The 52,162-nt window shown below is 30.2% G+C and overlaps 1 protein-coding gene across 1 annotated transcript; it reads right to left on the reverse strand.

Annotated features, from left to right (window-relative positions):
- Window positions 1-24,020: 24,020 nt before the first annotated feature.
- On the reverse strand, window positions 24,021-26,238 carry LOC129961659 (neurogenin-2-like). Its single transcript, XM_056075186.1, has one exon. The coding sequence runs from the start codon at window positions 26,037-26,039 to the stop codon at window positions 25,158-25,160; it is 882 nt and encodes a 293-aa protein (XP_055931161.1). The 5' UTR covers window positions 26,040-26,238; the 3' UTR covers window positions 24,021-25,157.
- Between the last annotated feature and the right edge of the window lie 25,924 nt (window positions 26,239-52,162).

Here is a 52,162-nt window from a genome sequence, read left to right on the forward strand (position 1 = left end):
AATGGACAGAAAGAGACCGACGGGTATTGAAGTGGATTGTAATGTCTAAAAAGCGAACAACTTCAGCAAAAGTAACCGCAGAACTCAATCATCATCTGGATTCTCCAATGTCAATAATTACAGTTAGGAGGCCTCTTCATAAACAGAATACTTAACAGTAGAACAGTAATGCCCAAGACACTTGTCACAAATGTCAATGCCAAACGTAGTCTGCAGTGACGAAAATAGCAAGCAGATCTATCATGGTAGTATGAGGTAGTTAGGCTAAATTTATATAATCTTTTATTTTTGTCAAAAGCGGAAATCGTCAGATCTCACAACCACACTCACAAATCGACCACAAAACCTGGTAGATTGATAAGTGGAATATTATTATATGATCAGACGAATCATCTTTCACACTTTTTGCTACAACAGGGAGGATACACGGGATTGTCTCCAAACAGCTATGGAGGTGAATCTGTTATGGTATGGACAACCATGTCGAGGAATTTATGCTGGCCCAATCATATACCTGAAAGGAAGGATCGCTGGGGAGAAGATTTAGCTGACCATGTCCATCCTTTGATGCAAATTTTGTTTCCTGTAGGAGATGGAATCTTCCAAGATGATAATACTCCTATTCATGCAACGGGACATGTCCAGTCGTCGTTCGATGAATACGAGGATGAAATGAAATTTCTTCCTTGTTCCGTACAATTCCCCGACCTCAATACATCGAACCGTTCTGGTCTATTTTAGAACTTTCAATCCGGAATCGATATCCTCCACCGGCGTCTCTTCCGAAATTTTACAATATTTCTCTAAAAGCTGTTCAGCACCTGTATAATTTGATTCCCAGAAGAATCCGAGCTGTATTACATGCCGAAAGTAACCCTCCGCTTTATTAATAATGATTCTTGTATTTGTTTGTAATGTTTCCATTATTTTGATAACCATCTGTCTGTCTTTAATTATAATAAAGATGAATGTGCATTTGTCGGCACTCTACAGACCAGATCGTTTGATCTAGAACCACCAAACTCGGCACATGTATGTTTTGGAAGTTAAAAATGTTCACCTTGGAGCGAGTTTTTGAAATTTTAAGCAGAATTTTAATTAATTAAAAATTGAGCGAAATTTGGTATTCCTCCTGGATAACGTCTAGAAATATTAATAATTTATGCAAATAATACAAATAATTTTTACATCATCTCAAAAGTCAAAAAATTATCTTTTCGTTAATTCGATACCAATATTTTAACTCATAAATTAAGTTTCAATTTTTTAAAATATGTATATCTAAAATATAAACCTATTTCCCAACAAAACATTTTACAAAATAAATAAAATACGAACACGTTGTATTCCTATACATGGAAAAATGTATAGTAATACATGGAAAAAAGGTAGTGTTTCCTTTACATTGAAAAAATAAAAACATTAAGTTTACTTTTACTGCAAATTGAACCTTGGAAAATGTAATTTTTTCCACATGTTTGTAACAAAAGAAATAAAACATGAAAAATGATCTTTTCTAGAAAGATAAGAGCAAGAAAAAGTTTTATACGAACTTAAAATTATCTACATTATTAATTAAAAATTTTTGTAGTATTTATTGCAAACGTGATTTATAAATATACAGGATGTCTTCTTTAATCTGGTCTTAAAATTTAATTTCTAAACAGTTAGTATTAGGTATGTAAATCTAATAGGAATAATGGTCTAAGTGAAGAAAGGAATATTATTTTACGCAATTTGAGTCAATAAATGTTAGGATGAATTTCGAAATATTTTTATATAAAATCCCAATATGCGAGTCATATTTAGTAAAATATTCTTGAAATATTATTATTTTAAATAAAAAGAAAATTCCTTTTTTACGACTAAAACTGAATGAGTTATTAAAATCTAAATATTAATTTCTTATGAAAATGCGCGATTTCGTTCCATTCTATTGACTCCCTTAATGAAGATACGCGTATCAGCCTCCGTGGTTTCGCCAAGACTAGTTAGTTTAAAATTACGAAATTATTGATTGTCCTAAAATAATGATAATCAAAATTTTATAATCGGTCAGATTTCGTGAAGAAAGTAAAAAAAGTTTTTTTATTACTTTTTTTAATTTAAAAGTTGAAGTGTAAAGAATATTGCACTAAAAAGATTCTTTAAAAAATTTAGACTTTATAATTTTTTCAAAAACAAATTTATTGACTGAAACAATTTGCGCCATTTAAGTCTTTATGAAAGTGAATCTAAATTTTAAGATCAATTACGATAAATTTTTATCTAATAATTCTTTAGGATATTACATGAATTATGAAAAAATATTCTGTAATTCACAGTGCTGTACGTTTCTGTTTTCTGAATTGATATTTTTAATAAACATGTTTGATTTCAGCAAAAGCGTTTTTGCTTTGATTACCAATTCAATCACTTCCGCTTTAATTTAAAGTTCAACTATTATGGGAGCTGATCGAAAATTAGTGAGATACATCGTACAATGGACAGAACGGTGTGAGACTTGTATGGTAACACTCTATTATAGACTATAAAAACATCTATAATAGATTATTAAAAATTTGATGAAGAAACTTAAGTAATTTAATTATATAAAATATTTAATTGAAAATTTTAGCGAGCATTCATCTTGGCTTACTAGATGGTTGTCAAAGGCGACTAATATATCATAACTGAAAAATTAAAATGGAACTAAAAATCTGTAAAAACCATCCCCTCCCCCCCCCCAAAAAAATGATCGCTATATATATATATATATATATATATATATATATATATATATATATATATATATATATATATATATATATATATATATATATATATATATATATATATATATATAATTTGAAGATAGTTTGACAAATATTTCACTGAATAAAACTTATTAATTTTAAATAAAAGTGTCTTTATGTTTTTTTTAATTCAAGCTCATTAAATATTTTAAAAAGTTTATAATTACCAACTGCAGACAATTGAAAATCTAGTATTGAGTTAAAATATCGAAGAAGAAAATTTTGTTAACCGTGATTTTACTATGGCAAAATAATATATTATCTAATGAATCAAGATTTCATTTCATTACAACATTGAAAGAAAAAGTAAGCAAATCTCATGAAAAAATATTTTTTAAAATATATTAAAATCTATGGGAAAAAGCATTTCTATTATATTGATATCATTAAAGATACATTTTTGAAAACAATTTTCCTATAATTATATTTTTAAAAGTTATAAAGAAAAATGCTTATAATACAATTACTTTTATTATATATAGATATTAATTACAAAGAATAAATAGAAATAAAAAACACTTAAGAAATATTATTAATATATTTCTTAACTGCTTTTCTATTTCTATTTATTCTTTCTAAAGTCGTGGGAAATTTGCTAATACCAAAATTTACAAGATACTGTATTATTTCTACAACTCTGATGAGAGTTATCTCTTTATTAAAATTTTCGCTATTATTGAAATTTAATCAAATAATGCGGTTTTAACATTCAAATTGACTCTTTTTATTGTTAGATAGAAATTTGCCAACATCTAATTCTGAATGTTTACTCCAAATTCGCTCCTTATTCTGCTTATTTCCTCCTTATCCCCTGCTGCATATTCCCTCCTTATTCTCCATACTCCAAATTCTCTCCTTATTCTGCATATATTTACTCCAAATTTTCAATGGGAAAAGAAAAATCCGCAAATTTCTTATCTCAAATCATAATGAAATGTTGTCTATTTATTTATGAATTTAAAAAAAACTATATTAGTTTTATTCAATAAGATAAATTAATTTATTAATAAGATAAATTAATTTATTAATAAGATAAATTAATATTATTAAATAAGAAGAATGAATTGTTGTTATATTAGTCCCAATTTAAAAAATATATCGTTAGTAGAAAAAAAGATGGCATTTTAAAGAGTTTATCCCCATTTTATAATGAGTGTCAGATGTTATTATTATTATTTGTATTTTTAACATATGCAAATAAGCTTAAATACGTTTTGAAATTTAAAGAGGTTGGGAAAATAGAATGAACATTCTATAATTATTAATTTATCGCGATATATTTTTTTCTTGTAACTTGAGAAATAGTCTGTAAACATTCATTTAAAAGATATTCTAAAAATATAATGATAATATGTAATTATAAAAAATTAACTAACTAAGATATTTAAACATACATAATCATATCGATATTACTTGGCCTTGTTTAGAAACCAAGCTTTATTTCTGTTCAAAAAGATACACACGAGAAAAAAATGCTTTAATGAAAGAGTAATTAAAAATATTAATACTAAAATATCTACCGACACGAAATTCAGTAAATTCGACGGGTAAGTTGTAGTGAGCGTATGGTGATGCAGTTAACAAATAATGACATTTATTAATACGAATACACAGGCAATGAAACATAGTCGGATGTGCATAAACAATGCACAGCAGCACTTGGAACGAACAGCAGCCCACAAACAGTAATCGGTAGTAAACAACCACAACACACACAAAGCGGCCAGACAGTGCAAGAAGAGAAAGTTAACGGAGCTGTACACATCTCTCCAAAGGCCTGCATTTTCCACTATCTCCTCGCTTTAGCTGTATTCAAGTGCCAACTCATTATTATACAACTGCCAATTCAACACACGACTTGATGCTGCTTCAATTCTTGCCTTCAAGACTAGTCGCGCGGATCTATTCTTCATCCACTAATCACTTGAGCTTCATCCAACTAATTCATCGCTGATTAAACACACACTATCTGTACGACTGACTCCCTTTCTGTTCTCCCGGTTCTTTTACAGTTTCCGGAGCAGGACGCAAAAGGTTCTCGAAGAATCAACATAGTTAGCGTCCTATTAATCCTGAAGTATCACCAAAATTCTTGAAGATTCTAATGCCATCCATTTTGGAAGATTCGAATCCGCAGTGATCGGTGTAGTTGATATTTTCTTGTGCTCTTCAAAATATGGCCATTAAATGAAAAATGTTTTATAATTTCTGTCGAATGTGGTGATCAAGTGTAGATGAAACCCTGGAGTAACAGGTTTTTGAATTTTATTTCAAAATTCTTTAGCATCTTAGAAATTTTTGACTTTATGAAGTGTAGTGGTGGCAGAAACGCCCACTTGTTTGGGTAACCATTTTGTTGTGTGTTTACCATTTAAGAAACTGCTATCGATATCTGCGTTCAGTGCATGAACTATTTGCAGGACTCGGATATTGTCCTACTGCATCCAAAGATTTCTTTATTGTGCAGACTCTTATTTTGAGATTTTTTTGCAAATTTTAAATTTCAATTTATGGAAAGTGTCCATAAATGTGTCAAATATTAGTTAACAACAAAATTGCTTGGAAATTTTCAATTCTCTTTAGTGCATCTAATTAGAAAAAAAATATTGTTATACTTTAGACAGTTTTTTTATTGCTAAAAAATTGATTGAGATTTTATATGGACAGTTTTTGACATGCGTTTCTAATAATTCAAATTTAAAATTGAGAAAGCTTTCCAAATATTTCGTTAAAAGCTTTCTTAAGCTTTACTCTCTGTTACACTAGAAATTTAGACTTCGTGAATTTTTTTTTTTTTTAAATGGAATCAGACAAAAATAAGATGGATAGAGAAAACTATGCTGATGATAGCGATATTCTAACTGATGATGAGAATTTATTTTACTCGCCAAAAGGAGCGGAAGTGATAATACCCGATACACCAACTCCAATTAAAGGATTTAAAGGATTAACTTTAGGACTTTAAAAGGAAAAACTTTTAGAAACTTTTTAGAAAGACTTTAAAAAATCATTGGATTCTGATTCAAATGAGATAATTGAACCGTCAATACAGATGGACAGAAAAATACAAATGGCTACAAAACGGAAAAAGGAAAATGTAAAAATGAAAACAGGGGGAAATCGCCCTAAAGATAAAAGACCGTGCATTCCTCGTAAAGGCAAAGGAAAAGAAGGAAATGATGGTGTTGCAAATGCTAAAAAGACAAAGAATGTGGATGCAAGTGAAAACGAAATAATACCAGAGGAAAATATGCAACCCTTCGGACCATTGGGAATATTGAAAACATTTGAAAATATTATCAATAAATATAGGATTGAGGGTAATGCGGCTGAAGAACTGAGAGACTTATTTTTGAATGTTTTGTCAAATTCTTCAGCAACCAAAATGAATTCAACAGATGATAATCATGGGCCAACATTCGCAAATGTGGTTAAAAATCTAAACAGTGATGGCATAGTGAAAAAAAAATTCCATTAAAACCAGGTTTAATTTTTATTAGAAGGATCCAAGCCTCCAAAAAGCTGTTGGTGGGGGAAGAAAGGAATCAAATACAACAAAAAATGATAAACCCGAATGAAAACGATAATAAAACAGCACCATTGCTAAGATCTAAAGCAAACCTGCCCACACTGGTGGTTATACAAATTACAGAGACAATTGACTCATCGATTTAAATGAGAAAGACATTAGAAGCGAATATCAGCTCGAAGGAGACGGAAATTAAAATTATGGGTTTGAAGCCAGTAATGGGAAATGGAGTTCTGGTTCAAGTTGAAATACCGGAAATGATAATAAAGTTAAAAGATGCAATTAACAGTCATAAAAATTTGCAAAATGTATGCAAGGCTACTACTCCACAGATAAGAATGCCCTAAATCATTATATATGATGTGGAAAAGAGTGAGAGACCCAGGGAGGAGGAGGAATTGGGTTTTCTCAATCAAATCAAGCTAAGCAATGACATAGTAGGGAATATGCGGGTTCTATATAGGAAAAAAGGAAGAGGCAGCTCTTCTCACTGGGTTATAAGTTTGGACCGAAAGCGTTCCGAATAATTAAAGATAAAGCAAGACTACAATGTGGTTTCGGATCGTATAGATTTAGAGAATTTGTGGAACCCCTTAGATGTTTTAAATGTCTCAAATATGGACATGCTCGATCTAAACGTATGCAAAAAGAAGAAATCTACCCCAAGTGCTTGTAAATGCATAACTATAAAAATTGCACAAAGCAAAATCCAGAGTGCAGAAATTGCAAAGAGTATCGCAAAAGAACAAAAATTATGATTCGAACGGATCATATTGCAACATTGGAGCATTGCCCTGTATTTATCAGGGAGAGAGATCAGTTAATTAAACAAACGAATTATGAATAATAAGCCTTTCAATGATAATTGTTGGCGTGTTATTCAACATAATATAGGTCGGGGTAAATATGCGACAAAGGAACTCCCAAATTTGTTTGGGGACAATATTCCAGATGTTTACTTGTTACAAGTACCATATACAATGAAAGGAAAAATAATAGGACTTTCCCTAGGATGGAGAATAATTGCTCACCCTTACGGGAAGGCGATAATAGCAGTAAGAACCAAGATATTTCTGTATTGACAAGATTTATTAGCGAAAACATAGTAGCAGCCAATTTATCAGTGGGAAATAGTGAAATTACTGTGGTATCGGCATACTTCCCACCGGCTCACAATAAAGAAGAAATCTGCAGGGAACTTGAAAATCTGTTTGAACAGTTGGGTGCATCATCCATACTTATTGGAAGAGATTTCAATCTTCATAATCGTCTGTGGGGAAATGAAATTCCCGATCATAGACCACAAGATGAAGCCGGCTCGTTTATAGAATTCATTTTTAAGAAGAACTTTGTTATTTGGAATGATCCAAACTCATTGCTAACGTTTCAATCTGCACGTGGAAGAAGCTGGATTGATGTCACCTTATCAACTAAAGACCTGCATGACAGAGAAATGGGCTGGAAGGTAATCCAAAGTACTTTGAGTGACCATGGCTTTTTGGATTTTCAAATTAATATGGGTGGCAAAGTTTTTTTCAGCAGAAAGATTTAAATTAAACAAGTGGAAAATTCGAAAAATTAGTTCTCAAGTGGCTGAAAAATATGCTAATATAAGAGAAACAATGCAAAGGATAAAAACTAAAAAAAGATTTAGAAGTATGGGTTAAAGAATTTACAGAATTCATTCAAGGAATTAGCCAAAGATCAAACGGTAAAGAGACAAATCATCTCAGGGTCCCCTGGTGGGATACTTAACTGGAGAAACAAAGAAAACTGATAAGAGCCTTGCGGCATAGATACCAACGATGTAAAAACACTGAAAAGAGAATGAAGAGAAGACAAATTTATAAAAAAAATAAAAAATGAATCAATATACAGAGGAATGTTAAGAATGAAAAGTATAGAATGCTTTGCAAAGTTATGTAGCGAAATAACTAGAATGAACCCTTTTGAGCTACCTTATAAATTAGTGGCAGATAAAATGAAAAGGAAAACAGTTTTGCACGTTGTCAAAAAACAGGATGGAACAAAAACCAAAAATACAAAATAAACTATTGAAACTATTGTGAGATGCCTTTTAAAAGAGGAACAGTCCCAACAAGAAAGTAAAAAGCAGAAGCAAATGAGGAAAAGTATTGAGGAATGTAAATCAAAATAAAAAGATAAAATATTCACAATAAATGAAATAAGAACAACGATTAATAAAATGACTAAAAAGAAAACACCTGGATTAGACAACATTCCAATAGAGATGCTTGCTGAAATTAACAGAAAGAATCCATTCATACTTTTAGAGTTATACAACAAGTGCTTAGAATTAGGTAAGTTCCCTAATCAGTGGAAGGTTGCAAAACTGATTTTAATTCCTAAAACTGATAGAGATTTAGAGGATCCTAAATCCTATAGACCAATTTGTTTGCTAACAACAGCAAGTAAAATCTTGGATAAACTGATAACTCAAAGAGTACAGCACTTATTAACGGCACAAAATAGACTGCATCATGATCAACATGGTTTTAGATATAACCACTCTTGTGAAACAGCCCAAAATGCACTTTGGAGTAAAATAAAAGGCGCGATGAATCAAAAACTAAAAACAACAATTATATCTTTGGGTGTAGCTGGAGCATTTGATTCAGTATGGAGGAAAACCAATTTATGTGCCCTTATAAAAATGAATTGCCCGAGTAATCTCTTTGAAGTGATTAAAGATTACTTAAATGAAAGAAAATGTATTTACGAAGATGGAGAGAATAATTGTGAATTTATAATGGATAGAGAAGTGCTACAGGGCTCATGCAGCGGGTCGTTATTCTGGAACTTGATTATGAATTCTACATTTAAAATCAATCTTCCAGTGAACTGCTTTATACAGGCGTATGCCGATGATGTGCTACTAATAATCTCGGGAAGAACAAAAGATGAACTGGAAATTAAAGGAAATCAAATAATTCATAGGCTAGTCAAATAGGGCAAAATACATAAACTTGAGTTTAACGAAAGGAAAACAATTCAAATGCCTATTACATTTGGAGAACGTTTAAAATTAACAGATCCGCCAAACATAAAAATGGGCAATAACAATATAAATGTGTCAAATCAAATTAAATACTTGGGAGTTACATGGGATAGTAAATTAACATTTACGTCGCATTTTAGTAAGGTCAAGAAAAAAAGTGGATGTATTAACATATAAACTAGTGAAAGTTGCGGATAAATTTTATAGAAAAAGGAAATACCATCTAAGAAGAATCTACACTGGGGCCATTGAGCTATTTGCTCTTTTCCGGCATGGAGCATGGGGACATAGGCTAAATCTAAAGAAAGTCAATTAAATGCAATCTAACGGCGCTTTCTCATGATTATGTCTGGTGCATATAGAACCATTTATACCGAAGCCCTTCAAGTGATAACGGTTATTTTGCCAATGGATGTCAGAGCAATGGAAATATTCACCAAATTTCAAATAAGAGCAACTAGTAATAAAGTTAAAATAGGAAACAAATGCTTCAGCAAAAAAGATTATGAGATGTATTTTGACAAGTTCGAACAACATCCTGCAGAATGGTTCATTCATGATTTTCAAATTAAAATCCCAGATATGGATGGAATAGAAATTTTTACAGATGGTTCAAAAGAAGAAAATAAAGTAGGAGCTGCAATAGTAGTATACTACTATGGGAAAGATATCGATAAAAGTCGTGTGAAATTATCGAACCATGTCACAAGTTTCCAGGCAGAAGTGCAAGCTTTAAAGATGGCCATTGAATATTGTGAAAGGGTGGAGGACCGACAGAAGTGCTCAATTTTTTCAGATTCTCTATCAGTCCTACAAGCCATACAATCATCTGACAATTGTAATAAGGAAATATGGACGATAAAAGAAAAGATAAAAAGAGTAAAAACTAACAAGTGGATAGAATTGAATTGGGTTAAGGCCTATATTGGGATATATGGTAATGAAAAGGCGGATCAATATGCAAAGTTGGCGGCACAGAAAGAGAGTGTTGATATGGTTGTCCCCAAATCAAGTGGTGTCTTAAAATGGGAATAAAGAGAAGAAATAAAGCTGAAATGGTTTGACAGATGGTATATGTCCAAAAAAGGAAGAGTAACTTACGACTTTATTCCTAATCCAGAAATAAAAATAAGAAGATGTCATCCACTGATAATTCAAATTATATCAGGACATGGGAGATTTCCTGCATATTTCCAAAGATTTGGAAGAATTCAGGAAAATAAATGCATTTGTGGTGGAACCGGCACTGTTTACCACTTTTTAAAGGAATGCATAGAAATCTCGGAGTTAAGAAAAAATCTGAAAGTTGAAAATAATGACTTAAGTATAGTACTGATGGTACCAAAACTTTACAGTACCGATGGTACTTAAAACTTTGAAGGACATGATGTCAAAATGTCAGTTTTTTACCAACTATTTGAGAGTTTGTAGTTAAGGAAGAAGGACAATAATTGACCACTTTGTGGCCAATTACCTCGAAGAGAATGTCAGTTTGACAAATCGGTCAATGCAAAGATGGACAATGCTTAAGATAACAATCGGTCACAATAAATCCTGTCGATACTGCTACGTTTAGTGGTGGCGGGATGGTCGGCTGTACGTAAGAAGAAGAAGTACCATCCATTTTGTCTTAGAAGTCTTAAAATTCATCGTTAAGTTGCCAAAGGGCTGCCAAGTTTGTTCCCAAGCCAGAGGGTCATTGATCCGGCATTCTGTCCAGCATCCAATTGAGCTGTCCGTAAAAGTATTTTTCCTACGATGGAACTAATGTGCTGAGAAGCAACATTATCGATTCGTAATAATATATACGAAGGCATTCGTCTTTTTGTCTTTTTTTTTTTATCGTGTGTAAATTTCGAAAATTTCGATTTGAAAAATGGATTAATTTTATTATTAGATAGAAATATATCAGAATTCAATTTTTGTACTTTAATGCTTAAAAATAGGCAGTACGACCGAATTAATTTTCGGTGGGGCTGACTTTGGGCAATAAGTAAATAAGCACGATCACCCAAAATGAATCAAATTCCACAGAAAGAAAAAAAAATTATAAAAATGCGCAAATTAGCAATTGATTCAATTAATCCAAACTATTAAAAATGCAAAAACTAAGCAAATCTTATGTTCTGACAGAAAAAAAAAGCAAGATCTCCAAATGAATTTAGAATCGCAATATCAATTCTTATGTAATTAGAAAAATTTATATCAGAGAAAAATTGCACTGCAGTCTTCACGTGTTTGTTTTAAATAATAAAATAGTTAACTATCCAATATTCACCTTTTCAATATTCATGTAATAAGTTATTTCAACAGAATAATAGGTCCTTAAAACTTATTGAAATACTTACTTAATTTGATTTAATTATTGGGAATCATATCAGAAGATCTAAAAATTAGAATAGAACGACTCATTATAAAGAAAAAAGTACTCAAAATAAAATTACTCAATTGATTTCTTCCCATATCATTCTATGATGTAGAAATGTCTCAATTTTATTCTATAATCTTCGATTACGTATATGCATTTCAAAGAATTGAAAAAAGGAAGCGCATTTTAATATTTCTCAGGTAGAATATCATTCCTAAACGATAATTTGAAATTTTCAAATAGTTTTTTATTTTAGGGTATATGTAGTATAGAGAAAGTATAGTAATCGTCAAAAGATTCAAACTTTAGATTTAGACGTATCTCCACGGCTTTAATTCCCTGAGTTCAAGAAACACATTTTTGAAATTTGTCCATCTGTATGTCTGTGACAAAGATAACTCATAAACGATTTGAGCTAGATAGTTGAAATTTGGTATGTGGTATTTAGACTAAATTTTCAAATTTCTATCAAATTTTTTGTAAAATCTGTTTAGAGAAAATTCGTCTATTCCGACTGTTCGAATATAAATTACCAGTATAACTACAAAACGAAGAAAGCTAGATAGATAAGATTCAGTACACATGTTTAACATCTACAGTGTAGACATTTGACAAATTTTGAGAGAAATATAACAAAGGGTTGATTGTCTGTCGGTCTGTACTTTCCGAAACATGTAAACGCGTTAATTCAAAAACTCAATAACTTAAATATATCAAATTTAGTAGGGTATTATGTGACTACAAGTTCAGTTTTGTGTCACATCTTTGTTTCAGTCGGTTGAGAAAAACGTGTCTAAAGCACAAATTCGATTTTCAGTTACTATTAACGGCATGCCAGAGATTAATCGTCAAAGCACTCGCCAAAGAGGACACAATAGATTCAGTAAGAAATATTAAATTCACGGCAAAAGTCAATATCCGGCAATTGTACGCCAGTGTCAAGCAAGGCGTTCTCTAGCATGACAAGTTTGTTAGAGAATATTCGAGAAAGTTTTGGGGGGGACTCCTCCCGTTGGTTCTCTAAAACTTAAAGAGATAACTGTATTTTCAAAAGAAACGAAATTTTTAAAAGAAAAAAAAAATGAAATTTATGTGTAACAATTCCATATCTTTTGTTTCGTCCATTCAACTGTAACATTTCATTTTGTCATCAAAAGTAGTTACACGGTTTTAAAAAAATCATTATTTTCTTCTATATGTATAAAAAATATGTAAAATTAATTATAATAAATCATCTTGATCAAGCCATCATTATTATTATTAGTTGTTCGGTATATTATCGCTGTATATCGTATCGTATTATAATTGATGCTGATGTGAATGAGTTTTTGGAACTTCGTTGAGGTACTTCTATTAGGAAAACATTCTCCTAATACTTTATTGGAAAATTTACAAGAACTTATTTTAGATAATGATGTCCTTGATGAAGGCACCAGTAACGGCTTTAACATGAAAAATGTTTAAAATGGTCTTCAACATACTTTATATATGAACCTATTGTCCGTTTCAGTATTTTGAGAAGACCACGTTTCAACGATTCTATCTCATTAAGGGGAGAGACGCGGAAGAGTGACCGCATTTCCGAAATTCTTCGTCATTCTTTGACCTTGATTCCAACCCTTTTGGATACTTTTTTGTTCCATTTTTTTCACATGTATGTGAATATCGTGACGTTTCTGACTTTATTATTTAAATTCAGTCTGCGAATAATCCGAGTTAATTTTATTGTTAAATGTAAACAATAAACAATAAAAACGTTTCTTTTATCTTGTGTATATTATTTATTAAATCTAATGACCAACGGTAAGACCAATATTATTTGCTAATTTTTTCTATTGTTTGAGAAGCTGTTCATTTTCAGTTCTTTGAATTGTGGTTAGGAATTATTTTTTAACTTTAAACATCAGTTAATATTAAACGACACTTAAGTGACATAAGTGTGCAAGTTTATAACTAACATCACGGCTTTTTTTTTGTGACACAATAACTAACATTAGTAAAAATCTGAATTTAGCGATAAAACTAAATTTAGACCAATTTTTAGATTATTAAATTAAGAAAGTTTGACTTTATTTATGTGGTTTATTCATATGGTATAAGATGATCTGCTTAAATATTGTCTGCAAAATGTTACTTAAGTCTATCAAAAGACCTGAACTCTTTTATAAGCTCTTTAATTAATTTGGCGAAATTATTTAAAGACCACAAAAAATGATTTTTTAAATAATTCGATTTTTGCCACATAAAAATTTGAGATTTTTATTGCGTTCAAAACTAAATTAAACATAGAAAGCATAAAAAAAATTAAGTTGATTATAAAAAAGAAATTTAAATAAAAAAAACTGAATTTAAATGTTTTGAAATGCTAAATAAAATTTTTAAATCTTTAGAAATTTAATTTAACTAAATAAAAATCCTTATAATACTTAGTTTAATTTCAATGTTAATATATTTGGAAAAGAGTCCAAACAAAATTCCACCAAACATAATTTTTTTTTACCATTTAAAGAAAAAACAAAAAAATTAAAAACTTTAAACACTTGTTATTTGATTCAGGCCTTCTTAAAGAAACCATTTATCTAATTTACAAAAATAATCTTTATCATAATTTTGAAAATATTCCAATAAGTTAAAAAATTTTAATAATCTGTTTCCTTGATAAAAAGAAATTTTTCTCGATTACAATTAATTAGAAATTATTTGAAATCCGATATGTCACAAGAATGCTCATGTAGGATTTCTATAAATTTAGGAATTCAAGAAATTATGTGCTCTGTCCATGATAAATATATATTTTTTTGTTATATTCTATAATTGTGTCATTATTATTTTATTAGCATTATCTTCTTCGACTGTATATATTTACTATAAAACTGTTTTCATAATGTGAATTTGCTTGGCATTTGTTCGTCAGTTATCAGTTATCGGCATAAATATTGTTTTTGTTGTTCTTTGGTATGAGATTATATTTTGTTACATTAACTTTTGCGATGATAGCTATTTTTTTATTAAAAAAAAATTATATTCTTTTCATAAATATTTTAATAACTTTAATATGAATAAAATAAAAAAAATTGTTGATAAATTTAAAATTATTTTATAAATAACACTTTATTGCAATCTCTTTTTCTTGTTTAATACTTACAATAATACTTTTTCATTCTGTTTTATCCCGTGTACAAGTGAGTGTCATATCATTTTTGACTGCACTATTTTATTTTAACTCAAAATTGCATATTGATTGCATATATGTTAAGTTCAAGTGGTAAAAAAGGTTTCAGGAGTGGCACAAAGAATATTTTATATATCATTAAATGTGATCAAGATTATCTATCTTTTTAAATCTTAAAATAATGTTAAAAAATGCAATAACTAATGAAAAATATTTTTTTAACATAAGTATATTATTATTTTATAAAAATTTATTTGCCAAACTTAAAGAACATAAATTTTTTCTTTATTCTTCAAGATTTAAAGTTTAGGCTCCTTACATTAAATTAAAATTGCTCTAAAGTATTTTATTGTGAGTTATTTTTCCTGCAATATTGCGAGGTATCTGCAGTATTTAAGCTTCCTAAGTCTGCGAATAATCCCATATCACCCTACTGTTAAATGTAAACGTCTCCCTTTCATAGTTTCTCCCACCTCTATTTAGATTCAATGAACACATATAATGCAGGCTCAAAAGCGCAGAGGGTTTTTGAATCTGAGAAAGAACAATAGTTCTTCATGACCAGGAAAGCAAATTTGCTGTTCTTACGAATTTGTAATATTGTTTCCTTGCACAATCAGTTTCATGATAAGAAAGAGAAATTTACAGATATCTTTCACGAATGCTGAATGTGTGTCGGGTAACAATTCCCGGTCTTAGCGCCCATTTGGCCATTTTCATGACTAAAAAGTTTACCCGAACTACTCGAATTTTGATGATATCTGCATTAGGACACGAATTCTAGAGTTTATTTTAGAAAATTCTATGTTCTGTCATAAAGGTTATAAAATGAAACAGAGTTCAGAGTAATCTAATGGAGGAATGCGAGTAATTCTGGAATAACAAAGTCACTTTTTGTCATATTAATTTCCAGCGAGTTCTCTCTGAGCACTTCGTGCTATTATAGCTGCTTCATATCGATTTGCTGCTTGTGTGCTATTGATTTCTGCAAGTATGTTTATGTGTATACTTGATATGGATTTGTCATCTGTGTATCATGTTTTCATGTAGAATAAAGCTTCTTTTTTTTAATGAGTTCGTTTTCATAACACTATTTTTCGATCCGCTTCTTGAATGCTTTGCCAACAACCATAAATTACTGCAAATCTACACTGCTGACTTCCTAACTCTTTTTATAGAACAGAAATAAAGAACTGACGAAACAATAATTACGTGTACGCAAATGCTACTATTCGCAAGTGTCAAAATATCTCGAATTTCAAGCAGTTTAAATCACTGTTTATATGTTTCTCATTTATGCATCTTTTCATTACCCTACCAATCCTTGATACGAGTAATGATAATGCACTTCGTATATACAATAAAATATACTATAGCTATCAAAAACAAAATTAAACTAAATCGGTTATACTTTATATTCGACCTTTTAAAATTCACAAAAATTTTAAAACGGCAATGATTTTTTCATTCCTATTAAAGAAAACACTTTTTTTAGATAATAAAGAGGATAACCTCTTTTGCTTTCTTAGAATTAAATTGCATATCTACTAATAATATAGATGTATACGTGTATGTGTGAATTAATTAATTAAAACTTAAGCAGAACTTTGAAGTTTACCTCAGCATTTTCTAATTTTTCTTAATTTTTGACAATAGATCAAATTGTTATACTGAAATACAAACCGTATATCCATCAAACACTCAATCATCCGGTTTTCTTCCATTCTTGAAATTTAAGAAAAAGGATTCTGTTTAATATCTGTGCAGTTTACATGATGAATGAAAAAGTTAGAAAATAGGTGAAAAGGACACTAAGTTTTTAATAGCGCTTTGATACCATAAGATCTGTCTCTGCTAGGATGACATAATGAGCATCTACACATAATGAGAGGAGAAGTAAAGTTATTTAAATAATGCGTCTTTAACTTGGATACGTCTTTAATAATTTGATGTCTAGAAATATTTTTGTGATTGGATCATGAATATTTAGTTACTCATAAAAGATCTGATTGAAAGTAAACAAAACTGATATTTCTAATGGACTAGCTGGTCATTAAAGGCGAGTAGTAAGGACTGAAGAAAAATGTGAATAAATCATTCCATCTTCCTTTATAAGCGAAATGAATTCCAACTGGGAAACTTCGAGCATATTTTATTTATAAATATTTAAGTGAAGTAATAATTAGTGACTTCAATTTGATCTATAATTCTATTCTTAATATTCAGAAAGAAATCACACGTCAAATAATAAAGAACGATTTGATTAAACACCTAGCTGCGGGCATATAAATCGAATAAAAGAAGGAAAGTTTAGTTACTATTCAAGATATGCAATAGTTATTTTTCTAAATTTTATGATACACATTTAATTTTAAAATGTGATTATTGTTTTTAATGCTATGTAGTAATATGCAGAAAGTATTTAAACATTCTTAATACGATTTCGATAGAGATTTTAAAAAAGCAAATGCTTTGAAATAAAAATTTCTGACAACTGTTTATTATTGAACTGAGAAATATCATTTACATCTTTTAAATTTATTCTTATTTCAAAATGTTGCATGTAAAAAAAGATGTAGAAAGAAATATATGTTTTTACACTTTCTGATGAAAATATTTCTATTCTGTAATTCAGTGGTATAAAATTTTCATTGTAAATTTCTGAGAACAAATTGAACAATATTATTAATGGGAAAGGAAAAAACTATCAATCATTAGTTCTGCCTTCAAACGAATATCCGAACGAAATAATAGTACTATTTTAAATATTTCTGAAGTGAAATTGCCAGGAAACAAGAGAAAAACCATCAAGGCGGACATCAATTATGAAATCTTTGAGTACTTCTATAGTAACCGTAAATAATAAATCAAGATTTACAATTTAAAAAAGATAAAAAAAATATATATTGGTCATTAGTTTTTGCTGAGACGTGTCCTGTATAAAAATTCTGCATGAAAACTATTTAGCAGGAAATAAATAGAAATATATGATGAAGTATGGGTGTACTAAATATGGCTACAACAAAAAAAAGTATATTTACTTTGGAAAACGAAGAGAAAAAAATACCCAAATTTGATTCGATTACTGAAAGAAAAGTTTCAGTGAGAAGTTTATGATTGTCGAAAGACTCTCCTATAATGCGGAATTAAAAATAAAAATAATGAAAAAAAATGTTAAAATAAACTCAATTTATATCAAGAGAAAGTTTTATATCTTTTATTAATGAAGAAAACTTCGTATCTTTATCTCAATGCCTTTCAAAAAATGGAATTTTCTCAAGACAAAGTTACAAGTCGGACTTAAAAGCTGTCAGATTGAACATTTTAAAAAATAGTCTTAACATTTTAAACATTAACTCAACGGCCCAAAAATCATTTTAAAAATGTGTAAATACCCTCTATACTATATTAAAAACTCTCAACCTTCTATTTTTAAATTAATAACGATGCAAACTTACAGTTAAAAAGTTATCAGATCAAACCTCTTAAAAAGTAGTTTTTGCATTTTACAAATTAATTAAACAGATTAAAAGTCCTTTTAAAAATGTATAAATACCATATGTATTGCTATACAATCTTTAAAACTTTCAACCTTCTACTTTTTAATTAATTTGCATTAGTAACATGAAATTTGTGATAGCCAATGATCCAAACAAAGTAAGTTTAAAAAGTTCTATTAGTCTTTTCAGTCATATGTCGTTTTATATCTGTCCTTTAAAAATTATATAAACCTGCATGTAAATTATCAAACTACTAAAAGCGCTAAAATTCCAAATATGCAACAAAGAAATAACTTTGTGTGGTTGAAAACAGACAATTTTAAATAAAAAGAATTTAAAATTATAACTAATTTGAATTTTAAATTGCAAACAACTGACTATAGTTAGATGAAAAATGTTTTTGAAATGCTTTGCTATTTTAATAATTATGATTTTGAAATGGATTTCAATATTTTCCTTCCATTATAATTAAGATGAAGGAGTTATCTTTCCTGTTCTGTTAAAAAAGTTATCTAACTTTCTGCTTATAATAGATAATTCTTTGAGTTTCAGCTCATGTTATTAGATTAAAATTTTTATCGTTTCATTAAAAAAATTCAAAGAATACATCATTTAATAGAATATTGTTTAAGAATAGATGTTTTATTTTAAAAAAAGGCAATTAATTTAGAATTATCCTATTCATTAGAAACGTACACGAGAAAAATTTAATAGTGACAATTCTTTCTCCTGTTGTGAAAAGTTAATTTTTAACACTTTTAATCTTACTTATGATAATTTAATCACAGAACTTTCTAGAAGAAACAAAAATTATGAATATAATTTAGGAGTTAGCAAAATATTTTTTGATTTTAAAATATTTGAGGAAGAAAAGAATATTTGACATGGGAAAGTAAACTATTATCAATTTAGCACAGATAATACAAAATTTGATGATGAATTAAAGTCCTTCTTATTGCTTTTAAAAAACGGTAAATAAAGATTCAATAAAGTAATTCAAATTTATAAAGCCGCGAATGTACTATCGTCAACATTTTCTAATGACGAAACAGCTTTGATTTTTTTTAAAAGAAAAATCTGCCTGTAACGAAGTTTTCAGCAGAGATTATTCTTTGTCACGAAAAGAATCAAAAGCTATCATAGTAGTTCACTGTAGGAACACTGTTGATGGCACTGCTGTAAATGGACTAAAGAACATTGACGTATGTAAAATAAATTAAAAAAATTCTTGCGAGAAATCCAGGAAAAAAACTCGATTCAGTTTTTATATTATTAATTTATAAACCGTTATAATACCAACGCAAGAATTATAATATTGAAGCACTGTAAATGAAATTTTCTTTTTTTCAAGCTTTATTATTTTTCATCACTTTCAAAGAATAGACTATTTCAAAAATTGAATTATAATTGTTTTGTTAATTATAATTATACAATAATTCCAAATATATTAGAATTTAATTTTGTTTATTAATTAAAACGATAAAAGATTTTAGAATTATATCCTTATATTTCAGAACTCAATGCTTTTTAAGTAATTTTCTGTTCAAATGGTTGTCTGAAACTTTTTAAAAGGTAGTATTTTAAGAATCTGAAAATCTATAAATTTATAATGAATAAATTGATCAAAGATTCCCCCCTCCCTTTTTTTTTACTATGGAGTAATTTGAGCAAATTTCAAAATAATACAACCTGGTTAGAATTTTTTTTTTTTAATTTTGAAGTATTTTACATATTATTTTTTAAATACTTTCTTTTTGTATATGATTGCATGACTCTAAATTTCAAAATGATTAAAAAGAGGAAAAATACAATGATTTATAATAGATTGTGGTCCTTCTAGAATAAATGTAACAAAAGCATTGAATAAAAGAAAAGATGCTTCTATTATATTGGCATGAAGACTTAAATTTTACATTTGTTTTTCTTCTTCTTTTTTTTATCATATTTCAGTGCCTTGAATTAAATGAATTAGCAATTTTGATCTTTATATATTGCTGAACTCAACAGTTATTTATTCGATTGTTGTAACCAAAATAATTTTGAAAGGAAAAGACGAATTGCTTTTTTTAAAAAAAAAATTACTACGAATAATGAATTATTTTGTTGAAATGTGACATAATTATTTATATATACGGATCACATACCTAAATTCTTTCATAAATTTCAAAGCATATTAATTAGCAACAAAAATTAACTAAACAAATCAAATAGATAATTAAAATTGAATAATAAAATAATTTCAAAACCCAATTATTGTTAAAGTATAGTTATTGTGAATAGAAATATTACAAATTGTCTTATTTTAAAAGCTCTTAATAGTAAATTGTAAATGTATATGTGTGATACTTCAGAGTGGATACTTTTAACATTTTTAATCCCCTCTTAAGTACACATTTGTAAAATTGAAAAATATTTTAAGATGTATTGTGTGTAAAAAGTATATTCTGTTTATTTGCTTTTTAATATCATTTATTTTTCATAAAAATCAAAATTTCTTATTGTATGCTAATTTTTTTTTACAAATGTTATATTATGCCCTCTTTAACATCAGTCTGTTTGAATTCTTTAGTACAGATCATTAAATCTAGAGTAATCAAATTTTGGACAGGATTTCTTAAGCGAGAAGGAATGTTTATTTCAGAATGATTTTATTTGAAATTTAAACTAAGCATCTCTATATGAGTGTTTTTCTTCAATAATTTATGGAAATACTATCATTCAAAAGTGATTTTTACAGCCTCTTAAAATTAAAATAATCGTTTTTTAACTATACCAATTTTTTAACAATACCTCATACAATATTTTCTTTAATTTTCACAATTTCTTAAAAAAATTATTTTCAAACATAGTTTACAATACTTTTCACTATTCTTTAAAATTTTAACCCCTTTTATTGTGTCTACCGATACTTAACCCTGTGTTTTTCTTTCACTATTGAAAGTTAAGAAAGGACAATTCTGTTTATTTTTTTTCATATTTTTTGGCAATAGTAATGAACTTTTATTTAATGAATTTTTCTTGGAACATTTCAACAGAGCTCTCTAAGATACTATGTAATAGATAGGAAAATACTGTACATGATATTCTTTAATTATTTTATTAACCTGTTTTAATGTAGCCGACTTCAATGTGCAATTGAAGTACAGTCCGCTGTCAATTTTTGAAATAAATTTTAATTTTACACGAGGAATAAGAAAGTGAATTACAGCAGTGTATCAGACAGCAGGGAATCTCATACTAGATGACATTATCCTTTTTAATGAGAATGGAGTGTCAGGTTATCCATTTGAAAGATTCATGAACATAATAAGAACTTAAAAAATTACTAAAATAACACGGCTTAAGTATTAATCCTAATTTAATGTTTAAGCAAACTTTGTTGTGATAACCATGGACAATAAATTATACATATGATATTTAATTGAAATTAAATACAACAAATATTCTAAACGAATCAGTTGAAAACTTAAAGTTTTTAGTGAATAAATAATCTATCCTAAAAACGTACATTGAATCAAAGATTCCTTTTCTGAGGCCAATGCAAGTTGCTTCAAAAATGTATACTTTGAGAAACTTTGATATAAACAATGAATGATGCACATCGAAGTTTCTTAGTCGAGTTTTATCTGTAATTTTTTTTTTGCCAATGTAAGTAATAAATTTGAGTTTTTAATTAATTGTAAGCTGATCTATTTGGTATTGAAAGCACAACTGCAGAATCTCAGCTTCAGCTAACAAGCTAACCAGATAAAAAAGACTTGTTTAGAAAGGTTGCTGTTTATTCCATCAAGTCAAAAATGATTTCCAGAGATTATGGCCGATATATTTTCCTAAAAATTTGTCATCTCAATGGTTACAGGTAATAATGAACTTCCATTTTCAAAGGCTTCAGTAATCATTAGTTATAACATTTTTATGTGAAGGTAAATTATAGACGGAGTTTTTGTCTTTTTCCATGAAAAAAATCTTTACTAATCATAATTTAATCATTCAAGACTATGTTGAATTTTACGCATTTGTTTCCAAGCGATACGGGTCATTCTAACAAACTGATTCCTTTAAAAAAATTTATAACCATTAAAGTAAATTTATTTTGTATATCATTTTATGCTTGAGTAAAATTTTGCAGCGAGTGTTTCATTGAGTAAGTTCTCTATTAAAATATAAGTTCATAAAATATCGGTTGGTTGGTTGGTAGCTGAGATATTTTGAGTCAAAAGCCAAGTTTGATCATAATGCGCCAAGCATACGGAATTATGTAAAACTCGAAATTGAAATGTATAGTTTCGGCAATTGATATAAAAATGAATCTAGAATGAAGATGAACTTAGAATTTCGGAGAAGAAAAATAAAAAGCAAACAATTTATAATAATTCTAATCATCTTAACATGATAAAGTTTAGAGCAACATTCACTGTCTTGTTACATCAAATTTGGAATTCTCATCTCCAAGTGATCATTTAAATTCAGTGTCATTTTTGATATAAAAACATGGATGAACATAAAATTTCAGAGAAAAAAAAAGCATGCATTTCATAATAATTCTAATGATTTTGAGATGATGGGGTTTAGAGCGAAATTCGCTGTTTTGTTACATTAAATATGGAATTCTAATTTCCCAGACATTATTTAAATTCAGTGTCATTTTTGAAATGTTGAAGAATTTAAAATAAAGTAGAAATTTCTTTTTCAGATATAATATTTTATAAAGAGGATATTGAATCTATAAGACATTTGTCATTTATGATAAAGTATTTAAACTTTTTTTGTAATAGTACATTAGTTAATATTTTCAGCATAATTTAAAAGTGAAAATAATTGAAAATGAATAATTAATTAAATTTTTACAACTGAATTTTTACAAATAACTTACTATAATTTGAAAATGCATTTTTTTACTTATTATTATTAAATTAAGCTAATAAATTGTTAAAAATGTTCTAAATTTTTGAATTCTAAATTTTGTTTCTAAATTTTTGAATTCGTTGTTTGTTTTTTTATCTTTAAAACAAAAACTGGAGAGAACTATTGAAAAAAATTTAAATCTTATATTTTAGTTATAGAAAAACTACAAAATGGGTGATCCAAAGCAAATGATAATTTTAACAAGTTTTCAATAAGAGTTTGGCACACAAAATGTAATTTGGCAAATCATAATGCAACACGTTTAGAAATATCAAAGCTAAAAAATAAATAATCACAACAACTTTGTTAGGAATAAGAATTGATATTTATTTATTGTTATTTTAGAGAGAAGCAATGTTAAAATCGAAAGGTAAGTAGGTGTACAAAAGTTGATCTCTGAATTATATAGTTACAGTTTATATTTAAAAAGCATTGTTTTTCATTTAACAACAATAGCATATGGTCCTAATAGCTTAAATTTTTAACTCTATAAGCTAATAGTTTTCTTGAAAAATAAAGAACTCTATAAAATTTCTAAATTCTATAAAAATTAATTTTTGTGTATTCTCACATGGAAAAATGTATGTAAAGATTAGAGAATTAGTCAATTTTGACTTTATATATATATATATATATATATATATATATATATATATATATATATATATATATATATATATATATATATATATATATATATATATATATATATATATATATATATTGCTTACTTAAATGGGAATATGTAAATTAATATTGCCTACAAAATATTAAGGTTAAACTGTAGAGGCCGTTGTAATGTTATTACACTGCTTTTTTTTTCTACTTTCTAAAATATAATAAATCAGTACAACTCTATATATTAAATATTATTAAGTAAATATATCGAAATGGTTATTTAAAAACATACAATGAAAACATTATTGGTTTTCAAGAAAATGACAGTTTATAAATAAAGGCAAAGCAAGAGAACAAAGCAACACTATAGAAGAAAAATAGAATAAATAGGGATTGCACAACAATTTGATTGAACACTCACCTCAGCTCATGGTCTCCCTTAGCAAATAAAGGGACATAAAAATAAATTAATTCATGAATTATATACAAAATGAAAATGAGGTAATAAATAGAAACTGTTATTCACTTATTTACAAGTTCTGGATTCTTATGTATCCAAATGATATGCTCACTAACAACTTTTACAGTCGCCTACAGTACGGAATAAATATTTACATATCGTGACTGAAAGACCGAAAACACTTCACTGATATGCAGACATGAATAAACTAAATTTTACTTCATACAAAAATTGTGAATTTTCTACGAAACCTTGAATCTTTCCATTGAAATTTCGATACATGTTCGCTAGAGGCAAAGTTCATGTATTTTCTTTCTCACATAAAAAAAAAAAAAAAAATCGCATCATCATTGAAATGAAACAGAAACTCCATGAAGAGTTTAGTTTTTAAAATTCTAGAAATCGAATTTTGCATGACAACTTCATGCATTCTCATTGAAGGTAATATTTACCGACAATAATCCTCAAAAAGTAAATGTTCCTGAAAGGTATAGAAAAAAAATCACAGAAGAGATTTACGCAGTAATGATATACCACTTAAACTTGTCAGGTTTTTACCACAGTATTATAGCAATTGCTGATGTTGAAAGTTGTTGACTGTTTGGGAGACTTGACACTGGAAGACTTGAATCATAAGATATACTTGATAAGCGCAACTGTTCGAGTCTAGCTCCCCCTACAGTAAGCGACTGAAGGTCAAAGCTAGTCAAGTGTGTGTGTGGATGGTCACTGGAAGTTCGACAGTGAAAGTCTGATGAAAACTGTTTGAAAAACCTGTCTTCTTTCTTTCTTTATACCTGCCGGGAACAGATGTGGGATAATCTGTCGGGTCTTTGGGTGTGCCCCTCATTGAGAGCCGTAGTGCCATGTGGTGGTGTCCACAAATGTCCATCGGGAAGCCCTGGCGTATACGCTCCTGGTGGGACTAGAGGTATGTCATGATGACTGTGGTGGCCGTCGGAATCTTTGCCACCGCGAACCACTTCTGTCATGAAAGCGATGTACATGATGGCCAGCCTCAGAGTCTCGATCCGGGACAATCGCTTCTCATACGCGAAGGTGGGCACCTTTTTGCGAAGCTTGTCGAAGGCCGAGTTGAGGTTGAACATCCGACGCCTCTCTCGGATATTAGCGGCGCGGCGCTGGGCAATGGTGGCCACGCGCCTCCTTGTTTTGGTCTTGGTGGTTGTCTGCCCATTACAGTGGGAGGGTGCCCTCGGTGGAGGTGGTCCAAGTCGCTGCACCCCCATCCCAGGTATCCTCCCTCCGGCGCAACCTGTGTTAGAAATTGAAAATGGACCGAAATCGCACGAGGCGAACCCCGTCTGATGATGGCCTTGGTAAGTGGCAGCAAGAGCAGCAGCGCTTTGCGCTTCCCAAGCCAGCGAGGCGTAGCTCTCTGCGGCCGCAGCTGCAGCTGCTGCGGCGTCCGAAGAACCAAAATAGCCAAATCCGGCTGCGGTCGAATGTGCGGGAGGCGGCTGGTGGTGGTGCCGGAATCCAGCGGCGAGTCCAAAGTCGTAGGCGAAGTCTGCGGCGATCGCTGCGGAGTTGGTGAGCTCGAGGAAAGCCGCCGCCGAACCGCACTCAGGTGTGCCAAAAGGAGCCGCCGCCGTGGCCGAGCTAGCGTGAAAGCGATTGACACCGTTTGACGGGTTGAGTGCGCCCGACATGTTAGGCAATGTGGCGTGTGGAGCCGCCAGATGCAGCCGACAACAGCCGGGGACCCGGCAGCTTCTGCTGCGATCTAATTAGAACATCAACTCCCGATGCGTCCGCCCTTTATACGCAACAGATAAAATCCGGAACAGGGAAGAGGCTCCTCTTTAGAAGCCATTCTGTCTTCATCCCCTCCCTTCGACACATTTCCTTTACCCATGCCATGTATTCAGGAAGAATCTCTCAGTGTCCTCCCTCCCCCATAATATCGTCTGCTTCTGTCTGCCCCCTCCCCTTCCTGACATTATACACGAAATTTCATGCCCTCCCCTCTCGGTTCTCTCCGACGGATTATTAAGAATATCTCTTGCTCTCCCCCTTTCGGTTGAGAGGGGGAAGCAAGTCTTATGCATTATGCAGTTAAAGGGGGGAGAGAAGCGCTCCCGCCCATTGGACGATCGTTTCGATTTTACGCCAGCTCGGGTTTTCGGGTGCGAAAAATTGACAATGGATACAGAGGAGTGGTGAACGTCGTCCTCCCCCACCACCTCTTTCCGATCCGATTCCGCGCCAAAAGTTGGCGACAGCTCGGAATGCGCACCGGCTGCTACTGCGGCACCGGCTCTAGCCAATCAGAAGGCTCGCAGGTGCCACTGGATCGATGCCGTCATCTGCCGTTCCAAGCGGCAGAAATGAGCGATGGGAGTTGCTTTATGGGAGCAACACTTCTTGCCCCCCCCCTCTCCTCTGCATCTTTTCAGCGATTCCCCCCCCCCTCCACCCGAACATTCTTGATCCATTTCAAGTGATGAGGAGAGAAAAGTGCCTCCTCATGCATTTTCTGATGCGGAGATTCTGTAAGAAATTAAAACAAAAACTCATCTCTTTTTGAATTGAGGAGCAAAGTGGGACAGAAAATTTGTATTCATTAAATTTCTCGATTTACTTTTAACAACGTTCTAAAATGTTGTAGAACGACCCGTTTTCTAAAAATAGTTTTTTGAAACAAAGAGCTCATGTTGTTATTAAAAATCAATTATTATTTTTGTGTACTCGTAAGTTTGTATGGTTTTAAGTTGATGCATTGATAAATGCAAATTTCTTCGAATATTAACATTAAATAATATCCATAATATATTATTAAATAATATCCATAATATTAAATATTTTATCATTTATTCTTTGGTTCCCTATTGGAGAAGTAAAATTATATTAAAGCATATTATTGCGATTATTGTTAGAAAATAATCATAATATTATGTAATTATCAAAATCATTTAATATTATGGAATCAATAAGAAAAGCGTTAATCATAAAATATTAAGAACACTTCTTTCATTTAAAGATGGTAAAAATATCTTTCAATGCATATTATATATATATGAGAAAAATTCAATTTTAATTTAAAGTAATAATAAGAACAATTCCTCGCCTAATTTTTAAAAATTTGGATTTTACGGGATATTGAAGGAAAGCATTATATTTTAGCATTTTGATTTTGATTAAAACATTATATTTAGCATTTTGATTTAAATTTTAAACTTTTAAAAGCGAGTTCATTTTAATATATATTAAATGGCAGAAAATGTAGAAAAGATTATCTCAAACAATATTCAATATCTATGCGTATATAAAAATATTTGTTCTTATAATTCATTATTATGTTGGCAATTATGTATCTTCTCAAATCTTATATTTGTATTGAAAAATGAAAATACATTAAAACAAATTCGCAAGCAATTTTTCAATTTTTATTAGAACTTATAAGCTTTTTTAAAGTATTTTTTACTTGACTTTTTAGGAGCTTTTAAGTATGCCATTATAATAATAGTAAAGATGAATTTATAAATTGTTCTTGTTCCAAAATTTCTAAACAGATATCCATATGATGATAAATTTTGAAACTGAATGTGTAAAATTTATAACAACACTTAATTTAATGAATTATATTTTATGTAGCTAATGTAATTATATAAATTTTGTAATACAGAGACAAAATTATTAAAAATCCCAAATATAAATAAGTTAATAATTTGTTTGAGAATAACTGAAACTCGTTCTAAATAACGTTAAAAAATGTTTATTGTCCAAATTTATAATCAGTAAATTCTTAACATGTAAATATGGCATACAATCTCACGCGAAATTACGGTATTATTTCGATAATATTTTTACGTCTAATTAATAAATAAAGAGAACACAATAATTTGATAAATAAAGGATAATTCGTAATAGTAAATTTCTTTTATATTTATTGCAAACTGTTCACTTATAGGCCATGTTTTTTTTAAACGAATTGATGTGGCAACATACTGGAGAAGAAATGAGCGCAGATTTAAAATAACAAAAATTATCAAATAAATGTAAAAATAAATTCAGGATTGATATTCATTTTAACTATAACTGTTGAAAATTGACTTCTGAAAGAATTATCTTTAGTCAAACTCAACGAAGAATATTCACCATCGAAAGTATTCTGTAAATGTTTCTTTCTTACATCACAGATAGTATTGCTGGGATGAGAGATAAAATACGCGGGATATATTTTTCAAGAAGCAGCGTCGGTATTCAATTGACGGGACCGAATGTTCCCATCTGGGCCTTTCTCTAAGTGGGCTTCGAGCCTCATTGTAGCCTTCTTTAGCAGCCATCCAGCCATAGGCGTATTACAGGGCGCAAATTTGAAAAATTAATCAACTGTAAGATATTTAACAAAGTTTTTTTTTGTCTTAGCCCTAAATCATTAGTTTTTATGTCTCCCCCTCCCATTTGCTCTTGGGAGTTTGATGAAACAAACTAAATGCTAAAAAAGAACTATGTAACTTTTACGTGTTTCAAAGATTTATGTCTTGGGTTGATGGGGGTGTATACTAAATCATGGCATCCAAGATAAGAAAACAATGAAAAAGGCTGCTTTACTTTCAGTGTCTTTTCTCAGGTAAAAAAAAAAAAAAAAAAGATGTATTGACAATAAATACTTAACCCAATTAATAACAAACCATGGACTTTGTCCGCATTATCTTAAAAGATTCAGCTTGTGAAACGATAGTTGTATATGTGGTAGTGATTATGATGACATTCTACAATGCTCTATTCTTCATCATTTGAGGAAATTTATTAAACTTCAACAAATTATTTCCCAATTTTTTTATGCTGTTTCAAAAAATAAGTACGTTTCTGTTTCCAGTGATATCTTTATTTTCTCTCTCTATGTCAATTAGAAATCAAGTTATTACAAATTATTGACTTGTAAGTAATGCTTATTCATAGGCATTTAAAAATTTTAAAGGCATTTTTCTGAAAAACGAGTTTTTTTTTCTTTAAAGAGTACTACGAGTAATAGTAATTCTACAGTAACGAGTATCGTCATGTCTCAAAAAATAATCAAGATATCATAACGAAATTTATAATTAGTGCTTGCGTTATGCAGAATGTAATGAACTATTGATTTGATATTAAAAGCTCTAGAAGTGGATTTATGATTGTTTAATATAAATATTATTGAAAAAGTTCCCACATTTCATACTTTACACACAAAATTTTTATTTTGAATATAATTCTTAAATAATAGTTAGTTATACTCTGTTAGGCATGTAATGTTACAAAGAAAAATGAAAAACTGTAACATTTTTTTTCTTCTCTTGCACAATCCTAGTTTTTGTAAATAAATGATAAAATTTTAATCAAAATATGCTTTTTTTTCAAAAGCTACATATATGTTTAAATAATTCCACTTTTTTCCATCATTTTATCCTTATATTAATGATAAAATATCATATAAACCTTAAAATATATATATATATTTTTAAAAAATCTCCTTCAAGACTAATTGGATATGTTTACGCAATTCCAAATTTTTAAAAAAAGTAAGTAAAAATAATTTTTTTTAAAATTTATTTAAACGAGCCAATACAGATCATATTAAAAATAGTCGATAATTAGAAGTTGAAAAACGATTTTCAGCTCCTAACTTCTAAGCAATTTCAACAATCGAAAAAATTTTAACGCGAAAGTTGTTGATCTTAGTGTGACATTAACTCACCTAATTTTATTTTTCTGTTTTCATTCACAAAGAAGTTATAGGAAAATAAAAATTTCATCCCTTACTCTCTGAGCTAGAGAACCAATCTCCTTACAATTTATCTCAAGGAAGTTAAGATCCCATCAAAATTACTCTAGTTATGTTGAGGAATGATATTTGAAAATTTATGCATTTGACATACTTTAAATGATATTTGAAAGAGTTAAACACTAATTTTTGTAATGAATGCCAGATATAAAATTTTCTGTATTTTTAACATTTGAAAATAAGCAAAATTTGCATCAGTTATAAATGCTAAAGCAGAAGTGATTATCTAAGAATGTGTTTTAAAATTATTTTTCTATTATGAAAAAGCTGTTTTTATATAAAAAAAATCAAATTTTAAAGTAGAGGTAAAAAGAGAACGAATAATCTCTAGTAATAATAAATATGATTGTGTATGTGTTGGAACTCTACAGGCCGGGCTATTTAACCTACAGCTACCAAACTGGACATTTATATATTTTGGAAAGTGAGAATATGTCTACTTTTAATTAAAAGTTTTTAAAAAATATCGTTACATTTAAAAGTTAAGCGAAAATTTGGCGTTTCCCCTTGGTAACTTCCGAAAATACCATAAAACAAAAATGATTTTCAACTTCAGAATATACATTGTTTCATTATCGACCAATCCTACTAGATCTGTAAATTCACCGGTTCACTTGTAATGAGTGTATGGTGTGAAAACAATCAGCAGACCATAATAACGAACGACGACCACTTTTATTTAACACAAAGACAAGAAATACACAGCCGAGACGAACACGGGAAGCACACAGCAGCACAATACAGCAAACAGTAGCCTACAAGTAGTAATCGACCACAGCACGCAAAGCGGTCAGACAGAATTCAGCAAAAGAAGGGATTTCATTAAGCTTCACTCTACGACCTCTCCAAACATTTGCACTTCTCCACCGTCTCCTCGCTTTAGCTGTATCTAACTGCCTACTCATTACTACACACACGACACGATGCTGCTTCGACAATAAAAGCCAAGACTCGGCATACAGCTCAGTACAGTAATCGCTTGAGCTCCACACAATGTTGGACTATTCCGCCGTTGCTTCGTTATCCGCTCAATGACTTGTCTCACGACTCCAACTCTGGTACACTGCAGCTTGAGACCGCTGGCCTTTTATAGTTCATGAGAGGCAGGCCGAGAAGGTTCTGGACCAATCAGGCGTATCTCAGTTCCTATTGGCTGGATCACTAAAATTCTCAAAGTTTCCAGTCATATCTATTTTGTCGCCAAATTCGTCGCCAAACGATCGCCAAGCTCTGGGATCACTGGCTCGGCACCCGAGCAGTATCCAATACAGATGATTGTAATCATTCTTTCCGGTGAAAGAACTAACCGTGCTGGGAAGCAGCATTACAGGTTTGTAACAATACTTGTATAAAATAAATATGCACTTAAAATGCAAAAGACATTTTGCTAAGCTATACGTGTTCATTCTATTTTTCGCTGAAATCTGACGTTCTCCCCTTCTCCTCCCAACAGCCAAACATATTACAGCTTAATTTATGACTACCCCACTACCAAACAGAACCTTTTCTATTTCGGAAGTTAAAAATTACGAGTTAGAGAAAAGTACGAGTTTTAACGGCATTTTCTTGACATTAAGTTATTTTCTGGCCTCTATTATAGCTTTCTGGTGAAGAATCGATTAAGTCTGAAACTTTGCACTCGAGAAACGATTAGAGGTCATCATTTACTTTGTGTCGGCAACTAGTGTTATAAACTTCTCGAGTCGAAAAGGAAGTAATTTATCGAAAAGATTGACATCTCATCACATAGAATCAAAAGGTATAAGCAATTTACATTTTTAAAAAAATGGAGTACTTTTTGCAGTACAAAGGAATTTGAATATTATTAACAAGTTATTGAAAATTAATTATACATGTTAGCATTATTTTGTTGAATTTTTGCTCTGAATTCTCTGGTAATGGACAGTTACAAAAATTAATACTTGTGACAATTTTTAATCTGTGGATCATTAACCAAGAAATAATTTTTATAAAAGCTGTGTTGTGGTTGCAAAAGATATTTCATTATATTAAATTGTGGTTCTAGAGATCAGAAATTTGACACCTAAACCGAACCAGATGGTATAACGGGTAATTTTTAATTAAAATCAACCAATCAAGTTGAATTATGTCATTTTTAAGGGATAGCTTGGGATAATATTGCGCAAAGATAGATCTTACAACGTTTCAAAAAAATTAATTACAATTACCAATTAATTACCAGTGTAAATTTTTTCTAAATTTTGGTAATTTAAAAGACATTTTGCTTAGTTAAAAAATACGCTACATTGTCACATGAAATTGAAGCTGTTTTCTTTTTTTCATGATTTCTTTCATTGTTGAAAATGAAAGGATTCTGCTAAATATCTAAAGCTAATAATACGAGTAAAAAAAAAAAAAAAAAGAGAAATTACAATGCTGTGGAACTTAAAAGAAAAGAAAGAATTACATTTATGATCACTCAACAATATAGTTCTATTACATATACTATATATATATATATATATATATATATATATATATATATATATATATATATATATATATAAAATGTTATTCCTATTAGAAAAGTTCAAGCACAACAGAACATATGAAAGATTATCAAAGTGGCAGCACGATATTAATATTTATGACAACATTTTACTTAAAATTTATTAACGGAATCATGCACATGAAGTTATGTTTAAGAAATTTAATTGAAATTAATACAACAAACATCCCTAGCGAAAGAGCTGGTCTCCAAAAACAAATAGTTGTTTAATGTATTAAATGAGCAAAGCACCGTTTAAATGCCTTACAAGGAAATGAGATAAAATTATGTATAAATGAAAAGATGTGTAATTGAAATTATAGGATCCAATTATCACAATTCTTATAATGCAAGCTACTTAAAAGTATTTAAGTTTAAAAAATAATATTATAATATTATACCATATTGGAAACACTAAATATTTAAAATTTTGTGGTTTCATTTCTCATTTAATATTTCAGACACTATTTATGCATTTACTTTATATGATTAAGTTGCAAACATTAGACATTTAATTAAAAAAAAAATCTTGAATTGTATCCGAGATACCGATTATGGATATCAAGAACAGTATTATGAATCGACTGAAGCTTAATAAAAGATATTTTGTTTGTCGAAAGACTAGTGAATTAAGTTCGAAGTTTTTACACTGGAATAATCTACGCCTTTAAAGGAATTTAGAATAACTGCACATTCATCTTCATCACGATTTAAGTTAGCGAGTAGTCATATTACTGACTCTCCGACCCGTCCGAGGGCACACGGATAAATAATACTGAATGACCGGACCGCCGCAAACGCAACACTGGCGGAAACTGTGGTTGAGTCCTAAGGGCCATCACGGGCTACGGTACAACACTTCCAGAGGGAAGTACGTCCCGTCATCGATGGGAAGAGCCAGATCCCCCACCTTTTTGTGTACCCTCCAGGGTGGCGAGATCCAACCACCATACCGGAAATCCTCTCATCCTGTTTTCGTGGTGCCCCCCAAGGGGTTTAAGTTAGCGAGTATATAATTAGTCTGTTAATTCAACAAATGCTAGCAATTTCGAAGAACTGAGCTTTATTTTCCTTAAGGAATTAAGAACTAATGAGCACTTTAGAAAATTTGACACCAAGAAAGTGAAAATAACGATAAGTGAAGTACGGTATCATTACACTGACTACGAATGTGTTGAAGCTGATGAACGACGCATAAGAAATATTACTGTGTTTTTAGAAGTTCTAAAACATATTAAGACAGATCTGTAATATTTTTAAACACTTGAGCTGGAAAGACGTGCCGCACACATCGAAGTCATTTTCTCTCAAAATCGATAAAAACGTGTTGGACACATTGGCAGGCAATTATCGCAGAAATAAAAGTGATGTTTATGCCCCGTAGAATAAATTTGTCTGAGAATACTCTTAAGTCAAAAATCAGTTTATTTACAAGATATAAATCTGTTTCGGATTTCTCTAAGATATCAGATACTTCTTGAGGCATCACTGTAAGTTACAGTAGACTGTTTTCGTACAAGCATCTCTGAAATGTACCAAATGAAGTGATTAAAATATTACTTGTAAACATTTAGAAGTTGTATTCTGAATAACCCATTATCTAGTCCAGAGTAAAATTGCGTTTTACGTTCATGTAACAAAAAAAAAAAAAAAAAAAAAAGAGTGAGGATAAAAAAAGGGGGGGGGGACAACAACAACAAAAAAAAACCGAAAAATTAAAATTTTATATAACATTTGATTTACAGAATCAGAAAAGATTAAAATATCATATAAAAACTTTATTTACAAAAACAGTCAATGCGTGCAAGTAATAAACTAGTAAGCAGATTTAATAAAATAAAGAAACAGCCAAAGCCATTGACAGTGGTTCAAAAGCACATTATATCCATAATCTATGGATCATAAACACATAAAATAAGTAATCATACATTCCAAGACTTCGAAGAAAGTTAGACAGACAAAACAATTTTATATATAAACTAGCAGTACCAGCACCGCCAGTGGTATAAGATCCAAGAGAAAAAATTAGCTTTAAGTTTAAATCTAACCTTCACTCGAAATGACATGGGCATGTGATGCAACATCAAACAAACATAAAAATATATTTCGAAATCATCAAAAATAATTACAAAACAATTTTTATAGCACACATTCAGAAATATTTAGTCTGTCAAAAAGGTAAAAATATGATATGTTCACGGACAAAACAATTCACTAAAAATATACAACAGAAAAGATGTTTTAAAATTTAAGTTGGATTTTCCTTTTTTATTTATTTATTTATTTTTATTTATTTTTATTTTTTGTAGGCATAATGAGTTTTGAATCGTTGATGAGTTTTTTTTTTAATCAGACGTAAACAAAGAAATGTTTCGCATATGCATACTACGGCATTTGCTATTTGCGCATGCATAGCTTGAGGTTTTCGCACATGCGCGGATAAGTGTAAAGCACAGATCCTGCTGTTTTACGCATGCGCAAATTGTAGTAAAAAAAATTAAAATCACAATTATAAAATTCCTTTTTTTTTATTTTGATATAATTCAACATACTAAAACCTTCCCCAATAAAGGCCCTACAAAATGGTACAAATATCTCCAATATCGTTTATTATTTCTCGAGTTTTTCTCTTTCAAACATACAGACGCTTTCAGGAGATTTCATTTTATACTATGTATAGATACAAATCTATGAATAAAATACATAGAGCGAAGCACGTACAAAAGTTATTTTTGTTAAACTTATTATCTCTCATAATATTCGACAAATAAATCTAGTTTGATATAAATAAAAGCAATTTTTTTAAAAATGATATACTGAACTGCTCAAAAATTTTAATATTTAATTTTTTAATACTGAGATCAATTTTTACTTTAATTACCGTTCACGTGACACAGTTTAGTTTAAGATTTTCAAAAGTTAGAGAACAGTTAAATATAAGTTGATAATAATAAATATGCAACATTTCAAAATTCAGACTTTTGCGTGACAGGGGAAAAAAAACCAATTATAATGTTGCATCCTCACAAATATGAAACGTATCAAAATCGCTATTAAATAAGACAAGTTCAGTACTTCTATAATGGGTTTAAATGTTGGCTAATGTACCTCATAATCGTTTGCGTACATTTTGCGACATGTGCAGTTTCGACAGCTCTATCCAATACAATATTGTGTTATAATCTAGGCATGTAGAAAGCTAATATTTGTCTCCATTTAAGCAATGATCTAAACATTCTGAAGTAATTGTTGGAAAAGTGAGGTAATTTAGAACATTCAAATGGTCTCAAAATTCTATTGATGTGAACTAAATTAGAATTAGAAGTAGATAAAAAAGTCATTTAATATACTTCAGGTAGTTTAGTCAGATTTATTAAAAGCCTAAAGTAGCCATAATGTATCTTAATATTTTTCATGCATGCATAGAAAAAATTCGATCGAGAGACCAAGAGAGAATATCTTAGATGCTAAAAATAAAACATGATGCAGATCTGAAGTACCGGCTTCCTAGCATAGGGGAAGCGTGGCTTTCCCGTGATCTGGGCTTCCCGGGGTCGAGTCTCGGTTCGAGTATAATTGTTCTTCTTCTGTGTTCTATGTGTGAATGTGTCCCCCGGTAAAAAGGGATTGTGCAAGCGAATGTGACGCATGAAGTAGCTAAGTCGTACTTTTGGCCCTAGTTGGCGCTACTGAAAAAACAAGAGACGCTCACTCGGCTTAAATCGCTGACAGGTAACTGTCAACGTGCTTGTAAAGTTCCATAAGTCACAAAAACAGCAACAGATCTGACGTAATGTAATTGGAGAAGTTCGTGAAAGTCCGCTAGACATACATGTAAGAATCTCGACACTCTAAACCCCACCTCGAATATTTTAATCAGGTTAGAAAAAGTGTATGGAAGGAAGGGAAAAAAATGAGTGGGAAGATTTAAAAACTCACCTGTTGAAAGTTATCAAAAGATTGGAAAAAAGGACTTGGACTGGGGCGAATTTATTAAATGAAATACCCACAAACCATTAAAGATATTGCAAGGAAGCTAGCCACATTTCTCAGTGGCTCGTTGATAAGACATCGGACTGCGGGCAAAGAGATTGCTGGTTCAATCCTCACCAAATAGTTTTGTTATTTATTTATTTCTTTTCCTTTCAGCTCTTCCAGAAGTTTCTGGAATATTCCATTATTATAATTTCCTCAGAATCTTTGTACGTCATTTCCTCTTCAGTTAGTTCTAGGAATGTTCTAGAACATTCTATATCTGTATATAAGAGTTTGCTTTATAGCAACCGAGGTCTTTGGTTTACTTTGAATAAACTAATATTGTTCTACGAGTGTTCTCTTCCTTAAGCCTATGACAATATGATATCTAATCTCCAAGATGAGTGTGTTCACAAAGCACAGAAGATACTGTATAAAAACTGTGCTATAATGGATGCTGGACTAAGGCTTATTTGTCCGATTTGAATTCAGACACAATATAAGGTAGAAATTATATATGAATTTATAGTGATTTAGGGAAAATATCGGACTGCAACTGTGCTTGTATTAAAAAAGTAATTTTAATTATAACTTTATTACATTTATAGCTACAAACTTATTGCAAAATGCTAATCCCTCTTCCCCTAACATCAATAAATAGAGTAGAAAAATGCGTAGGCTGGACATGAAGTAACCCTTAAATCCTGTGGATCAATAAATGGTTGTCTCTTTGAAGTCAAAAATACCAACGCTACTCGCAATTGTATGCACAGCTTTAAGACTGAGAACAGAAAGGCATCCGCGTAATGCGTCGATGAGGGAAGGTATTATTCACACTTGGTCTTCTGCTAGATTGAGTGAAAATGCCATTTCTCAAGTAAAATCATCATCTTTTAAAGAAGCTGTGTAATATATCCAGAAACACTGCGATAAACCATCGAATTCTTATCCATATAAGTAAGCAAACCTACAAGCAATATCCAATATAAAACCTGCAAACTAAACAACCCATACTTTAACAGCAATGCCTCTGAAGCATCGTAGCATAAAGGTTGCGTTAAAAGCATATGTTGGTTGGAAGGAAATAATATAGCTGACATACTTGCAAAACAAGCAACTAAGAGTATCTCCGATTCATAGAATGCCTGAAAAACAAAAGAATGCTTACAAGTCGCGCAATGCAAAATTAGCAAGTATGGTATTACGGAGGGTGACTTGGTATGCTACGAACTGATCTTTTTAATAGTCCATATGAATCATTTCATGAGAGCGAACTTTTTCGCAGGCTATATTCCATTAACAAAACATAATCCATAACGTCGGGGCTACTTAAATCCAAACCAAAATTGAGGAGAAGTTTCCACGAACTAAAGACGGTTCCAATCTTAGCTACTATCTTACTCTCCAGGAACAAACTTTCCAGTATTATCCAACATTAATGGCCCCTCAGGGGCTCACCTTCTTTAGGTGAGTACGGGCTTCCCAACCCCGAGGTACTCAGGGATCTCTACTCCCTTTATGTTTATTCTAATCTACGCCTCCTGCTGTCTGCTTATTTCTTCCATCCCTCGACGAAAAGCGAGGGAGCTCTCCATGAGAAGCTGTCGCCGCTCTGTTTGCTTCCGGCTTCTCATGGACAGCCAAAAACCCCACGTGTTGACCGTGCGTGGCAACCCATTAGACGGGTGGTGCACTGTTGTTCCCCAGTGTATCAATTCGGTCGGTAGCTAACCACCAGAGTGGTTAGTCTGCTAGGGATCAAGCGAAGGGGTCACCTTCTGGGGCTCTGCGTTAAGGGTGGTAGACGCTCCTGGAAGCGGCCCTTAGCGTATAGGTTCCGATTAGCATCAAGGTAAGCGCCGAGGCTGGGGATGCCTAGAGCCGGTGGCTGAATTCCCTTGTAGGGCTCCGTGGTGGGCGGTGCCGTCGAAACCCGAATATGAATTGCACTTTGCATGGGTCTTTTCGAAACGTCTTTGTCCGGATATTCGATTACTGAAAATACTCCATTTATCATCTTACACACTGACAAAACCTTCCATAAAGTCTCGCCTTTTCTTATTCAGAAACTTATTGCTTCAACCATTGGAGAAGTCAAAGATACTAAAAAACTTAAATCTGGAGATTTATTGATTGAAGCAGTCACAAAATCACAAATATCAGTTCTTAAAAATTTGAAGTATTTAGGAGAATTTTCTGTGGAAACATATGCTCATAAATCATTAAACTATTGCCGTGGTGTTATTTCCGAATTTGACCTCGAATCTGTTTCAGAGTCTGAACTTGTAAGTGAGCTAAAAAGCCAAAAAGTTTGTGAAGCCCGCCGAATAAAAATAAAATGTAACGATCAACTAATTCCAACGAAGCACATAATCTTAACTTTTTGTACTTCTCAGCTTCCGAAAACTATTCTTGCTGGTTATGCACGATATAAGGTTCGCCCTTATATTCCTACTCCTTTATGATGTTTTAACTGTCAGAGGTTCGGCCATTCGAAAAACGCTTGTCGAGGTAAACAGACTTGTTCCCGCTGTGCATCTTTCGGACATTCGAGTACAGAATGCAATGCGGATCCCAAATGTGTTAACTGTGATGATCTACACACCTCAGATTCCAAGGAATGCAATAAGTGGAAAATGGAAAAGAAAATTCAAGAATTCAAAGTAACTAAACATTTATCATATTCTGAGGCAAGGAAACTTGTGTATCCCCAACCTTCTAATACATCAGCTTCATTACCCTACTCACGAGTAGTCAAAAATACTATTTCTGGTTGTACTCAGACAGATGAAAAATTAACTCGAGTTGTTTGTCCTCCACTTACAAAGTTACAACCTTTCACAACTAATAAATCGCAGCCAGATACTAATCCATGTACTCCCGTTATTGCTCAAAACCTTCCTTCACGAACTTCAAAGAATCTTAAGAAAAAAGGAAAATCAAAATATGAAGTGAGAACTGAAAAAACGGAAAGTAAAATGTCTCCAGTTTGCAAAGAAACAAACCTTTCGAAACTTGCATTTGATCCAGCATTTGGTGGAACTGATGTTCCTCAGCCAACTGGTGAAACTACTAATGTCCCATCCAGTGAAATACCACAGAACTTGAATAAATTTAAAACTGTTACATATAAGAAAAAATATAAAAAAGATCACAATTCTGAAAATATATCGAATTCTAAATTCTGGAAGACTTCACCTCGACAAGTTTCCCAATCTATGCCAGTATCTAATTTTAGTTCTTCGCAGACCATAAATTCGAAATCAGCTGATAAAATGGATGAAACCAACTCTGAGCTTGAAATCATGTCCACAGATAAGTCCAATCAAAATACTGACACCGAAATAGAATCGGATAATGCTATTGAATACAACCCTCACGAAACAATTGATGAAACCCCACCTGCTCCGGAACCTTCTACCGATTTCACCGCAGTTGATAAAACTGTTTTTAGACTAAGTCCCCAAAAATGTACGGTTCAATGGGTTGATCTCAAAAAATTTTACAATGAATCTTCAAATACACACATTCATAACAAATACATAAAAAAACATCAAATAAAAAGATTATAATGAATTTTTTACTTGTTTTTGTAATATATTGTATCTGTTTTAATGTTATGAGACTTGCATTTTGACGTTTTAAATTACATTGATATTTTAATCTTTTATCATTTTTGGAAAATTTTCCTTTCTCGGATATAACTTGCATTTTTAAAAATACTGATACTATTCATTATTTATCTTTCATTTTGTCACGAATTTGTAATTTTAAATTGAATGTCTGAATTGTACTTGACATTTTTTGATACCATATGCCTAGAGTAGTATAGTGTTTATCTACCATAAGCTTGGCGCAGCATAGCCAAACATGGCTCTTGCGCCAGAAAAATCCAAACAACCAACCAAGCAACCAACATTAACGGTATAGCGAGCTCTTCCAAAAATAAATAGATCATTTCACGCCATCAATTAAACACTTCAATAACAGCAAAATTCTTTCAACTAATTTCTTCTCAAAAGCCTATTACTGCATCAGCAGTATTTCTATCAGCCAAACGGCGTTTCATATATCCAACTCGCTAGTATCATGTAACAATTAACTGCAACACTTTCAGGTCTTAAAATTCCTAATGGACTTACAAATTCACAAAAAAATTTCCAGAATAAGTACACAAATTATCATATATATAGATTAGAAATTAGCTTAAATGGTCAATTATGTATTGCTTAATTTCCTATTTTATTTTTATTTTATAAAACTTTATTTTACAATGTATACAGCCCTGAAAATTTAGCTACCACTGACAACATAGTTTTAATCCTTCAGTTTTTACCCAATTGATTTATTATTTAAAAGTTAACATTTTTCTTTATAAACGGAATGAGTGCATTTGTAATTTTGATTACATATTGAAATTTGATTTAGCTATTGCATTCAAAGAAATTTAAGTGTATCCCCCTCTGAAAAAAATCTTAATATTTTTTAACTAAAATTTAATATTTTTAAGTTAAATTAATTAAAAGTTAATAAAATTAATTAAAATTAACTAAAAATTAATTTTTTCTTCTTTTTATGAACAGAATTAGTACATTTGTAATATTGATTAAATATTGGAATTTTATTTATTTACATTTATTACATTTAAAGAAAGATTGACTTTTCTGCAGCACATTGTAGGCTATTTCTGTAATATTTCTGTATGTAACTTCTATGCCATAGACTACAAACCAATCAGAAAGTTACAAGTTAGCGGGCGTGAAGTTTTGCCAAGATGGGATAAGTAATGTTTTTCGCTGCCATTTTCGTCAAAAATGAAAAACATGAGAATTTGTAATTTGCAATGTACGGTCTCCTTCAATTTGAAATAGGCCCCTAATTTTCATATTAATAAACTTGCATCTATCACGGAATCACGCTGGTTAATAAATTTACTTTATCAGATTTCGTACGGAGAAACTTATTTATATTCAGTAAGAATGAAAGAACTAAATTTTTAACTCCAACCTCTGTCGTATTTTTGAACCTTCGTATTGAAGAAAAAACTTTTCAAATCAGAAGCAATCCTGAAATTTGTCGACTTCGTAAACTTCATAAAGAAACATAAGTACAAACTATTTGAAAAAAATTCCTTTCTAAATTTTGGAAGATAAAAATGCAAGATCCAAGATCTAATATCCGTATTGAATTTAATTTCTTACATATTCTATTTTTCATTCTAATATGCTTTATAGCCTCTATAGTTCTCTTTATAATATAGAAATTAGGGCTAATTGCCCTTCTATACATTCATGTTAGGTACTGTTAATGTTAAAGTATAATAAATGTTAAATCTATTTTACATTCATGAAAATACTACATATACGTTTTAGTTAAATATATGGCTTAATAAAAAGCACCCGCATTCTATAAATTAAATTTCCAATTGCGTATTTGGTTTCCATATTAACTTCCAGGAATCCGGAAGATGCTGTTTAAATTTATTAAAAGAACATGAAGCATTCCAATTCTCTTGCATGCATTCGACTTTGAATTCTGCTGAACAAAAAAAGAAGGATATGTGGAGGAGATTTTAAAATATTTCTATGCGTTTCCATTTCGTGCAATTCATGTGCTTTTGTAAAGAGAAGATTAGACGGTTTCTCATTGACGCCAGTGCAAGATTGCTGGGTTCCTCTTCCAGTAAGCTTCAGGTAATATAAAAAAGGATCAATCTTATCCAATTTTCCTAATATTTAATACCTTGATAAATTTTAAATTCTCCTAGGTGATTTCGTTAAAATGGAGGTCCACACATTTTGCCTAATGTGGAATTTATATTTAGATAACTACATACGAAAAATCTATTCTAGAGCCATGTCTACTCTCGCAATCAATTTTTGAGCATTGATTTCTCGATGTTAAAAGAAAAATGGAGGGATATGAAAGTGGATGTTGTGGAAGTGGGGCAATATTGAAAGTTTTTGCATCATCTGATCATGGCATAAGATCATCAGATCCGTCTTCCAATATCCTTGGTAGATTATAAAATTGGGATTAATTTTATATATCTGCAGAAGAGGCGGGTATCTGAGAACTTTAGAGGTGTAAATTACCATCCCGTGTTGTTCCTTACCATGCTTCTTTGAAGATTTATTTAACAAGATTATCGTTTACTGTAGGATTACAAAGAATGAAAGAAGGCATTTGCATCGATTGTTGACATTCTCGATTATCTGTGCAATGCTTTATAAATAGATTCTTTAATTTGGAGAAGGCTGAAGGTTAGTAAAAGTCTTATGTCAGAAGAGCATCTGTATGTGAGAAATGTCGAGAGATCTCTCACAGATTTAGTAACTAATTAAAAACTATATAAAATGCAATTTTTTTTTACTTATATCGAATTGAAATGCTTCAATAAAGAGTAACTTTTGAAAGAAAATGAAAAGATATTTCCATTCCTTTAGTTTAATTAACTGTAGTTAGGTTTTGTGTTTAGAAAACCGAAGAGTCCTTTATGTCATAGAGCCAGAAGAAAAAGTATTTTTTATTTTCCCATTTAGCACTTCAATTATGAAAAGAGCACTGTGAAAATTCGAAGATTCTCCGAATTGATTTTAAAACTATGTATTGCGCACATACAGGTCATTTGATGTATTTTGATTTGCTGTCTTCTATAAAATAAACAATAGCATAATAAGTAATTTAAATGGAGCTAGATTATGATATATTGAAAAAAAAATGAAAACTTTAATAACATTAACAAAAACAAATGATACTAAAATAAACAGAAAACAATATTAAAAAAACAGATAAAATTTATGAACAAATAAAAATTTAAAAAAATTTAAGTTCTAAAATTATATTACTCAAGCAAATACAGAGCAAAAAACGTAAAAGTAAACCAACAACTGTTTTAAACAAAGAGTTGTTTTTAACATTAGGAACTACGATAACAATATTGCAAGACCATTTATTTATAATGCAGCAATTAATTTTGTAGAAAAAAAATATGATTAAAATTTTTGCCATAATGCTTTATGAAATTTTTTTTTTTCTAGAAACTTTTTTGGGGGGTTGGTTTCCGACTGCATTATTTACAAATAATCCAATATATAACTGCATCCATTTTCAAGTTCAGTATTTTTTTTTTCAATTAGTCATATCTATTTACAAACAATCTTAATATTAGAGAGAATACTTAAGATGGGATCGCATAGGGCCATGTTTAAATTTAATTAGCCGGAGTGTTCTTAGTTGTATACTTTCAGAACACAATGGGTTTTTAGCTTTGTTGAATAAATAAAGAATCGAATATGCATGTGAGAACAATAACTTATTCCTTTCACTGATTCAATCTGAAATTTGATATAGATCTAAATCTTGATGCCACAATCACATACTAAATTTAATATCGATATATAGTTTTTATACTTCCGAACATCAGGATCTGATTATTAAATAGGCAAATTAAGCAACTGCACCGAGCCTAAGGAATTTTTTATAATTTGAAAGCTAATTGATTTTTGCGCAAATGCCATCATATCGAACTTATTTAAATTAAATTGAAATATTATTTAAAATAATTTTGAAACTTATTCTACTAAAATTTCTAATTAATTGCCATTTACATGTTTTATATTGCATTATTTCATAATTAAAAAAATATGATGTGCCATATTTTTTTTAAAAAAATGTCTAATTATATTATTAAAGGTCACTTTGATTTATTAAAAAAAAGCTTTGTCGTTGTTTTTTTTTTCTGGAAAATGTTTTTGAATTTCCTTATGTAAGTTCCATGAGATATATTGAAACCATTTTTTTAGAAAAAGATCTTAAATTAAGCATTTTCTTTTTTTTAGTAAATCAAACTTCGCTATTTACGTAAAATTATTGAATAAAGATTACATTATAATTGACAAAACAATTGATTTTGAAAGTTTGAAGGGAAAAGGGGGCACCAAGTTTTGAAATGCCTAAGGACCCTCAGAAGGTTTCATCCGATTCCCTTGATTATATCAAGCTATATAAGCTAAACCTACAGTCTATTTGTGACGAATTTGATACAACATGTCAAAATCTAACACGAAATTTTGATAAATCTCCTCCCTTTATATCTGTATCTATATCTATGCATCGATACAACTTTATGCATCGATATGAAGGGTGAAGATTTAACAAAATCTCATTTCAGATTTCTTTTACAATTACAAAACTTTATTTGAGTATACCTAAAATACGAGAAAAGTAAAAATAAAATAGAGCGACTTTTAAATGCAATTGATTAGAATTTAAAATATTTTAAATCAAAATTCGAATTATTCTTTTATTTGACAATTATATCTCTATTTTTTCAAAAATAACTTTAATATAATTAAACAATAAGTAAACTAAATATTTTTTCATAATTCTTGTACGCAGCAGCAGAGAAGGTAGAGAAATATCTGCAGATCTTGTATAATCCAACAGCGGTTTAAAAAGCCATTTTGAAAGTCGACATGTTTACCCCGAAATCCGCACAAAGAGCGGATTAGTTCTGCTTAATAACCCCTGTACCCTCGTTTAACTCCCTAATAGAAATGTGCACCCCTCACTGCAAATCTCTGCTGATAGGTGACAGCTTTACTAAAGCCGATTAGGCCAATATCTACCGTTTTGCTTGTAGAAGAGGGCCTCTCCCCCGCTGCGAGGGGTGTTGCCGGTCACGTGCGTCGCGGTTTGAGGGGTGTCGCGCTCTTTAATCGAATGGAGTTAGAAATCTAAATCGTTTATATATGGTTTTCTTAAAAATTGATTTTGTGATATGATTCCTGTAGTTAAGAGCAAATCAGTGTTGGAGAATTTATTTTCAATTCTTGAGCATGTCGCTTCTTTGCATATTCTGTAGTTTAATTTTTAGATTACAAGTGCAAAAAAAAAAAAAAAAAAAAACTTTGATAAAAAGAATACTTTTCAGAAACAGGACGATTTTTTAAAAAAGTTATTTCACAATCTATATTATATCTGTCGTTCTGTCTATCACCTATATTTTCCTTCAGCTGTCAATGAAATTATTTACTCTTGCGTTTTTTCGTTTAATGTCAATCTTGTCAGTACGTATAAAAAAAGGAGGGAAAGCACTCCTTTATACTTACACTCTATAATTATTGCCACTGCACATTAAAATTATTTAGGGCACAATACAACCTTATCTGCATTGAGTGTGTGTGTGTGAATTCCTTGTGGCCAAATTTAATTTAATTTTATTAATTTTTACGACAATACGTTTAATTAGAAATTGTTTAATATTTCCTCATAAATGTTTTTACAAATTTCGATGACAAAATAAAGTAACTAATAAGGGGTACTTTAACTGTGTTCACTTTAAATCTCTTATTTTATTTGTTTATATTTTTTTCGAATGGGTGATTATTTTAAACCACCAAGAGGGAAAGTGTCTCTGAAACAGGAGTTTGCTTCAAATGTGAAAATTTCTAGAGTCGGCGTTGTCAGCCACTTTTCTAAAACTAAAACACAGTGCAAGATGTACTTGACTGTAAGTTTGATCAGTTGACATACTTTTTTGCTGTTTTTGGAGTCAGCTCATCACAAACTTTTCTTTATCTTTCTATAATCTGATAAATTTCGTGATATATGATCTGTATGAATCGTGTACCTTCTCTTTTGTTTTTTAATTGATTTTTGTCTTCCTGTTCAATTTTTGTATGCGGCAAACTTTAAATTCTGTTGAAAAATTTCGCAAAACATTGAAATTTGAATTTGTCTCATTTGCAAAAAGAAAATATCTCTGCTAAAAATTAAGAGTAAAAAATTATTAAATATCAAAATAATTGTTCTTTTTTTGAATTTTTTTTAAAGAAACATCTAAAAGAATGGGGAGGGAGGCAAAAAGAAGAAATCAAAATAATAATTGTGAAGTTTTTAGAAGTTAGGCATCAAGAAAATATAACAAAACTTCTTAAGTATATGTATCCTCAAATGACATACTTACAAATCCTTTTTCTGATTGTGATAACCTACTAGTTTAGCCCCACAATATAAAAATCCAACTTTGAATAATGTTTAATAACCATTTTAGTCCTGTATTATATCTTTAATGTCAACAAACGTTTGTTAAGTTTGAACATTTTTTTAATTTGTTAAAATAATTTAATAACACTGGTTATTTTTAATAATTTGTTTTACTAAGTAACCATGTACAGATGTTGCCTATTGAAACGTTCTTAAATTTATACAACATATAGAAATTACAAAAACTATATTCTAAAAAAAATTCAACCATGGGAAATGTTCTCTCTTTTTCTGGACACTTTTCTTGAAGCTGAATTTTTTTCTTGAAGCTTGAATCTTGAAGCTGAATAACTACAGTTTGGCTCTATAAGTTGTGAAAAAAAAGTGGACAGTCATACAGTCATTTTTTTTTTAAATTTAAAATTGGAAAAAAAAAAGATCGACATGCTAGAGGTTCAGAATAGAGAGCTCACTTTTGAATATTTACGACGCGCCGAATTGAATAAGAATCAAAAATAAATACCACAGTGTATGTACTGAAGAGATTTTGTGCTTAAATCCAGGTGATTTGCAGAATTTTTGATTTTTTACTACGAAAAAATTCTTGTTGTTTATGTTTTTGTGGTCTTATTTGGGACTAGGGACTCTTAATTTAAATACCGATGACTTACTAACTTAAAGCAGGATTTTTGCATAATAATACATTGACATTGCTTACACCATTTGCAATAACCTACAGAAAAAGAAAAAAAAAATCTTAATCAGTTAATTTATGTTACGATCATGGATAAAAGCATGGAGTAAAAATCAGAAATACTGAGCAGGTGCATTGGGACCAAATTAAATGCAATTTTATTAATCCGAGTGAAATGATGTCATCACACCCAAAGTATCAAATGGGTTCAATTTTCCGTGCCAAATACGGATCAAGTCTTAAATGGGGAGGCAACTGATGCGCAAAATGCGCCGATATTTAAAAAAAAATGAAACTTTGGTTCTAGTTAATCCCTTAGCTATCCAAAGGTGAGACAAAGAGCCAGAATATAGACGTCCAGTGAATGGCAAGGTAGAAAGGCGAATAGGCTTAATATTCCCTCCTTTTAATAACTTTATTCCGATAAATGGCTCCTTTCATATTTCCATATTTCTCGCGGAAGAGTGGCAACAATGCGTATGAAAGGGGAGTTATAAAGCGAAAGGAGAGGGAGCTCTAATTCCCCTTGACTAATCTTTGATTGTTTACAGTTTGACGGGGGAGCAAGATTTTTTTTTTTTTTTTTTCCTTCAGGAAGGGGGGTTTCGTGGCAATTTATACCCTCCAAAAAGTTGGGTGAAATAACGACTGAAGCTTCAAAAAACCTGACACTTCAAAAGGTCAAGTGTTAACCACATGCACAGGAACCGCAAAAGAGCAGTTATTGTTATGCTAATGCCACCCCCTGGAAAAAAGAGCACCTGGGTCGGTGCTTAGAAAGAAGCTGTTTGAATAGAAGAGCTAGGCTAAAGAAGGGTGGTTTAGAAGTTTCCGGCCAAAACAAATGCATCATTCAAGTGTCAGGGAGCGCAGAGGATAAAAAAGCCGAGAGTGATCATTATCAGAAGTGTTTTGTAGATTTTGACCATTGTAAATAAATGACGTAAAATTGAGCATTCGAATTATTGTTTGTAACCGTGAGTCATTGCAGCAAATGTTGTGAGACTTTTTAATAATACTAATGCTAACGGAATTATGAATTTTTAACGCTAATTCATTTGAATTGGAATTATTCTTTACGAAGAAAGAAATTGATGAAAGAACAACAATTTTATTATTCATAGAATTTTCATAAATGAAATTGCAGACAATTAATTTGATATGATTATCTTATTTAGAATAATTGTTGATATATAAGAAATTTTTTTATCAAAATAATGCTAATGGTAATGTTTATGGAGTTATGAATTTTTAACGCTGATTCATTTGGATTGGAATTCATTCTCTGCGAAGAAAGAAATTAATGAAAGAACAACAATTTTACTCTTCATAGAACTTTCATAAATGAAATTACAGACAATAAATTCATTGCCTTATTGAATAATTATTGATATATAAGAAAAGTTTATATTCATTTTTATTAATGAAATAATTATAACTTAAGATATATGATATTAATGATGCGCAAACGTACTGTACCATAATAGTGCATAAGTTTGACAAATAGAGAAGTTTTAAATCGAATCATGCAATCCAGATTCAATGCATTTTCCTAATGCTGCTTAATATATTAAAAAAGTGTTATCTATACTTATAATAAAGTTCAATGTGTGTGTGTGTGTTGGCGCTCTACAGGCCAGGTAATTTGACATACAGCTATCAAATTTGGTACATGTATACCTTAGAGGTCGGGAATGTGCACCTGGGGTCCCTTTTTTTGAAATTTTAATTAGAATTATAATTATTAGTTAAAAACTAACTTTCCCGCCAAAAAAATCTTCCATTTTTTTCCACCGCCAAATGAGTAAGGCTTTAGTTTTTTTTTTTTTTTTTTTCTCCCAACAGTAATGAGTCTAGGGTTAACATTTTTCGGAGGATTATTTCAAACGATTTTGTTTATTTTCTTCATGTTTTATGCATTTAAAATTAAACATTGTTAATTAATCCTTGTTTCAGATTCATTCTGAAGCACTTTTGAATTAAAATAACACAGAATAAAGGAAATTAAAAATGTATAATCTGCATAGCTTTACCCCAACTGGCGTAGAAAAATTCACGCATTTGCGTTAACGGAACTGGCGAAGAAAATTCACGCATGCGCATTATGTTCTGATTGTTGACATGACAACCAATGGATGATTTAAATTATTTTTAGTTTAGTTGCATGCTTTTGTAAGTAAATTGTATTTATGTGAGTTATATATTTTTTGTATATGCTTATAGTTTTAAGTACATCGTTTTTTAAATAGTTTTATTTTAACCTGTTTTCAATGATTTAAATTATTTTTAGGTTAATTGCATGCTTTTGTAATTAAATTGTATTTATGTTAGTTATATATTTTTTTTTTGTATATGCTTATAGTTTTAAGTACAACGTTTTTTAAGTAGTTTTTTTTAAACCTGTTTTCGACCGATTATTTTAAACGATTTATTTTATTTTCTTAGTGTTTGATGCATTTAAAATGAAACATTGCTCATTAATCGATCTGTTCGTGATGAATCTGAGGAATTTTTGTTGACAAATTCTTGAGATATTACATAAATTAAGAAAGATATTCTTTAGTGATCATAAAGTTTAAACGCTCAGTGACTCTATTATCAGTAATCATATTATTAAAAAAAATGCTTTGTTTTAGTAAAAAATATTATTATATTAATTGCAGATTAATCATTTACACTTTAATTTAAAGCATAATTTCTACGAGGGGTAACAGAAAATGAGAGAGATACATACCACGCTATGACTGAAGGCCTTTATAATATTATGAGTGAATTATATGACTATCAAAATTTGAAGTTTAAAAATATTTTGCTGAAGAATATATTAAAGTTGGAATTGCGTAAAATATTTAATGGCACGACCGGAGTATTCCGGTTCAACCTATTCAATTATTAAAATTTAAACGAACATTAAGATTGGCGAACCGGCTGATCGCCAAAGGTGGCTAGTTTTAAATAAAATTTGATTGACTAAAAATGCCCCAGTTTTCGAATTTATTAATAATATAATATACAGTAAGAATATCGTTTGCAATTAAAATTGAATGCTGATCTTTGATAAGAAAACAGAACTTCTTCTTTACGGTTTTTCTGAAATTAAAATTCAACTTCTTTTCAAAAAATCGTTATATACATGTTTTTTTTTTTTTTTTTTTTTTTTTTTTGTTCAAAGTTTGCAAACAAACATAGCGAACAAGTGGAATAAATTAAAACTATGAATGTTATTAAAAATGAATGAATATTATTAATTCAATTTTAAGTTATTGAGTATTACTTTCAAAGAGTAAATACTATGAGTATTTACTCTTCCAAATTACTTTCAGAACGTATTCTAGATTTAGATACATAATGATTATTTTGACGTGGCTTACAAATATATGCAGTTTAAAAGTGTTAACGCTGAAGCTACGCAATATAGCTTTTGCAGTAATAAAGCTTTTCTTTTCCAATATGATATGCTTTTTTATATTCATTTAAATAATATAATCAACTCCACACGCTATTATTAATCCTGCAATTAGTGAAAGAATGAGGAGAAAAAATGCGTTTTTCAATATTGTTTCTATTTACTCTACTTTAAAAGATGGAATAAAAACATAATATTGGTTATCTTGATAAAAAAAATTATTAATACATAAAAAGGAGTAGCATTCAATGAGATTTTAAATTCTGGGATTTTTTTTTCAAGGATAAAAAATAAACATGATTTTTTTTTGTTAGTTTATACATAAAGCAATCGTTTAAACTTAAAAAATCATGATTAATTTAAAATAAGGGTAGAATGCCCTAACACTACATTTGAAGTTCCTAATTAGCATGTAAGGCACGGGAGTTAAAGATTTTTTTTTTTTTAACTAAGAACTTCCATCCATCAATAGGAATCACATGAATGAGAATTAATAGTGTTTTTTCTCATTTTCAGAATAAATTTTTCATTTCGAAATATAATATACTATTTGCAATATTATGTAGTAATATTATCTTAAAAATTCACCTAAAATATGTTTTTAGGTGAATTTTTATCAGCCTTATAATAATCAAATTTTTTTAAGTTTCGATTTTACGTTTTTCTTTATTACTGCCTCCTTCAATCTCTCGAAAAGCCAATAAATTAAGCTTCAGTAAATTTTGAAATAAAAAAAATATTTAAATAAATAAAATTCTTTATATAGGTCATAAGATCATATGTAGAAAATGAAAACATAAAAGAATTTCTTTTAAGTTTGGCTTTTACTGATTTTTTAAATATCTAAAATAAATTAAAAATTTTAACAACTCAAAACGCATCTAAAAATATAGTTTTGCTCATAATTCTAACGAATTTTTTAAAACATTTTTTTATTAATTGCAAACTGATGCGAATATTTGTTTGTTTATTTGAAATAATTATTTTTTATAAATTAAAAACTAATGAATTTCACATTTTTTTTTAGTTTTAAAAAGCAGTATAATAGTTTAAAATGATTATTTATATAAAGTAAATAAACATTCAGTGATAGGTAAAAATGCAAAATTTGTTACAGAAATAACCGATCCTTTATTCTTCATTTTAGAAAGTACTTCCTAAACGTTAAAATAGAAAAATATGGCTGATTAGTTTAAATTTCACATACTTGAATGATATGTCAAGTGCTTATGAAAAATAAAGTTTAAATTTAAAAAAAATCTTTACATTATAAAATATATTTATGGTTCATACTTCCCTTGAAAATAATTTTTGAAAACAATTGATACTTGGAAATCTCGTGCAACAGGAAACCAAAAACAACAACAAAGACTAAAGTAATTTCTAATTTGAATGCATTCCATCTTTTAAATTTAGTTTAAGAAGCAAAATTAG

The sequence above is a fragment of the Argiope bruennichi genome, chromosome 2 (genome assembly GCF_947563725.1).
Source record: "Argiope bruennichi chromosome 2, qqArgBrue1.1, whole genome shotgun sequence".
Classification (NCBI taxonomy): domain Eukaryota; kingdom Metazoa; phylum Arthropoda; class Arachnida; order Araneae; family Araneidae; genus Argiope; species Argiope bruennichi.

What these genes read in the sequence shown, in the direction of transcription:
- LOC129961659 (XM_056075186.1), bottom strand. Translation starts at nt 26,039, where the DNA reads ATGTCGGGCGCACTCAACCCGTCAAACGGTGTCAATCGCTTTCACGCT.